The sequence below is a fragment of the Vigna unguiculata genome, chromosome 4 (genome assembly GCF_004118075.2).
Source record: "Vigna unguiculata cultivar IT97K-499-35 chromosome 4, ASM411807v1, whole genome shotgun sequence".
Lineage (NCBI taxonomy): Eukaryota > Viridiplantae > Streptophyta > Magnoliopsida > Fabales > Fabaceae > Vigna > Vigna unguiculata.
Genome location: NC_040282.1, coordinates 13,833,145 through 13,905,233, shown reverse-complemented (window position 1 = coordinate 13,905,233; position 72,089 = coordinate 13,833,145). Strand labels below are relative to the sequence as shown.

The following is a 72,089-nucleotide window of genomic DNA, read 5'->3' as shown; positions in this document are numbered from 1 at the left end:
TACTACTCTCTAGTATAGGTATAAAGTTGGAGGTAGTAAGTGGTGGAAAGTACGAAGCAAAGGTTAAAACAAAAGGGTAGAGACCAAGAGGGATAATCTCAAGTTAAAGGTAAGTTGAGGCAGAGCTCGGATGATTAAATTGAAACGGGAAGACCAATCTGGTGGTGAGAATATAGTGTGTTCAAGGTTTTATACCTGGGTAACTCATAGGAGGTAGTTGAAATTTGTTAACAAGGACCGCGATTCAGGTCAAGAGTATAAGGGACATCATAATGGGGGTGGCTCGCAAGAGAGACAAGTTTGAGTTGGGACATGAGCTACAAAGTAAGTTGTTCTTAAGGGAAGCAGGATGATAAACGGTGATGGACTGATTGAAGCAAACAAGCACATTCAAGGATACAAGGTATAAAAGTAGTACCTGAGAGGTGAATTTTGTGTTAATGGAGATCGTATACTTTGGGTTGTGCCATAAGAGATTTGGGTTCTGATAGTCTGCAAAGGGAGTTGGTAGTGAGAGGTTGGTTTTTTTCGACTATAGTTACGGCCAAGGGAGAAGTATTCTCGTATGGTGGGCTACTGGGGATCAAAGGATTCAACCTTGAGATTAATTGGAAATCGACTCCTTTGTGTGATTGGGACAGAAACGAAAGGAAAATTGGTTATTCCCTGCTTTCCTTCCCTGATCGAGGGATACCAACAAAGTGGCGTAGATGACACAAAGGAGATAAATCGACCGTGGAGTACTATTTATTGATCAAGAGGAAAGAAGGGGGCAGAACATCATGGCAATCCGAGTCGGACGAAATATAAAGGCAAGGGATTGTAATTACGAAAGATTTCTTAGATGCGTTTCCAGAGAAGGTGCTAGAATTTTCATCTATAAGTGATGGGGTTCACTACAACGTTGATGTGTCAATCAAAACCAAAAGAAATTGTATTTAATGGGATAGTTTCTACTGAGGGTGTAAAAATTAAAGAAGCAGGTGGAGGAGTTATAGGGGAGGTAGCGGTGTAGACTCAGTGAAATCGTCAGAACAACAAGTTTGATAAATCTTGCAAGGGAGGTAATGATATGTTAAAACCATCCCAGGGTATGTCTGGGTAAGGAGGAGTGTAGAGTTGAACAAGACCAAATGAACATGATAAGAAAGAGAAGTGGGTGAAACAAGATCTCGAAGACCTAATAATAAGGAATCAGTGTAAACCCCAGAAGGATTGCAAGACTTAGTGGATCGCTAAGGAAAATTCAGAGAGTTAAACTATACAAGTGGAGTATTGACCAAGGCATGAGTGGTACCGTAAGGGGCATTGGATGGTAAGAGAGGAAGAATGCAATGGAATGGGTGATAGGATTGGGAGCCAGTGATTATTGGACTGAGTTGCTATAGTCGACAAAATTAAAGGCTATTTTAATCCAGGATTGTATACGTGTGTCACAAAACAAACAAAAGTTATATGTAGATAGGAGGAGAAGGATATTGGAGTGTGAGGCTGGAAAGCATGGGACCCTTAGCATTACTCCAATTATTGGCATTGGAAGAATGATTAAAATCAGGAAGCTAACTCTGAAATTCATCAGACGATACCAGATCACGGGGAGTATATGTCCAGCTGCATACGAGATTTCTTTGTCACAGCATCGGACAAACTTACTAAATAGTTTTCATGTGCCACCGTTGAGGAAGTACGTTGCAAGTTCGATGCACGTGTTAGGGAAGGAGGACGTTTAGGTGCGAGAACCCTAACGCTGAGACTAAGATCAGTGAAAAATCTTAGATTCCCAAGTCAAGCAGCTCAGAAGGAAGGAGATACGAACTGTGAAGGTTCACTAGGAAGAGGCAATCCAAGAGATGACATGGGTGGTGGAAGACCTCATGAAGAAGTCTTATCCTCACCTATTTCTTGGTAAGTCCTATTTTCGAGGACGAAATTTTTAAAGGTAGGGGGAATGTAAGACCCGTGAAATTTAATTAAATAAATAAATAATTAATTAATAAATGCGGGTCGTGGAAGCCTTTATGGAATTTAATAGTGATTGATGTGATGTGGAAAAGTACTAGCTCAAATGGTGGAGAGTACTTTATAGTGTGAAAGGACTTGGGTTCGAGTCTTATGTATGCCAATTGTGTGTTATTTAATTATTAGTATTTTTAGTAATATGCTTGATCATGTTAAGTTATAATATAATCATAGAATTATATTAATCATCACGAAACATGAATTGGTTAAATGGTTATGCATTGATTTGACATTGGCATGGGATGGATTTGAACCTTGGTGAACCTAAACTAAACTTTCTTTTTGTGAAAAGGGCAAGGAAAAACCCTAGCTGAATGGCAGCCAAGGAAGGCTGGAGAATCAGCCATAATGGTCCTTGAATGGTATTTACAAGCATCATTAAACCAAATTTTTGTTTTGGTAATTAACCTAGCATTAAGGCACCCTTAAAAGCCAATTTAGGGTTAGAAGAAAGGTTTGCAAGGTTGTCATTGTTACATAGTGAGAGGAGAGCGAATTTGAGAGTGTGTTGAGAGAATTAAGAGTCTGTTTGGAGTTGCAATGCGGGAGCACTAAGGGAAGACATTTTTTGGCCAAGAAGAAGAATCTCACATTCAAATTAAGCAAAGGACACCAGGTTAGGGGTGCTGATTAACGTCGTTTTAATTGGTTAATAATTAAATGTATGTTGTATCGTATGTTATTGCATGATCAATGTCTATTTTTGTTGAATTTCGCATTTCTGGGAATTTTTCCAAAAATCGCCTGGCGTGTGATGAACTGCCACGAGGCGACACATGCATTTTGCCTATTTTTCTAGGTTCCTAATAGGAACTGCCTGGCGGTGAGCTTAGTGCCGCCAGGCGACGCAAGCCCCGCCACCCAGTTTTCTGGGTTGATCATGAACTGCCTGGCGGTGAAGAACATCCGCCAGGTGATGCTTTTCGTTTTGATTCGATTTTCGGGTTCTGCATGTTCTGGGTTGCTTTGGTTCGATTTTCGATGAAGTCCTTTATCATCATTTCCTTATTGTAGAACAATAATCCCACTTCACGACAAACATCATTATCAAAAATTACGTCTTCACCAGCTGCAGTCAACCCCAAACAAATCTACACATCTTCACAACTTAATTGTACGAAGTGTTGCCTAATTTTTATGAATTCGCCATTTCAAACCCATCGACTATCAACCTCTATTATCAGTGCACAGTTAATGTTCAACTCGTCCTCCAACTTCAAGTACCATCTAAAAGGAGTCAATTCAATTCTAGAAAGATGATTAGGTCTCAATACACGGTTCACTTGAACAATATACTTTGTTTGGCATCAATGTTCAATACAAACCTACAATATAACGAAACAATTAAATAAAAAATCACAAATCACAAATCAAATAATCTACAACATATGAAACATAAGACTAGTACATGACTACATAGCAAAATTGCACTCATATCCTTCTCTATTGATGCCTTCACTTTAGTCACTATGGTTTAACTTTACTTCTGACTTCCTTCTCCAACTTTTGCACTGATGATTGACGCTTAGATTAATCATCCATGTAAGGTAATGCAATAGTAATCAACAAAACTATGCACCTTCATGCCAACAACAAAATCAAAACACACTCCGCAATCAGGATTCAAACACTCAATCAAATATTTTGGTACAACAAGCAAATACACAAAACCCAACAAAATTTTCCAAATACCAATTTAGGGAAAAGCATTTTCAAAGGAAAACGAACAATTTGAGAAACATAAATGATTGAAACTAACAACAAAAAAGTAACCCTAACCCAAACAACTCACATTCCAACAAAATACAATCTTCCACCTCCCCTTCTCAACAAGTATTAATTAGAAGAAAAGTGAAGAAAAAAAAAAGCTTTACTCAAAAACAACTTCCTCTACAAAAACGAACCCCCGATAAGCTTTGACGACAAAGACAAAACCCTCAAACACTAACGCGACGAAGCTCACCATGCCACTACACCAAAAATGGATGGCTACTTTCCAAGGGATATGGAGGCACAACATACGAAGGTTTCCACCAATGGGTAAGCCCACACCCTTGCAACGAACAACACCAACACATAAAATGACGGATAAAATGGGGTTTAGGAATGAATGGTGACAAGAGGAAGAATAAAGGTTCAACAAGATTCATCACCTTTTCAATAGTTTATCTGTCGCGGTTAAGGATGATGAGAATGTGCTCTCCAGTACAACAACGACACTCGCAGGTTTCTCCCTTCGTGCCTCTTGCGCTACCATTCAAACAAAAAATAGAAAGTGAAAAACCTTTCTCCTTTCATACAGAACCAATGTGCATTTTGAAATTAAAAAAAAATAGAAAGTGGCGGTGACACGTCAGGTTGTAAGAGAAGTTGTAAAAATTGGTGTGTCACTATGTCATTTTCCTTGGGGAGGATCCACGAAAGACTACAAATCGAGGCACAACTTGAGTTTTATTTCCTTTTCACTTCACGTTCACGGTGCAATGTAGGGGTTAAATTTTTTTGCCAAGCATCTATGTTGTTCCTTTTCACATGATTGGTGGAAGACCATGGACCCTAAATGTACTTTGTTTTCATTCTTTAAAGCTTTTGGGTTTCATGAGAGAAGTCATTCAGGTGTGTAGTTGCATATTATTTGGGTTCTCTCTCTTTTTTGGTACATGAGGGGTCCACATACACATAAACTTATTCTTTTTCCTTCCTTTGTGGTGTAGTTCATGTAATTAGCATATATTCCAATGTTTTGATGGGTTGAATGTTTGTCTAGGATGTGGTTGATGGGTTGAATGTAAGATTCCATCACGTCTAGGATGTGGGGCAGCCTTGCATTTTCCTTTAATTTTTTCTTTTTACAATTGTGTGTCAGACCTTGTGGTTTGGAAGATTACCTTTTATATATTTATTAGTAGCATTTGGTTCAATTAGATAAATCATTCACGGGTGTAAGTGCATGACATTAGGGTTATAGTTTGGATCTTTTCTTTAATATAACCATTATATTTTACACGTTGGGAGGGGTTTTCTTTATGGAAATTTATTTCTCATGCATGATGTGATTGTAATTATAATGCTTAAGTATATTACTTGGATGTGATGTTTAGTATTAAATGCAATGTCTTATTTTGGTAAATCTCTTTTATATATCAGTGGTTATGGTTAGCTTACCCCTATTTGTTTGTTTTGTGTGTTTATATGTGTGCAATGATCATATGATGTGCATGTTATATAGGAGCAGGTGATAATGCAGATGATTATGGCGCGGAGTAGATTGACGAGAGGAAGTGGTAAACTCGAGATTTTTATTCGTTTTTATTAAGTTGTTTAACTTAAGTATCAAAGACGATGTAATTCTCTTATTTGTCATTGTTATTTGAAATTTTTAGACAATTGATGTTTTTAACTACAATATTTAATAAATTAAATTCTAAGCTTTACTTAAGTACGTTTTTTCAGTAATTGTTTTCCACTAAAAGTATACGATTTATATAACTCTTCATGACATCCCAACTTGGGGTGTTAAAACTATAAAATGGATGAGAGTGAATAATGTTTTTGTCTTCTTATTAACATGAACTAATATGTTAGCCATTAACATTTGATTACTTTCATTAATCTTAATAAATAAATTTTGGGATTCATATAGTAAGAAAATAAATAATATCATAATAAGAAGTAGTTTAATTTAAATAGATAGATAATTTATATATATATATATATATATATATATATATATATATTCTAATACATGAGTAACTAACTCACTTAGTTAATGTATTTTAAACAAAACAAACTTCAATCTATATTAAAAAATCAACATGAGATGTAAAGTAATTCAAGTCAATGGTTAACATAATTGAACACTTTGACTTTTTCCTAAATTTTAAGAAGGAACATTAGCACATATTTGTGGGTAAATTCAAATAAACAATTATAATGTAAATATAAACCAAGTTGTAACATTGATGACAATTTAACACTATCATAGGATAGTTTGCTATATTCACAAATAATGTCGAGTAATTGTGATACAAAATTCCATTACAATGATTAGTTGTATTATATTTATAATTTCCACTTTGCCACAAAGGGGGGCATAAACTGAGAGAACTACAATGAGAAACTGACAAGCCACTTTGGATATTTGTAGGAGAAAACTCTAATATAAGTAGTCATAAGTCATTTAGGTGAAAACAAAGAAGACATTATGTATTTATCCTTCGATCGGAAAGACTTTTCTTATAAAGTATTATTTGGCAATTACGTTCATGTACATTGACACCAAGCTTCTCAATCAGGTTGGTTCTTAAGTCAAACCAAGCTAGGTCACCATCATTTGTTTGGAAGAGTATATTGCCCATATTACTTGTTCCAATTGGAAACGAAAGTGAAGGTAAAGGTCCAATAGTAAAGATTTTAGTCCATGTTTCTTTCTTACCAACTTCAACCAGAATTGATATGTAAAATATAGTTGTATCGTTATAATTTGACATTAAAGCAATGAACCCATTTAAGAGAAATAATTTTCTCCTCACCAAATACAAATTAAAATCATTGTATATTTCTATGGGTATATCTAAGGGTGTGAGGGTGGTATAACATACCTCATTGCTTATGTCAAATGATACCAAATATCCTTCCTTGTCATTGTTACACAACCAATGGCACATTCCCTTTAAGTAGAATGTATCATTAATACCCTGGCAGTTAAGCAATTCAATATTAAGTTTCCTCCAAGAATACTTCTTAGGCTATAAATCTCCCATAAATCTCTAAAATCCCATTCCCCATAATTAATTCCGTCCAAGTGTCCATCTTCAAAATAACATACGTTTCTAATCACCTTATAATCATCTCTAGCCCAATCATACCCAAATCCTTCATATTTAATCATAATGTCGACATAATACGGTATATCCTCAGTTGGGCTAGGCGGTGTGACCTTACATTCATTGGTAGAAGGATTCCATAAATACACAATTCCTGTACTTTCTAGGTAGAGGCAAATAATTCCATTAATACTAGAAGAACCCAAAATATAACATCCATAAGCGTGACCTTCTATATGTGGATTTGGCCAATTTAATATTTCCAAATTCTGAAACTTATTACCACAAAGTGAATATAAGGAAGACTTAGGAATAATTTGGTTGTTAACTGGACCGAGGCATAGTAGGAGAGAGGTATCATCAAAGCATGAATTTTGGTTCCATATCAAATTAAAGCGCAAAAGGTTCGTGAAATTGGATTTTCCAACAAGAGAGCCCATGATTTGCGTATGCACCCAAATCTTTAAGAGATTTCAATGACAATTTGAAAAGAACGTTGAATTCAAGATGATCTGGTAAATGTTTTCCAAGATTTTGAGCCACAAATTTATTGCGCATCTCTTGGTCGTGCAACCAATTGTTAATGAGTTTCCAATGGTCTTTGGTGTTCTCGCTCCAAAGGTAAATAGGATGGGTAATTTGTTGACAGTCTTTGCTAATGAGATTCTTGATGGTGGTCTCTTCCAAGTACTCCAACTATTGACAATAATAAGTGAACAAAAGATGTAACATAAAGTATATGAATGACTTAAATTGAACAGAAGAAATAATGTAAAATAAGTAATGACTTAATTTATGTACTTGATCGTCCTTGAGGAAGAGGGTGATTTTAGTTCCCCTAGGGAGTCGTTGGTCATCGATATCCTTGGTTAAAAAGAAAGAGGAACCAGGTTGAGAGTCCCAAATATATTGGTCATCGTCATTATGCTTGGAGGTGAGGATAACCTTATGAGCAACCAAATAAGTAGAGTAGAAGCCAACACCTAAATTATCGACCAAATCTAAAACAAACACACAAACACACACACACACACACACACGTGAATACAATTAATGACAATGCAATGCAAATGAAAGTGGAATATCATCACCTACCTACCTACTTTGGTTATGCCAATACCATTGTCGATGATAGAAAGTGTTTTGTTAACCTTGTGAAGGATTAATCTAACAATTAGTTCATCATTATTTAAAATATTTTTTTTCGTGAGCCTCTCAAATTGGATTTCATCCAAAGCCTGTTCATGCATACGTTAATCAATAACAATTACAAAAAATTACAAATAGAAAATAAAATTTGAACGATAACTTACATTAGAAGCATTAATGATAAGTTCACGGAGAAAGATTCCTTTGTTAGAATAGAAAGTCTTCTTCACCAAGCTTAACATCTCGCTCTTCTCACCTGCTAATACCAAGATCTTATCATTTGTCATTGTAGTTCCTTTGGAATAATAACAATCTGATTGAAACAATTTATCCAAACAAAACCACTCACAACCATACCTTTGTATTTGTTAACCACAACCACCCATTATAACCCTTTAATACAAAATCATCATCCATTTTTAGTTGTATTACCTTAAATTAATATTCATTAATTAATTATTAAACTTAATTAATACATAACTTTTAAAATTTTTAATTAATGTGTATCATCATCCATTTTATTAAACAATAGTTTTCTTAAATTTTTAAACAAATAATTAATTTTTTCCTTTAAATTATTAATTACGTAATTATTTCATTGGAGCATGAACACATTGTATTTAATTTGCATTATTAAAAACAATATGATTAGATATAGATAAAACACTATGAATAAAACAAATAGTGAAACAAATACTAATGAAAAATTGAAGTAAATATAAAATAAAAAGGGCAAAATATTCTACAATTTAAAGTTTTCAAGCTTACATAATGTTAAATCTTTTATAATATTAATTGTTATTATTAAGTTCTATTCGACCGAAGTGGATACACTTGTTTAGTCGTATCTTTATGAGCACACCACCCGTCTAGTGCAATTCTCTTTAATTGTTTGCCATTCATATGTGAGTGTGAACATATATTATTGTGCATGTTAAAACTATATTATCAATTATTTTCTTATTTTGAATACAATGAAGTTCTAACATATGCAACAAAAATATATTTCAAGTTGTAAAATTCTATTAAAATAATTTATATAAAAAAAATTTTAAAATCCTAAAGAGTCTGATTTATTATATTAATAGGATTGTAAAATCTTAAAAAGCATAATTACATATTGGCATACAATAAAATCTTACTAAGACTATGAGATTCTCTCTCCCCACAAATATTATACCATCACGCCATAAGACATGCCTTACTCATCCTCTTTCTCGAATAGCAAATACATCACTCTATGATAAATCACTAATCTAATTGTCATTTTCCAAGTATCTTATGTTTGAATTAGTCTTAGGTTTCTCTCAAGTATGAAAATACAAAGAAGAATTTAATTGTTAAGAAAAAGTCCAACACTTTTGAAAACAACTAAGCATAAAGCATGATTATGCTTCATCCATAAGAGAGAAGTTTTGATAAGCAACAAATCATGAATACATAAGTGTTTTGTCTATATGATGATATAACATTATAGACTTATTACTACTTTTGATAAGCATTATGAGCTCAAACGATAAGCACGTAGCTTTAAGCAAACATCATATTTACTTACAATCATTTGCTTATTCTATGTTGCAAAGAATGTTACCTTTTTCGTATGATCAACAAGATCTATTTTAAAGCTTTTATCACATTAATAATCCCTTGGAACTCGACGTTAAGTTGGTTGCCTCATCAACTCCATGATGTCCACTAATGAGTGCAAATTTGAGTACTCATTTAACTTATAAACTTAGTTTCTTATTTCATTTTGTGCTTTAAATGTTATTTTAATTAATATTTATTCAAAGAAAGCTAATTAATCGTTAGTTACAAAAACATGTTAAAAATAAGTTTTTAGTTGTATAAATGTTCTATGGATATTCTGAGGTGTTTTGATGCAGTTGAATCTAAGTTTAAGCTCTTGTATTAGCTAAGCTACAAGAAATTAAGACAAACATTGCAAGAAAAGACCAAAATACATGTAAGATGTAACATCTTGTCTCCATGCTACTAAAATAATAAAATTTCAAACTATGAAAAACCGTTCTTTATTTCATCAACATAAACTTTCCAATTTAAAGAATATCTATGTTCAAATCATCTGACTCATACATTTTTCCTAAATAAAAATTGTTCCAAAAATATTAACAATAAAGTATCTTCTTCTCTTATAACCACTCATTACCTTTTATACACAACAACGCCTCTTGAAAAGGGCCCTTTTGCTTTCCATAAGACTTTCAAGCATCAACTTTACCTGCTCACCAGAACCTTAGGTAAGAGCACTCTTGCTAAGCTCATGCCAAAGTCTTACGGTTACGAGAGAATACATACACCACCATCACAAACATACATACATACATGTATATTATACTTCATCATCATATGATTAACCATACATCATCATCAAACCACAACCCTAATATTATTTTCTTGCACTTAAGGATTTAACATATAACTTACCAAAAATTCTTCATACAAAACAACAACCATAATTTGCACCTAGTAATATAGAACAACACAATTTTTAAAACAGCACCAACTTTAAAAACACAACAACACCATTTATTTTTAAAACAACAACACCAAATTTCTAAAACAACACCGACATCCAATTTCTAAAACAACATTTTAATTTTTAGGTTAAATTATCTTTTGGTCCCTCTATTTGTCATGAAATTTCATTTTGGTCCTCACGTTTTTAGTTGTCTCAATTGATCCTCATTTTCTTAAAAATGACTCAATTTGGTCCTCACCGTTAACTTTGACCAGACGGTGTTAAAGTCAATGCCACGTGTCAATTTATTGTTTTTTTGAATTTTTTTAATTTTTTTTTGAACTTTTTTTTTTATTTTTGACACATGTCATTTCACCGTTGTGCCACGTGTCAAAGTGACTCAATTTGGTCCCTATATTTGTTTTAGTTTCAATTTAGTCCCAATTTTTGTAAAAATGAAGCATTATTGTCCCTCCTTAGATTGAAACTCAATTTAATCTTTGTATACAACTTATGATGATATTCTAATAAAATTGACATTTTTATTAATATTTATAGAAATATTTTTAAATAATTTTGTTTAGTTTTATTATTAAACAAAGTTAAACCCCAAACTTAATTTCAAAAATTAACAATTTTGTCATCGTATATAAAGGCATCAAGTGTATCATATTATACAAACTTCGTAAAGATTAAAATCAAATAACTTGTCACACATAAATTTAGGAACTAAATTTCAAGTTCAAACAAAATCAAAGTCTAATGTTTTGTGTAGAATTTAAAGTTAATTAAAATATTTATAGAAATATTTAATAAAAACGTTAATTTTAGTAAGAATATCACCATAAATTTATAAAAAGGTAAATTTAGTGTCAATTTGAGCAAGGACAATATTGCTTCATTTTTACAAAAATTGGGACTAAATTAATACTAAAACAAATATAGGGACCAAATTGAGTCACTTTGACATTTGGCAAACCGTGAAGTGACACGTGTCAAAAAGAAAAAAAATCCAAAAAAAAATTCAAAAAATATTAAAAAAATTCAAAAAAACCATAAATTAACATGTGGTATTGACTTTAACACCGTTTGGTCAAAGTTAACGGTGAGGACCAAATTGAGTCATTTTTAAGAAAATGAGGACCAAATTGAGACAACGAAAAATGTGAGGACCAAATTGAGATAACTCTACCCTAGTTAAAAGAAATACTTTAATTTCATTCCAAATTAATAAAAATGACTAAAGAAAACATTCCGAGAAAAGAAAACGACTAACTTTGTTAACCAAAAGTTGCTTGTATATTTATAGAACCAAAACATCACTTGTCACTTTTCTTTACTGCCTATAATATCATAAGAAAATTCCAATTCACAATAACCAGTAATAAAAGAAATTAAATCCTCCGTAAATCAGCTCACATATCCATAAAATCATATATATATATATATATATATATATATATATATATATATATATATATATATATATCACTACAAAAATAATTATTTTTAGCGGGGTTTATATTTGGCATTTCTCGGGGGTTTAACCCCCACTAATGGTTTTATTAGGGGTTTGAAATTTTCCCAGAAGAGCAAGCGTGGTTAACAGATTACCGGGAGTTTTTAGCAACTCTTGGAAGTCGCGCAACTTACTAAGGGTTTCGAAAACTCCGTTAATACTCGGGGTTTCGAAAACCCTCGTTAATGCCCGAGGTTTCGAAAACCCTCATTAATGCCTAGGGTTCTGAAAACCCCCAATAATGCCTAGAGTTCTGAAAACCCCCAATAAGGCCTGGAGTTCCAAAAACCCCCGTTAATGCCTGAGGTTACAAAAACCCCGTTAATTCCTCGAAACCCCTGTTAATACCAAAAAGTTAGTGTTCATATTGTTATGGCATTGCTATAATGCTAAAGTTGTACTTTCCTGATAATTGATTTGTTTAGCTAATTCTTTGAGTACGAAACGAACCTTATTCTATAGAATTTCATATTTATTGCTTAACATTTTGGTACCAATCAATACAAATAAGCAAAAAATTCAAGGTCACTTCAAATAAGGAATCAATACAAATATTCATTCAAATGGTACCAATACAAATATTCATTCAAATGGTACCAATACAAATATTCATTCAAATGGTACCAATAGTGGACTAGCAGTCATAATACTCTTAATATAATAAGTGTTAGAGAAGTAGTATTTGAATGATAGTGACACAACAAGCAGTGCACTATCTACCTACAATAAACAAAAATGTAAAAGGAAATTAGAGTTGTTCCCTATTAGCATAATTAACCAAAAGTTTCCTAAAAGCATATTTGTTGACAAATTCCAAAAGTAAACGAAAAATATCATCTAATGCGGTGTTGGATGTTGATCATTTGTTTCTTCGTTAGGAACACTTCCTTGATCAGATATCTAACATATCAAAAATAATGATAATTAATAACTTTCCCCAGTTGGGAAAAGGTGAGAAAATTTGTTGTTAACGTGCTTTGAATCTTACCCTTTATAAGAAGTGTAGTAAATAAAACAATGTGTTTTTTTAGGTGGTCTTTAATTGCTAGAAGAATTCCTGGAAGAACAGCATGAAATAGAGAAGTATTGGACTTCGAGACTCTCGAGTTCTCGTGAATGAAGTGGCAGAGTACTACTTATTGGTGGTGTTTAGTGTAGGATGAGCAACAAGATTTTGGGTACAACATTAGTTTTAAGTTGTGGGAATGATTTTGTGAGACATAAAATGAATTAAAGTTGGTCTTATTTATTTATAGGTATTTGTATTTGTATTGGCTATAAAAGAAAGAAACGACAACTATAAAACCTGGTTTGTATCCAAATGACTTTTTGAGAAGCTAAATATCCAAAATGTTTATATGCAGAACTTTGTTCCGTTGGTGCTATTATTACATAGAGCTTGTTGCCATACCTACTAAGAATTTACTATGAAGAGAAAACTTGAATGCATTAGAATATAATATAAAATAATTAGTGCAAAATTATTTCTAGTGATGATAGAAAATCTCCTAAAATACATATTTTGTGCTAATATAAAATGCCACTTGAAACGAAGCAATCTATTGAGTGATGATAATATGCCGAAAGACAAAGTTGCTATCTCTTTTAGTAATTACCTTATTATCTGCATATAATGCCTACATTTTGTTCTCATTTCTAGTCATACATACACATATATACTACTTTTTATAGTGCTTCTTACAGTACCAATTATAGTTGACTTCTATCTATTAATTATAGCAGAATCATTTCCTTCGTATCAACAAATCAAACTTATCAACAAATCATAAAGTAAATCATTTCTTTTATTTCATCATACACCACACACACATATAAATACACTCAATTTTCTTCTACAATGTTTGACAGAAAAACTATAGATTATACATGTTATCTAGTTTAAGAAAATCTTAGTCTAAAATGTAGTAATGCTACCTATATTTTCTAGTCTTATAAATGTAACAATGCCTTCTTGTTTTCTTCTGTTTTCTTCTCATTATTTGCAACCAAACCCTTTCAAATTCACAAATTAATTGCATTTCATTTCAAATAGTACAAGCATCGACAACTACTTAGGATGTGCCACTTGATGATGTTATATATATAATAAAGCATTAAGCCCTATGTTAGAAAGAATCACAAGCCAATTATTCCCCATTCCCCATTCACAACCTGGTTGTCTCACAATCATCCTTAGATTCACTACAATCTTGTTTGTCTTATCTCACCAAAGGACTCATAAAGTATACAGGAATCTTTGGTATCCAGACAACACAGCTAGATCTGCAAACTTGTTCATTTGACTAGTACAATCACACACGACCCACAAACATAGACAAATTTTTTTAAAGCTAACTCCTCTTCTTTTTTGTGATATATTATATATCAGATTTTTCGATGGCTCTTTAAAGGTGCATATGAACCAGAAAGAAAGAGAAGCAGCAGTAACAACTTCAATATCCCTCCCAAAAGGGAATATTCCAGTGGTAAAATCAACTCTTTCTTGTTCTTACATGTTACAATCACTAGTACTACTTGATATTGATCAAATGAAAATGAACTCGTTTTTTCTGATTTTGGTGTGATGAATGAAGAATCTTGATGCAAATGGTTTCATGATGTGGTCCCCATAGCTACTATAGAAGAGAAGGAAGTTATTATGTCTATTCCTCAGATTTTCTGGCACGAACATCAGACACCGAAGATGGTCATATGTATATGTAACGAAGTATCTGGTTCTTGTTCGTGATTGGACATGTATATACTCTTCTCTGCACTTTTATATTTCATATATTTGTGTTCTCTCTGTGTTTTGGAATTGAACTCGTTGCTCTTTCTACCAGAAATTGAAGCCATTAAGTAATTTGTTTCCATAACTAAGCCAGTATTTAATAGAGAGGTTTCATACCAGTTTATAAGGTGATTGAAACTACTGAACTTATGCATTCATTATTTTTCTTCAGAGGACTAATCACCTTTTGTTCTCATTTCAAAAGGGAAAAGCAGAAAAACAACTCTTAAAAATTTTACAAGTATCAAGGCTCAACCAATCAACCAAGAAACTCAATCCAAGAGTGTAAATTAAAAATGAAATCCACAAGCAGATTATAAACTAAATCTAGAAGCAAGAAGCAAAACACATCTACTACATAACAAATATGAGAGTATTTGTTCAATAAACTCACCTAACGAGACCATCTTCATTAAATCACAAATCAATCTTTAGCTTGACCAACCTTTACTCGTATTTCGTCTCTAAACCACACGAGTTCTCTATTTAGGTTAGTGTTCACAAAGGCTTTACATTTACATTTAATCAATCAAGGGTTTTAGTAGAATGTTTTACCCAAAGTGTGATAATCTAACCTTACAGCTCACCACCAGCACCGGGAATGGAGAGAAGAACAGTTTATCTTCCTCTTAGGCACTATGATTTGAAATCAAAGGAAGAAAATTTGCTGAGAGGCACACGAAGATGATAGAATGAGACGTGAGCCAAGTTGTTTCTCAGTTTTTGAGTGAAAATAAAAAATAAATAAATTCGAAACTAAATTTTACTGGGGTTTCTTGAAAAGCCCCTAAAACTTAAGGAGGGTTTCTAAAACCTCTATTATGTTTATGTCTTAGTAGAGGTTATTATAACCCCAAGTAATAAACCCTACTAAAATTATACTAGATTATTATAACCCCAAGTAATAAACCCTACTAAAATTATACTTTTTTGTAGTGTATATATCCTTTTCAAAAAGTAAAAGAAAAATAAGGAAGAAAAACACCATCTTTAAAACCACAATTTTCATTTAAAAGAAAACAATGTTGCATCCTAAATTCAATTTTGAAACACCAAGCCCACTAACAAGATTTCAAACTAAATAGAATGCAACTCGCCAGGTACTTAATGACTAAACCCAAAACGCAATTTACTATAACTCCATTGAATATAACATATAATTTATATAATTATACCCACTAACTTAAGTTTTTACATACATATAGATACTACATAGCAGTTAAGAATATATATATATATATATATATATATATATATATATATTATAATTTTATACCTATTTCTCGTTTCACCTTATTCGTACAATACCTAATAGTCTCGCATTACTTAGAAGTCAAAGCCTAAAATTGTTTAAATATCCATTCCTCCTTCCATCCTCCGAAGCGACTTTTAAGGGTAAAATCGTAACGGAATTAACGCTCAAAAGCGAACAATACCTCAAAATTATTGTGATTGATAGTGATTTTATCAATTGATTGAATACATTCATACCAGAACTATATGCAGTAGGCCTTTTATTTTAACCTTTTAAAACCCTTTTTAACATATTGAAAAAGACGAACACAAGACAAAAGATATCTTCACCATGTCATACAGTCTACGAATTGAGTCCAATCTTCATGCTTTGTGATCTTCACATCAATCTTCGAGCAAAGTGTCTTGTCTGATCACACACGTAGCACTTGCCAGTGCTACTATTGTCACTCGAGCTATTAGAGGGTTTTGGACAATCCATCCTCAGATGCTCCCCACTATAGTTAAAGCACTATAGTTTATTGGCCGACTTTTGCGGACGGCTGTAAGATTTCTTTTGATGTCTGGTATCAACCGAAGTCTTCTGTGGTCGTGCAACTCTATTGGGCCCCATCTCCAACTGCTCGACTGCCTTGGCCTACTCCACCAAGACTGGGAATTCTCTGATCCTCAAGGGTACGAGAAATCTGCGGAGCTCATGTTTCAATCCTCCCTCATATTTTCTACATCTCCACTCCTCCGTGACAGCGGGCGAATAGAACCCTGCAAAATACTCCAACCTATCTATGTATGCCTGCACAGTCAGGTTCCCCTGCTGGAATGTGAGGAATTCAGCTTCCCTCTCATGTTTGGTAGAGTCGGGGAAGTATTTCTCCAGGAATCTCGTCCTGAAAGAAGTCCAGGTCACTGCTTCCTCACGGGTCTGCACATATGTTGCATGCCTACCCACCAATATTTTGCATCTGCCACCAACAGGAAGGTGACAAAGGACAGCTTCTATGCATCAGTGCACTCTATCACTTTGCAGATCTTCACACACTCTATGAGCCACTTGTTTGCCTCATCAGGAGTGGATTTGCCCGGGTTTGTGCCTCATAAAGTCCTCCATCGTCACTAGGTGAGTGGGTGCTACCACGGCTCTAGGTTGCACTGCAATGGGCTACATCGCATCCATCATCCGATGAATCGCATGTGCAATCTCATCAGCCCCAGCATTAGTCCTCCTTCGCCTGTTTGTCATTGCTTGAGCACGCCACATTTTCAGTTGTTCACACCAAACAGCTCCAGTTAAGACTTACAAAACAAAAAGTTAGCAATCATAACTCAGAATAGTCTCGCGAGCGAAACACGATAAACTCACTCCCCATAGAACACAAAAATCATTTTGAAAACAAAGCTCTGATACCAAATGTAACATCCCAACCGGATATTATGGATTTAAATAAATAAAATGGAGAAATAGTAAATATACCTCATTTATTTCAGTTCATTTCCCAAAAAAAACGCGAGAAATTTAAAACTTTATTACATAGTCAAATGGACTAAATCCAAAATTATAATTCGAATAAAACTTAAGAGTCATATAATGTTTACAAATAACAAAGTCTAGTAATAAGAGTTACTAAATTATTACAAAATCATAAAACATTAAAACTCTAAAAAATCTTGTTCAATCGCCAGCTCCATCTCTAGGCCTCACCAGATCCACCTGTAACATCATCTGCTCTCGTGTATCACGTACACGATCATCGCCAAACACAAGCAGATAGGGTGAGCTAAAGATTAAAATAATCATATACAAACATATAATAGATATCGCATTCACACCAAAGGAGTTCCATCCTTTGATTCCATGCCACATGGCCACCACCATGTTGATCGTGTTCTACGTCTTCTAATGACTACCTCGAGATGTCTTGCTGCCACATCTATCAACCACAATTGATAGAGCACGTGCGGGAAACCATGCTACGGATCACACACTGTAATGCTAGGTGGAGTTCCCAATACGAATATCATTCGTAACGTTCCAAGACTACCAAACTCGTTAGTGCTATGCCAAGGAGGGCAATCTATTTGGACTCGTTATACACGCCACAACGTACACACTCCCTCTGACAACACTTGCCTACCCGAGCCACAACTCAAGAGTTCCTCGTGTTCATCCGCCATCCCGAGCCATAACTCATGGGATGTCATTCTGAGCCACAACTCAAGGGATGCTACGTGCTTAACCCCTATCCCGAGCCATAACTCAAGGGATACGTTCTAAGCCACAACTCAAGGAACACGAATAAGCCGACCATTAAGGTATCATTGAAGCATTTTAGACCACGCACATCAACACAAGCAAAACGCAAGTCTGGCCTCTACATTATCGCTTGGCACTACTTCTGAGCCGCCAGGCGAAATTTGCTTCCAGGCCGCCTAGCGGAGGACACGTGCCGCCAAGCGCCAAACTCCTTAGAGCACACTGACTTGCAGACATTGCCTGGCGGGACGACCTCCACCGCCAAGTGCCACACGTTCAGGTTACCTTCTGAACCCATCGCTATCGCCTGACAGCTCACATATTACCATCAGGCGCCATATCAGTATTTGCGCAATATGGTTTATAGCCATCCCAACCCGTTCCTGCTCTTCATTCAAGTCATCAAGGCTCACGATGATTCATACCAGCTTCTCAAGTGGCTAATCTATTATCAAGGTTCCTACATCCATTAAGTTTAACCACCCAATTATACTAAAATTTGGCTTCCTTAAGGTCAACTTTATTCATTCATAACATATACCACACTCCACTCACATCCTAATTAGTAGTCTCATATTAAATTTCCATTCACTACTACCCAAGCATTCACCAATACTTCAGTCATAAATCTGAATCTGTCAAGGACCTGATCAAGTTTATGGACCTTCCCCACCTAGCTTGCCCAAAACCACATTATACACTATGCTACACCTTAGCCAAAACTAAGTCTCAGAATAATCAATACCATACAAGTTAGTCCGCATTCTGTAACGTCCTAGCCAGAAATTACTTATTTAAAACAAAATTTAGATAATATATGAATAACCTCATTTATTAATACTTCATTTTCCCAAAAACGCGGAAAATTTAAAAACCAAGGTCAACTCGCCAATAATAATTAAAATTGCGGTGTTCAATTATTACCAAACATAATTGTCCTAAAAAACCATTACAAAATAGTTCATGACTAAAAACTAGAAAGAAAACTCCTATAATTGATCCCCACTCCGACGTTATGTGTCGACATGCTCACCTGCATCACCATCTGCTCCCATGTAACAAGTTACATGATCATCGCCACACACACACAAATAGGTTGAGCTCAAAATAAAAATAAATAGATACAACATGATATAATTTAAAACATCTCAAACATATAATTCATATTAGTATTTCTCATTCCTCGGTTCCTCGACTTCCCATCTTTATATTAGACGTCTCTTGATTCTACACCCTTTGGGTGAGTCCACTGATCGATCTTGGCTGCACGAGTGTCTACTCGCCCCTCCGACTACAGGCCACCACCTGATAGTCCACACGCGGGAATAATTTTGCCACGGCTTCACACCGCGACACCAAGTGGAATTCCCCAAAATGAACAGAAGTTCGTAGTTGTTCCCAGACTACCAAAACTCTATCAGATGCACTGAAGAGGGCAATCATTTGAAATCTCGTCGTACGAGCCACGATCTAGCACACTCCACTGGACTTCCTAAGCCACCAGGCTACAACCTAGAGTGGCCACGTGTTACCCCAATACAAGTTACACTCGTAACTGGGTCCCCAGCCAAAGCATCGCATCATGAACTTCACCTAACGTTGTGTAGGAATCCTCTTCGCGCTCCAACTCTGCACCCAAAACCGCTTGGCGCGCCTCTCGCGTCGCTAGGCAGAACCAGGTTCCAGACCGCCTGGCGGGGATCTTACACTGTCAGGCGCCACGCGCCTTACAATAGTCATGTCGCACCGTCACCGCCTGGCGGAACCAACCCTGCCGTCAGGCACCTCGTGTAGACAGTGGACACTGCCATTGTTTTAGAACTCTATCAGTAGCGCAATGCTACTGGTTTTTGGCATTTTCCTCAAGTCTTTAAGGGACCCCAAACATATAATGCATCATTCTTATATCAATCATAATATTTCAGACATAATACTATAACTAAAACTTAATATATACAAATAAGTCATGCCTAAATCAAGTATTATCATGTCTTAGCATGCTTTACTTTATTCACTAACTAGCACAAGCCACAAAATTGTCAATATTGTACCCACCATTTGCCACAACACAATTATACAGTAAATAGTACCATGCCCAAATCACCAATACACACCTAAATCATACCACGAAATGGTCAATAGTGTACATACACATTAAAACAACCCAAACGGCGAAGCATACAACCTAAACCACCTCATAGACATCAATCTCATTCATCCAAACATGTTTATAAATCAGATATGCACTTTTACACACTTCACTTAACATGTTTCTCCATTTATAGCATCATATCCCCTTAACCAACCATGGTACATTCTACTTTATATTCATCCCATTACAATTAACCCATCCATAACATTTAATCAACCACACGTGGTGTCTCATTACAGCTTCCAATTAAATACAGTCTCTATCATGTTCAACACACAACTTTATATAGTTTAAAACATGTATCCCAATTATCACATACTCATACGTAATTCCTTTGATGTCCAATGCTTAAGTTTCCTTGACTTCACTTCCTCCCTTATCCTTAACATACAACTAAGTTATCCAGCATAACACCCAATACACGCAATTTCAACAGCACTTAAAATGAGCAGCAGAAATATGGTGTCGCCTAGCGACAACACAGGCGCCGCCAGGCGGTGCTTAACCAATTGAGTTCTGCCCAGATTTATTTCACTTTAGCTTTGATTCCCAAGCACCCCAAATCACAGTACCCATTTTCACACTGACATAATTCACATGCACGCATATGTTAGAGTTCATACTTTATTCATATTAACATCAATTCCATCAAACAATGCACTAATCATATACATAAATCATGCTTAATTATTTCCAACCCCATCATGAACCCTAGTCCCCATTTCATACAAGAATTAATGCATTAAACATAACCATAACATTCGCAGTCAATTATACTCATCAAAATTCACATTCACACATATGAACATCACTACGACATCGTTGAAACACAAAAAAAATCCAAAGCAACCAAGAACTGGGCACCCCAGTTCGCGTCACCTGATGGATCATTCTCCGCTGCCAGGCGATTCATGAAGAAAACCCAAATAACTGGGTCTGGAGCTTGTGTTGCCTGGTGGATCACGCGTGACTGTTAGGCGGTTTTTGGAAATTTCCAGAAACCTGAGCAAACGCGAATGAATTGAAAGATTGGCATGTCCAGAAACTCAAAGCCATCACGAATACATGCAATTAAAATTAAAACATCAAATAAGAACTCCTCTAACCTGGATTCCTTGCTTAATTTGATAGTTCTAGTTACTCTTTGATCACCACTAGCCTTTGGTAATCTTCTCCAATTCCATTCCTCCTCTCACTCACCACTTAGTTGTTAGCATGAATTTTCCTCTCCTCACAGTACGTATCAATGCTAGACTCTCCCAGCCCCTTCTCTCCCCTTATTTGCTCTCTTAATCATGCCTTAATTAGAGTTAATGATGGCAAAACGAAAATTCATTTAAAAGGGTTTAAAGCTCTTGATTCACCATTAAATCATAGTTTCTGGCCCTCCTATCTGCCTCCCAATTAACTAGGGTTTTCAGGCTCTTCACATTCATGCCAAAGTAGGTTTTAACAAAAAGAAAGTTAAATTTGGTTCTACTAAGGTTTGAACCCATAACCATGCCAATGTTAAATTCAATGCACAACCATTTAACCAATTCATGTTTCGTGATAATATTTATAAACCTAAAAGTTTATACTCTCTTATCACACCCAAAACATCATAAGAAAAAAAAATTAAATAACACACGATTGACATACATGGGACTCAAACCCAAGTCCTTTCACGCAACCAAGTACTCTCAACCATTTGAGCTAGTACTTTTCCATGTCATGAAAGTTAGCATTTAATGCCATAAAGACTTCCACTACCCGAATTTATTAAATAATTATTTATTTAATTATTTAATTTTCTCGGGTCTTACACATTCAATCTCAGTCCTCCTTCGACCAACCACCTTTATACCTCTCTCGCATCACTTGGCTACTATATCCAATCAATTCTAAGTTTTAAGCTAATTACCTTAGTTCATGCATTAGAGTTCCACCTTTAACTATTCAAAAACCTCACCAAATCCATTCTTTCAGTTCCATTTAGGATTGCAACAGAACCCAACCCAATGCAGAATCCATTGCGCTGGCGCCTAGCGGAAATGCAAGCGCCGCCAAGCGGTGCATGAAGATTTGGGAAAAATTCCATTTTTTCCCTACACCTGCGAATGCCAAAATTCCCAAAACACCCTACATTGATCTTTTTCCCAATCCCAACATCGAATGAAGAAATTTATATGGAGCAACCTCTGGGTTTTGTTGCTCAGGGGAGTCTTCTGGATTGGTATGTCGTCTTCACAAATCTTTATATGGCCTAAAGCAGTCTCCACGAGCCTGGTTTGGAAAATTCAATAGCGTTGTTCAACAATTTGGCATGTCTCGCAGTGAAGTGGATCATTCAGTTTTTTATCATCACTCCAGTGCTGGATATATCTACTTAATAGTATATGTTGATGACATTGTTCTCATAGGAAGTCACAACCTTGGCATCTCCCTCTTAAAGCAACATCTTTGTCGTCATTTTCAGACCAAAGATCTTGAAAAACTCAGGTATTTCTTGGGTATTGAAGTAGCACAATCCAATAGTGGTATTGTCATATCTCAGAGGAAATATGCATTGGATATTTTGGAGGAAACTGGGTTAATGAATTCTAAAGCTGTAGAAACATCCATGGATCCTAATATTAAACTTCTACCTAAACAAGGGGAGGCTTTCTTAGATCATGAACAATATAGACGTTGGAAAGTTGAATTATCTTACTGTTACTCATCCTGATATTTCGTTTGTTGTTAGCATGGTGATTCAATTCCTTAATTCCCCATGTGAAGAACATTGGAATGCAGTCATTTGCATATTAAAATATATCAAAAGCTCTCCTAGAAAAGGTTTACTATATGATTCCAACTCTGATACAAAAGTTGTATGTTATTCAGATGCTGACTGGACAAGATCTCCTTCCGATAGAAGATCTACTTCCAAATATTGTGTCTCGATTGGTGGTAATTTGATCTCTTGGAAGAGCAAGAAACAAAGTGTTGTGGCAAGATCTAGTGCAGAAGCGAAATATGGAGCTATGGCTTTAGCCACTTGTGAACTTGTTTGGCTTAAGCAATTGCTTTAAGAATTGCAATTTGGAGATGTCACACAAATGATATTCATATGTGACAATCAGGCTACTCTTCACATTAGTTCTAATCATGTGTTTCATGAAAGGACCAAATACATTGAAATTGATTGTCACTTCATTCGAGAAAAAACTCCTATCCGAGGACATCAAGACCGATTTTGTCAACTCAAGTGATCAATTAGCAGATATTTTCACTAAGTCTCTTCGAGGACCTAGAATTGATTATCTTTGTAACAAACTTGGTACATACGATTTGTATGCACCAGCTTGAGAGAGAGTGTTTGTTAGATGATATAGTATTTTGTTTAGTAGTTGGGCTCAGCCCATTATGTATTTCTGGATTTGGCTCATTATCATTATAAATAAATTATCCTTTGTGTAGGATTTGTACAAGGGAAATTAATCCCAAAATCTCTTTTTTCATCTTATTTTACAAATGTCATAAATCAGTATTTACTTTTATTGATAATAATAAACATGCTAAATATACTACTTTAATGCTCTATTTACAAGAATTTTGTTCGTTACAAAGTATCAGCCATAGGCTAAACAAGTAATTACATAGTAAATTCCAAAGCAATTAAAGGACAAATAAATATGAAATATAGCTGGAGTCGACAAATGGAACAGACAGATTAACAACCGCACTTCTCAATACTCTTTTTGCAACAATCATTCAATAAACACGAAGAAGCTTTCAGGTGACAAACGAAATGAGAAACAGACAAATTCAATCAAGGACGTTCCTTCATGTTATCTTCTCTATAAGCTTTGGCTTTCTCAATGGACTTCATGGCTTCTTCAAAAGATTTCTGAGTACAAAATAAATTTTAGTGCCAAGGAACAATTCGGTATCTCTGCACTTAATGTTAACATGGACGCTTAAAAATGACACAGAAAATTTACAAGAATCGATTGCTAATTGTTTTATACACATAAGCAATTACTTCAATGGGTTGATTTCTTCCAATTCCAACTCTCTTCTATTTTCTACTCATAACTAAAACGATTCATGTTAGTTTGTCAAAAGAGTATTTACAAGTTAGATTTGGCTAGCGAATCCAATCAAATTTGACAAAATTAGTGTACGTTGAAATGGGTTATTGGTAGAAACATAGCTCTTCGAGGACAGAACCTCAAGAATATGGAATATGGGAAAGAGATAATATGATATATTTTTCCTCCCCGCCATGAATCGTCCAAGGAAAAAGGCTCTATAAGAGAAGCAACATATTCCATACGAGAATTCTAACAATAATGCAATAGCAATATTTATTTTTAGCTGAGTAATTCATTTTCTAGGAGCTTCTTAAGTATAGGATTAAGTCAAGTTCATTTCCTTGGTTGAATAGTGTTCCTTTTGGGCCTTTCAGTGTTCTGTCAGTCGCTTGGTTATCTGTTTTGAGCTCTTTCATATATAATATGATAAATTAATAATTATAACACTATAAAAAATTATTTATAACATTATAAATATTAAATTATTATGTTATTTATATATATTTTAAAATAATTTTATATAATTTTATGTGAATTAAATTCTTATGATTTTATTATTCGAGTTTACGAAATTCTTATTAGTTCATGTAAATTCTCGACTTTGACAACCTTGTCAACTTGGATTCTTCCTTTTGGTCTCTCTCCTCACTAGATTTTTGGTCTCTCTCCTCACTAGTGATAATATCTCCCTCCTCATTCACCATTCATAGCCTCCAAAAACTATCAACCTTAATTGTCATTCTGCACAATATAACTGATGGTATTTTTCACCACACCTGAAGCATAGTCCATGTGCCTTATGGTTCATTAATTCGGAATAAGGAAGACGTTTCGTACCTCTATTATGTTTAGACGTAGAAATTTATCCTTGTTGGCACGTTGCACCTGTGAACCAACAACTCACAACCCTCTTTAGGCCACACTTTCGTTTGAGAATCCTTTGGATTGGACTTTAACACTTGGGCCCAATCCTACCCCCATCTTGCTTGGGCTATAACTCGACCCGATACCACCCCTATCCGGACTATCTGTCCCCTAATTATGACTCCCTCTCCCCACTCGTGCCCCAACTCCTCTACGACTTTGTTCTCCATATAATTCAACTTCGACGTTCCTCCCGATGCGTATCGCCTGCAAGCGGTTGAATAGATTGAAAGTGCAAACACACCGTCTCTGGTCGAAGTCCACCAACGAAATATCTCAAGTATTGTTCCTCCGACAAGCATTGTACTTGGGAAGAAATAAATTCGAACTCTTATAGGTATTAATTACACTACACTTCCTGTTTGATTTAAGTCCTTAAGCTCCTCAAGCTCCTCGTAAAGATTGTCACTCCGACCACCCTATATCTCCCAATCAACTCATGTTTCAACTTCATCCAGGTCAATTCCTAACCAGAGTCATGGAGGAGATTGAACCAATAGATAGTGCCCCCTCCATGCTCATCTTGGCCAATCTCACCTTCATTTCCTTAATCCACCCTGAACCTCAAAATTTGTCTATATGTGACTAATCTAGCCTACAGGATCGGTTTCGTTGAATAAAAGCAACTCTACCTTCTTCGTTGTCATCCTATCCTCTAGTAACGTTTCCGTTTTTGAAAACAACGAACCTCGACGCTTTTCCCTATGTGCCATATGCAATCTAGCAAATTCCTCCAACATGAATTGACAGAACTCCACAAACAACTGACGCATTGAAGCCTCCATTGCCGTCAAATGCTCCTCCAATGCATCCACTCTATCTGACATCTTTGGGGCATGGAAAATGGTAAGCACGCTAGCTCTCCTAGAAATGATCCGGCAGGTTGGACCAACGATAGACTTATGAAAGAAAAATCGGTCAGAAACAGAAAGAATCAAATAGCATATTGAAAATTGTATTATTGAATATATGTGAAGAGATAGCTCTCCTTCCTTAACAAATTCTCCGTACTTCCTTCTCTTTCCCCCTCTCAAATACTTAAATTTACACTAATTCAAGATCCCTTGCCACGTCACTACCCTCCTAACTAATTAACATCTACTTTCTTTCTTCTAGAATAAACTTTCTAGACTTTGGACCTTACACTAACCCAGTCTTCTCCAGTACCTTTTTCATGCTGTATCAGTCCATCCTCAACTGTTCTATCACATTCCACCAGAAATCTACTATAATGACTCTTGATTTCATAGTTTTGAATCATCTTATTGTCGTTATGTTCTACGATTTGTGGTAAATGACTCAATAGCTATTTGTGCCAGAAATCAATTTGTATATGAGACAGTTACATCTTTTATGCAGGATTTATTACTTGAATAAACAATTTTTAACATTGACAAAAAAATCATGACTCAATACCGAGAAAACATTCATGCTTATGGATCAATTATGTATGACAATATAAGAACTTACACAACGAACCATGATAGAAAATGAAATAAAGGCTATGATTAACATGTGATATTGTATAGAAAAATTGGATGGCTAAGAAAATTAAAATCTTACCCCAGAATTCTGCATTCTCCATAAGGATTCTCGGCTTGAATCAATGACAACTATCCCGCATAATATAGCCCTGGGCAAGAACTAACATTAATTTATTGAAAATATTTTTATATTAAATGTCTCTTAACACTTGATAGTTAATCACAAATGAAAAAAAAAGAGGGTGATAATTCCCCATCCTTTTGCGTTATCTATCCTCAACCATGCATATATATCTAGATACAGCTCATTTATGCTCAGTCTAATAGGAACTTGAGTATCATGAGGTACCTAAGTACCACATCGACTTGGTGGAGTATGTAAGTGCTTGATCATCCCTCTTTAACAGTTAGCTTCCGGTGGGTTCCCCATGTGCTTGAGTACTTATTGATTGGTAGCAAGGTTGGTTGCCGATGTCTCAGAAAGGGCTACCAACAAAGGTTCTGACGGTGGAGGGTTCTAACCAATGGGAAGTTGAAGTGTCTTAGAGAGAAAGCCGCCTAGGACAGTGCTACGATTGTGAATTGGGTATATGGAATGTTTAACTTCCACATTGAGTAGTATGGGATACTCAGTGAAGTATTTTGAGTGTTTGGTTATCCCTCCTTAATAGTTAGCTTCTAAGGGTGTGTTCTCATGTGCTTGGGTACATGACCCAGACACAACTAGTTCTTAGGTTCTTCTATCATCATGTATCTTAAATTCAAATATCAAATGTCCAGGTATAGGTCACTACATATCACAGGAAAAAAATAGTTGAAGTAAGGAAGATAAGCATAATATATCCAAAAGAATTAAAATTTTAAGGAGAGTAGATTGAGTTATTTTCAAGATGTACATTGATATATTATATAAAGATGAATAGCATGAAATATTTAAACTTGAACAACCATCATATATATATATATATATATATATATATATATATATATATATATATATATATATATATATATATATATATATATATATATAATGTAACCATTATATATAAAATAAACACAAAAGATTACATAAAACCAACTCATGTAAGAAGTTACGGTAGGTTATTTAACAATCAAACTCTGAATCAATAATCTCTTGCATCTTGTAGATCTTCCTAGCATCAAATTTTAACTCGAACGAACAGCAATTAACAAGTAAAATCATGAGGTAAAAGGAAAGTGAATTACGCTGCGAAGCCGAGATAGAGAATTGAAGACCGCCCCGTCAAAATTCGAAGAGCCATTTCAAAATTGGAAGCTAAGCCACCACCACCACCAGACCCAGGTTTGTACTCGTACCTGCTCCCGCTCCTACTGTATCCGTAGCTGTACTGAGAATAGTGGTTGCTTCTGCCGGGGTCGCCCGAGCTCCGCCGGAAATTGTAGTCGGCTCGCTTTCGGTCATCCATAAGGACCTCGTAGGCCTCCGATACCTGCTTAAATCGAATTGTGGCATTTTCCCTAATGGCCCTCGGTGATTGGGAATGCTTGTCCGGGTGAAACTGAAAAGCTAATTTCTTGAAAGCGGTTTTGATTTCCTCCTTGGTCGCGGTTTGGTGCAAGCCGAGAACCCTGTAGTGATCCATTTCGCTGACCGAATTGGGATTGAGCTTGTTTCCGTTTTTGTTGATTGCTAGGGTTTAAGGAATTTTCCTCCCCTCTAGTGTTAATTTTCTCCGAGAAGTGGCGAAGGAGACGTACAGGAAGAGGTTCTTCCGGTTTAGAAGATTGGGGAGTTTGTTATTCATGGCTTGAAGGATCACGACGAATCGTGGTAGTGTGCCCGCTGCTTTCTTTGATAGATAAGTTTAAGATGTTTTTATTAACGTTTTTATTCTCTAATTTTATTTGAATGGTTTAATTATTCGGATGGTACTCACTTTAATATAAGTGTATCAATTTGATATTTGTTTTTAAAAAAAAATGTTAATTGCATCCGAACTTTTTAAAAAGTGCTGCAATCAGATCTAGTTCAGACGGAGTTGAGTCGTTAGTCAACGTGACACGTATCAGTACGTGATTTTTTTTTCTTTTTTTTTTTTGAATTTTTTGAATTTTTAAAAAAAATCAAATTTTTTTGAAAAAATAAATAAAAATGCTAAGCGTCAAGTCCCTGTATGTGACACGTGTCAGTGTCACTATGTCATTATGTTGATTTCGATTTAGTCCGCGTATATGTCTTTTGGTTTCAATTTAGTACCTACTTATGTGTATCTAATTCAATCTTGACCTAATTTTTTTTAATAATTAAAATCCATTTTTTTATAAAATTAAAAGTAATTAAGTATAAAATTTTTACAAAAATTAAGTATTTAATATTTATATTAAAATTTAGTGGTAAAAGTCATTTTATTAAGTCATTTTTAATAAAAAAAAAATAGTATAACATTCAGACAAATAGATAAAGTGATTTGATATATAAGTTTAAATAGGAATTAGTTTTATGTAAAATGTAAAAATAAAATAATTTGAATATTTAGATAAAGTGATTTGATATATAATTTTTTTTTAAAATTTAACATGTATATATAAGTTGTAATTAAGTTTAATTACTAATTTGGTCTCAAATTTGAAAGAGACCAAATTGCTTCATTTAACAAAAAAGATAGGACCAAATTTGATCAAAATTATAAATAAGGGGACTAAATTGAAAACAAATGCTGTCAACTGACAATAACATGACAGATGACAGTGCACGGATAAGACGTTAACATCAATTTAACGAAAATGACTAAATTCAACATTTTTAAGAAAATTGGAGGACTAAATTGAATAAATGAAAAATTAGGAATCTTTTAAAAATTCGAATAAAATTAGGGGACCAAATTCGGTATTAAGCCTTTTATTAAAACTATTAAACTAACCCGTCCTTTTGCACGGGTGTTGTATTTTTTTATATTTTGTATGTTAAAATTATAAAGTAGTAAAATATTATATAATGCAATATTATAAAAATTAGCTTATGTTTTTGTAAATGTCATTATTAAAGTAATAAAGTAGTAAATCTAAGTGATATGATAATAATTTTAGTTTTAAATATAATAAATAAAATTGATATTACAATATTTAATTAATTTTATGAAATAATTATGATAGTCTCTCATCCGAGCATGTACACATAGTTTTTTTTTCAATTCTTTTTAGCATAATAATATAAATGTTATTATATTTATTTAATCTTTAAAAATACTAATAATTATATTAATATAAATTATAAGTTATAAATTTTTAAAAGATTAAAAAATATATTAGCAAAAGTATTTAGTATAATAACGTTTTATAATTAAAAAACAACATTTCTAACACTATGAATCGTAATTGTAACGTCCCATTTAATTTATAAACGCAATTAAAGGAAACGCTACACATAGCAGGAACTAGTTGAAAGGTCAACAGATGAAGTAGAGTACTAAGCATAAATAATACATGGGCCCAAGCCTTAAAGAAAAACCCATCAAGAAATAAGATCTAGTCTACGCGGACTATGCAGCAGAACTATCACCACCACTTTGCCCACAGGTGTTCCTCGCATCTGCTCACACCAACAAGTTGATGATCATCGCAAGAGAGAGTACCACACAACAGAACACACAACAACAAAAGTAGGGTAAGCTAAAGCACAAAAGATTTCATCCATCAAATCAGATATAATTTCACAATATCATACACTCAATTCAACCAAGCATGTTATGACTTGTCAGGCAATACACTAGGACTCGACTCGACTCATCCGGATACGTATAGCCTGGTCGGATTCAGCGGATGCTTGCACTTGTGGTGGATACCTCTGCTCACCCCCGAGTTGCTCACCCCCGAGCTATGTGTTACAAATGTTACGATGAATCAATTTCCCTAACCACAAGGTTAGCCCTTAATGAATTTCAGGCCTCCTGCTACTCTCACCACAGGAATCAGTCCGCTCTAAGTGAGACTAACAGGCTCCTTAGAGTGTCAGGATGCAATCCTTACCTTGAATCCTTACCTAGTTATACAGATGGGCACCACCATAGACACCCACTAACAAGGGCCATGGAATTACGTCCTGACCACTGAAGCACGACCCTAAGACCCCGCCTAGAGGTCTCAAGGATTTACGCACTGACACGAACCAAGCATAAATCAACAATACGAGAACACTAATCATGCTTACAATTTCATACCACCCTCTAAAAATAATTCCGCATTCATATCACATGTTGAATCCTTACTACTGGTCATTACCACCCCATGAGTGTAGGGCCTCATCTCATATCAATGCCATGTCCCATCAATTCCAACTCACTCATTAATTTCACATGCTAAGTTCCCACAATATCCATCATTCACCATTTATGAATTTTGTCACGCATACATAGCAACCCATTATATGTATATATGTATATCATCATAACAATCATACCCAAACAATTACCAAGCATCCAAGAACAACCAAGCAACCAAACAAAGCATTGTCCCGCTCAGCCCCTCGCTCAGGCTGAAGGGTCTCGCTTAGGCGAGACGTTCTCGCTAAGGCGAATCCCCTTCGCCTAGGCGAGGGCTCGAAAGAGGGACCAGGAACCAACACGGGATCTCGCTTAGGCGAGACCCCTCTCGCCTGGGCGAGATACTCGCTCGCTCAAAATAATGAGCGGGTCGCCTGAGAGACCTTTCGCATAATGGGGTCTGGGCGAGTCCCTATTCATCTCGCCTAGGCGAGACTGGGTTGCTTGGGCGAGATTAGCAGGTCTCACCATTGTTTTCCTGCAATAGTTACCCACGCCAGCCCAAACCACATATATTCATACATTCACAACTATCACAACATCACACCAGCCACATAACCTCAAAACAACAGTTGCATGACAAGAAAGAAACGAAACACGAGAATGAGCCAGAGCTTCCCTACTTGGAAATGGGTTTGTACGGGACTTTGACACTAAATCAAGGAGCACAACAACTCTAGAACCCGACTCGCAAACTGGAACAGCGGGTAAAACGAGTTAATATAGAGTTTCCCACTATGACTACGAAACTATACTAGACAGAGGCGATAAGGAGAAAAAGTGCTTACGTGAGCAGAACAATGGCCAAGCTAGACGTGAATCTGAAGAACGTTGGAACCCTAGTAGAAGACGACAGCAACAATAGCTCTCGGAAGTGGGGTTTCCATTTTACAAAAAGTGAGCTTAGGTTAGGGTTTGGGGCGGACTAGGTCTGTTTTCCCTTTCTAGGCCAGCCCTAAGGCCCAATGGTTAAGACAGCCCTAAGAAAATGGGCAAAATGGAAAGTGGGCCTTACAGTAATAATGTTAATAATAATAATAATAATTATAATGATATCAATAATAACAAACTAATTATTTATGCTATAAATATTAATGTTAATGTTGATACTAAGGGTAATGTAAACGATAATAATCCATAATTATATAAAGATATACATCAACAACAAAACAAAAAGAAATGACAAGTAATTGAAATATGATCTTGTAGTAAATAAAATTAAGAGGTGTGTCTATCTATAATAGTAATAATACAATTATAATAATGTCTTGTAGTGGTAAAATAATATTAATAATAATAATAACAATAATAATGATAATAAAACAACTACATATATAAAGAGATACACATATTTTATGTCCTCTTTTATTTTTATAATTTTATCCTCTTAATTATTATTTGTTAAATTTAAATAATTCTTAATGATAAAAAATTATTTGCCAAATTTATCATTTTACTAATTTTAGTAACTATTTTTTTTTAATTCAAATAATTACACAGGGATAAAATGAATAACAAACAAATAAAAATTACAAGTAGTTGAGATATGATCCCGTAGTAAATAAAAGTAAAATATGTGTCTAACTATAATAATAATAATAATAATACAACTATAATTATATCGTGTAGTGATAAAATAATAATAATAATAATAATAATAATAATATTATTATTATTATTATTATTAATATTATTATTATTAATAATACAACTGCACATATAAAGAGATAAACATCTTTGATGTCCTTTTTTGTTTTTTCAATTTTATCCTCTTAATTATTATATTTTAAATTTAAATAATTATTTTAAATTATGATCTTTGATATTATTAGTAATTATTTTCTGTTTTATTATTTTACTAAATTTAGTAACTATTTTTTGAATTTTATTCAAATGTAAAGATAAATTAACAACCAAACAAATAAAAAGAGTAAAATTGAATCATGATCGTACATAACATGTAAGAGTAAAATGTGACCATAGTAATAATAATAATAAATAATAATAATAATAATAATAATAATAATAATGATAATAATAGTAATAATAATAATAGTAGTAATAATAATAATATAACAATAATAATAGAAATACTTATGTTAACAATAATGATAATAATGCTTAAAGGTGATAATAATAATGATAATAATAATTATACTTGATAACAATAATGATAATAATAATTACAGTTAATAATAATAATAATATAATAATTATAATTATAGTTAGAGTTAGGGAGGACAATAGGTTAGGTATAGATAGTAACTACTCGCAACCTGATCCGAAAAAAAAAAAAATTACTTGTTACCCACCCGTTTACCCGTTGGGTACATGCTTAAAAAAATCTGTGGATTTTATTGTAGGTACCCATGAATACTTGTATACCTGCGAATATTTAAAAAAAATATTTTATAAATTTTTAAAAAACAGTAAAATTATATTAAATTTTAATTTTAATTAAATTTAAGCTAATAAAATATAATTTTAATTATAACTAAAATTAACTTAATAAAATATAAATTAAATTTTAATTTTAGTTTTTTGCAGGGTATCCATGGGTACAGGTAGTATGATACCCGCATCCGATCCATTTATAAGTAGGTATCAAAATACCAGCTACCTTCTACCCGTATCCGGAATGAATTTTATTTGCGGATACTCCGGGTGCGGGTATTTTGTCATCCCAAGTTAGAATTGATAATAATAATAATAATAATTATAGTTATAATTGATAATAATAATAATAATAATAATAATATAAAAATAAAATAATAAATATCAAGAAAATTAGGTTATGTTGTTGTATATATTATTAAAGTAATGAAGTAGTAAATCTAAGTGATATGACAATAATTACAATTTTAAATATAATAAATAAAATTGATATCACAATATGGTGCAATTAATATATTTTATGAAATAATTATAATAGCATGTGACCCGTGTGCACAATTTTGTTTTTTTTTCAAATCTTTTTAGAATTTATAACAATATATAAAGAGATTCCCTCTTTTATGTCCATATTTTAAAATTCCAATTTTACCCTTTAAAATATAATTATTTATTAAATTTTTGAAAATTGATCGTTATTTTTACAAGCTTTTTATAAAATTGTCTATCTCTGTTTTTTCTCATTTTTCCTATTTATCAACAATTATTCTCTCATCTTTTTAATATATTTCACTTTATTTTTAATAAATATAGTTTTATTTTATATATTAACTTAATAACATTACAATATCATCACCTACTAATATAATATCACCCATGTTTAAAAAATGTGTACACACATGCGCGATAACACAAGCGCGATATTGTGCTTGTGTTTACGGTAGTTATTATGTAATTGTTTTCTTTCTTCATGGGTGTTATTTCTCTCAATTTATTTTATTTATTTTCTTAGGGCGATAAGAAAATACAAACAGGATACTTACCTATTTTACCATTATTAGCGCGCTTGTGTGTACGTATTTTTTAAATATGAATGATAGTATGTTAGTAGGTGATAATAGTGTAATGTTATTAAGTTAATATATAAAATAAAGTGAAATGAATAGAGAAATTAATTATTGATGAATAAAAAAGATAAACAATTTTATAGAAAATAGGTAAAATAATCTTAATTTTAAAAAAATTAATAAATAATTATATTGTAAAGGGTAGAATTGGTATTATGAAATATGGACACAAAAGTGGAATCTCTTTATAAATGGTTAAAGGGGATTAAAATAATAGTGTCATGGAGAAAATATATCCACAAATAAAAAACATAGTATCTAACAATATATAAAGAGATGCCCTCTTTTATGTCCACATTTTGATATTCCCATTTTACCCTTAATTATTATTTTTAAAATTAATTATTTATAAATAATTTACTTTTAATTGTTATTTTAAAACCTTTTTTTTGTTTTTTACGGTTAAGTTCAAAACTTATTTCATGTACATATTTTATTTTAAAATTTTACATAAAAAAATATTTTAATAATTAGATATATATATATATATATATATATATTTATTATTCATCTAAACTTAATTTTTTATGAAAATTAAGAAAATGCGAACACGCACAATAACACCTGTGTGTTCGCTAGTAAAAAGAATGATAATAATAATAATATTAAAATAAAATAATAATAATTAATAATAATAGAAAGTCCTCCCCTAGCCTTTGTTGAAAACTCTCCACACTATGCTTTCTTTAATGGTATACACAGGACTCGAACCCAAGTCCCCTCAACACACCTAAGTTTTTCTCAACCACTTAAGCTAGTACTATTCTTTGTCTTCTCTCTCTACATTAATTAACTTAGAGATTCCCTCCCTTTCATTTATTACTATAAAGATCCCACTACCCGCATTTATATTAAATAAATATTTATGTATTTATTTAATTTTCCCAAGTCTTACAAAATACACTTGTTCTGACTCTAAGATGACTGAAAAGTGGTCCATAGAGGCATAACACACTTGAATCTTACCTTTGAATGTTTAGTTCTTTTAGGTGAATTGTAGGCATAACATAGTTTGATTTATTGAATTCTAACTTGCTTTCTTAGTTGTAAGTGTAGCTACTGCTTGAGAAGGGAGCTGTTGGAAGGGAATTGGTTGTGAGAAGATGCTATTATGATGAATATTGAAGCGAAGCTCAAGCCGTACAAGGCTAGCACGTGAAAGACCATTGGATCAGTGAATTTGGAGTTGCTATGAGCCAGTTGGATTCAGTCACCCATTATAGTAGGTCATGAAGGTTGAAGCATCACCAAACACACGAAAATAAATTGAAGTGAGTTGTGACAACTATTGGAAGACTTGCCACCCAAGTTTTAAGTGAGATTGCAAAGTAGTTAGGACAAAATAGCTTAGTTTAGTTAGTTATTGAAATTGTTAGAACTAGTAGTAGGTTCTTAATATGTTTTTTGTGGCTCCAAAAACACATTCAATAGAGAATTACATACACACACCATTCACAATTCATACCATCACACTACTAACAATTCATTTGAACCACCATACACCATACATACATTCATTCCATCACAATTTTTCTCTGTTTTCTAGCTTTTTTGCTACGTTTTGGACAATTCGTGAAGTTACTTTTGGTGTGATTCATTCCATTTCACTGAACCAATTGTTGTAAGAATGTTCTTCTTCAATAGATTCATGTATTCTGTGCAATTCCACATTTATCTGCTACGATCTTCCATTTCTTTTGCTAAACTAAACCTATGACGCAAAAAAGCTTTGGTTAAGTGAATTTGATATGCTTCAACACTGAAATTAAGATGAAGTCTTCTTAAATTTCTGAAGATGCAAGGTCGTCATACTTATATATCAAATGTCTTTTAATTTAGGATCAATCATTACATAAACCATGCCTCTTGAATCACAAAATTCAGTTCTGCAAAAGCGCACACTGTCACACACGGTTACATTCACATTTGATTTTCGACTTCGATGATCTCATTTTTCTTTTGTTCGTTTCTCATTTGTAATATGTGATGTTTATGAACCATTTGCACACTCAATTCACCAAGCATTACATCCAATTCATCGTTCACGCATTAGTTCGTTATTTCCGTTAGTTAGGGTTCGTCAATTGGGATTTTGCGTTTCACTTCATTGTTTCATGTGATTTTTGTTCCTATGTTCAATAAAGACCATTTCAAATTGTTCTACATCATTACATTTTCATTTCACGCATTAGATTTTGAGTTTTAATGTTGCCCTGTATCCACACACATGAGGGCTCTTGGGAAGTTTTTCAGATATTTTATTCTTGCATACGTGAGTGTTAACTTGATTCTAGTGGTTTCCTAGAGTTCCAATTAGGTATTAGAAGCATTATGCATAATTAGATTGCATTTATGATTCTCACATTGCATAATCACACACACATACACACACAGTTAGTTTTAACATTTCATCAAATACTTTAGGTGCATCTTAGTTCATTTATGCATTTCATCGAACAATTTGCATTTGCACACATTCATGGCATTTTAAGTTCGTTTCAGCTTTAGTTTTAATAGAATTTATTAGATTTCCTCCCTTTTCATAAGACATGTTCAATAAATCAATCATTTCCCTTGCCTATCGTTTAGATTGATCTTCGATTGTCCACTTGGTCCATTAGTTAATTTTAAATGAGGAAATCGAGTTTTGATTAAATCTTTACGTGGCAAGAATTTTATCAATTGCAGCCAAATTTTTGCTTTTCCAAATAAGGTAAATGGAAATAATCCTAGATAATTTTCCTCCTCATCTTCTCTTAATATTCCCATGGTGCCATACAATTCATAGAAGGTTGCGAGATGATTGTAGGGGTCTTCATTGTCGAAACCTCTATACTAATTTGCAGTTATAAGTGACAATAAGGCAAGTTTCATTTCCACTCCTTTCGTAGATCTAACTGTCAACATCCAATTTTATCCGAATAAATAAAATTGTTTTCAAAATAACCAAAAAATAAGTGTTAAATAAAAAGAATAAAAATATATTGTCTTAAAAAATAATAAAATTGATTAATAAAAGTTTTTGTAATTTATGTTTTTAAAACTTTAGTAAAATAAGGAGTTTTGTGTTTTGAAATTAAAAAAATTAAAAAATAAATATTATTAAGTAATTTTCGTTTTTTAGTTAATAAAATTCAAAATTCAAAAATTAAAAATTAAAAATAAAACTGTAAACCCAAGATTGGAGGAAACGGTTTTCTTCCTATCTCAATTTATACTTCAACTCCCACTGATGTGTTAACTCTTACTGGTGCGTTCAGTTTTTCACATATGATCATCGTGGTCACAAAAAAGCCAACACCGCTCACCCGCAGGATTTTCCTCTCATTTGTATTGGTATCATTTCCATTCACGAAACGAAAAACATTAATCACCACACTGCATAGAAAACAATTTTTTTTATCCTCTCTGTTTACTCACACAAAGGTTCATCTTTTCCGTTATCAATTTTTCCGGAGAGCCACCGAGAGGAACCCAAAGTTGTCACGTGTTCTCTGCTCCAGTCTCAATTCTTTCATTGTCGGCACTAACCAGGTTCCCTTATTTCCTTTCCGCTTTGATTTCTTCCTTACTTTGATTGCATAATATTTGCTCTGTTCTTTCGATGGTGTTTGCATGGGGTTGAACTTAATTTAGGGTGTGTGGATTGGTCGAAGTATTCCATGAAAATGGCTGTTAAAATTTAAGATTAATAATATTGGGCTTTGGAAAATTATGGGGTTTATTATGTTTAAATGGATGATGAAGATTCATGTTTGTTTAGATGAGAAACCTTCATTTTTGAGGAATTTTCTTTAAACCTGTTTCGTTTTTATTTGAAAGGGTGTATACAGTGGCTTAATTTGGAGTTTGTTTTTTTCTTTTGACTTGAAACGTGAAATTGGTATTAGGTGTGTGTTAAATTTTTTCTATAATAAAATTTGGTTTGTTTGTTTTTTTTTATTTGAAACGTAAAGTTGGAATAAATTGTATACCTATGTTAAACTATATATATATATATATATATATATATATATATATATATATATATATAATTAGTTACGTCAATTTTGGTTTGTGTTGAGAATATGAATGGATTTATTGGTTTTAAGTGCAGGTTTGTTTTGAGAATGTTAATTAATTTATTGGTTAAGTAGGTGATTAGACATTTTTTTTACTCATTGCTGAACGCGCTATTTAATAATGGAATGGAATTGGATGACTTTCGTTTTTGGTTTTGATTGTGGACAATAAATCCTTTGATTTCACTTGAAATATTATCAAAGCTGTTAGAGAATGGTGTATGCATGGGCTGGAGTCTTGCTACTAATTGTATTGTTCTAGGAGGTACCCCTTATGTTTAATTTTTGCACATCTTACTATTAGATTCTCATTTATGTTTGTTTACTTCATCCAATTCCCAATGTAATAATCCCATACCCTTTGCATTTAGTTTTTATTTTGCCTCATGTACCTGCGTTTTCACTAAACACACACCCCACTCTTTTCATTTCCTTTTTTTTAAGGCTAGGATGTGTTTACTTTATGCACCATACGTTTCTCTTTATGCACTCCATTCCCACGTGTTTAGTTTTTTCTCATTTCACCCACATACTCACTTATACACTCATTTTCTATTTCCAGTTTTACCATTTTTCTAATTAAATCTCACATTTCAATCACATAACTTTCTAAAATAATAAAAGTATTTTAAATTGAAATAAAAATTAAAATAATTTTCAAAAAGATAAAAATAAGAATAAATAAGAATTAAAAATTATTTTCTTTATTGTATCTTTTAGTGTCTAATCAACTGTTCGCATCGCACAACACTTTTTTTTTAAATACAAAAGTTATAAAAATAGTTTTAGTATCTAAGGGACCGTTCGCGTCGCACATACTTCTTTTTTAAAAATACAAAAGTTATAAAAATAGTTTTAGTGTCTAATTGATCGTTCGCGTCGCAAAAAATTCCTTTTTAAAATACAAAAATTATAAAAATAGTTTTGGTGTCTAATCGACCGCTCGCGTCGCACTACACTCCTTTTCAAAATATGAAAATCATAGAAATGTTTTGGTGTCTTATCGACCGCTTATGTCGCACGACACTCCTTTTCAAATATACAAATATAAAAACGTTTTTTGGTGTCAACTCGGCAGCACGCATCGCATGACATATTTTCAAAAATGTCAAAAAACAACTTTAAAAAATTAAATATTCTAATCAAGTTTTATCAAGAACACTACGTGATCCTTGATTCTCCATTGTGAATAGAGATACGTAGGAGCAGAACAAGTCTTTGTCAGGTTCACTTCCCAAAAATCAAAAGGTTTTCCAAATCATTTTCAAATAGTTTTATAAAGAACTACGTAGCCCTGATTTCTCATTTTTAATGAGAATACGTAAGACCAAGGTTTTAACCCTTGTCGGGTCCCTTCCACTAAAAACATATATTTGTTCAATTTATTTTCTTATTTTGGGAAAAATAAATATTATAAAATAAACACATCTCTTTTGCAAATTTAATTAAAAGTACCGCCTTTGGGTGGTCGTTGTAGGGTGCTAATACCTTCGTCAAGCGTAACCGACTCTCGAACACTAAATTTGGTTTTCGCATAATTTATAGTATTTTTATGGTTTTCCATAGTTTTCCAGAATAAACTATGGTGGCGACTTCAAATCTTTTTTTCAAATTAATTTATATTTAAGTTCGTTGTCCCGTCGCAATTTAGGTTGCGATAGATGGTGACTCCACTAGGGATATGAAAGAGTCAGACCTATTTAATTGAATATGCGAAAGTGATGTGTTTAGTTTAAGTGTTTATTTTTCCTTTTTTTTGTGTATGTCCATTTAGTTTTGAGTTTGTGTATGAAATAATTGTTGATATTGAACCTTAGGGTAGTAAACATCTTTTGTCTTTTTGATTGTTTTATAGGTGAGGGTTTAGGTATGCATTTTTCTCCCTACACACACTCACTTTTATATTTTGTACATGACATGAATGAGGCCTTATACTCGGGTCTGAGTAGCTTAGAATTAGAAGGAGATTGTGTAGTAGTGCCACAATGGATGTACTTCCCAAGTGGTCATTGGGAGAACCCCAGTTAGAGTCTGTTTGCTTCATTTGGTACTCTCACATCGTGTTGTTTACCAACTATTGTGAGAAATACCGTGAAGTGGGCCATAACTCTAGTGACCTTGATCCTTAAAAAGTAAGAGACCCTCCTAGTGAGCACATATATTGAACCTTAATCCAATAAAGTGTTGAACCTTTGCTAGGGCACAAAGGGAGATTTGTACACTAATTCTCATTATGCTTTTCATTTTTTTTAAAAGTCTTCCATTTGTACATAATTTCATGTCATGTGGTTTAATTTGTTCATGTTCAGCATGCATTTTGTCATATCATCTCATTACATCTTGTTGATACAAGGCAAAAAATTATAAAGTTGCGATTGAATCTAAAAGAAAATGGAAATTAACACGAGAGTTGGAGTTGAGGGGCATTCAAGTTTAAACACTTTGAAAAAAAGGATACCTATCAAAGTAAAGGAAGGAAATGTGAATGGCTTGAGAGAACTGGTCAAGAAAATGATGACAACCTAGAAGGATACTTTCAGAAGGGAATATGGGAATTTGCATAACTTGTTAGAGGTGGAGGTCTAGACACCAGCGATTACTGCTCTAGCTCAATACTGTGACCCGCCTTTAAGATGTTTCAGTTTTCAAGACTTTCAGTTGGTACCAACAACGAAAGAATTTGAGCAAACCTTGGACTTACCTCTAGAAGGAAAAAATCCATACAACTACCTTGGACGATACACCCTGGTCCTAACACTGGCAGAAATCATGAAGATACATCTTATGAAGTTTGAGAAAAAGGTCACAATTAAGGGCATGGTCATGGGCCTTCCTCAGGGATACTTGGAGTGGTACTTGCATCAATTGATGAAGAAGGAGAGATGGACAACATTTATGGATGTCCTAGCTCTTATCCTATATGGTGACATGCTTTTCCCTAATATCGAGAATCTTGTTGACTATACCGCCATTAATGTATTTGTGGCATATAAAACTAAATATGAAAACCTCGTCATTGCTGTCCTAGCTAAGGTTTATGGGACTTTGGCCCAATGTTTTGAACTCAAGAGAAAAAAGATGTTATGTTGTTTGCTAGTGTTATATGTGTGGTTTGTTTCACGTGTAAGTAAGTGCACTTTACATGCTATATGTCATGTGGAGGAGTTACTACATAGCAAATCAGAGTTAAGAGAACCCAAGGAATGGGTACAACTTTGTGCAGACTTGAATGAAGAAAAGATTAACTGACATGTGTCTTGGATACAAAAATCGCATATCATATATTATTATGGGAACTACCCTAATGTGCCTCTCATGGGCACCCAAGGTTGTATTAATTATAACCCAGTTTTAGCTTAAAGGCAATTTGGATTCTCATAAAAGGGGCGCTAACACCTGCATCTCTCGTGACATTGCAAATTTATTATGAAGAAAGGTTCCCTACTAAAGTTCTTCGTTAAATCAGAAATGCTTGGAAGAGGGTTGTTCGTGCCGAGAGGGATCCAAGATCATGGAGCATAGATAAGAGAGTCTCTTACCATCAATGGGTTGTAGAGAGATTTCGGGAGATTAAATTGCCATTCAAGGCAATTTCTCTTTGTCCGAGTACTGAAAAGCCATCGCTAGACAGTGAAATTGAAGAAGTGGAATTTCTGAGAGCAAATATGGAGAGGATGAAACAAGAGAATATTAGATTGACTAACGACCTTGAGAATCTACAACGAGACTATACATATTTGAAGCATGTTAGTGTGGAAAGCAAGGGAGTATATGAAGAGTTGCTTAGAAAGCAAAAGGAAGACCTAGCTACAACCCACACTGAGTTGAGGATTAAAGCCTTAGAATGCAGTATATTTGAGTTAGCAAAGCGTGTTTCAAAGCAAATGTTTAATGAACTCAAGAGAGAAAAAGAAGAAGCATTGAAGAAGTTGCACAACATGCAGATAACACTTGATGACTCTAAACAACAGGTGAAAGAATCAATGGCAAAGCTAGAGAAGGAACATTGGCACCATGCAAAATAAAAAAAAAAGGCACCAAGAATTGATGGTTCAGATGAAAGAATATACAGTTGAACAAGGACATGATATAGAGCACTAGAAGAGATTTCTCACAACTAGCTGATGTTGAATTTCCAATGTCAGTCTCTAATCCTCCCAGGGAGATTGAACCCTTCCTCAAACACTGCCAAAGGTTGGTTGGAGAAATGAAGAATGTGATGGCTAGGGCCCGAGATAGTTGATCATAACTTCCTTTGCTTCACGTGTTGTGAACTTATAAATAGTGTGGACGTATGTTTTGTGGACTACCTTGTGGACTCTATTTTGTGTTAATTTCCAATTTATACTTTTGATAATGTTTTCACAATTTTATAGTTTTTGATCGGAGTATTTGCATTACATTATCATTTCATTAGTCTTTTCTTTTTCATAATTTATTCATTTAATAAAATTAAGTAAAAATAATGTACGATAAAACCTCCAAGAAACCTTAGAGGACACGAGCCAATTGCAAAATCATGGAGAACCAAGGTGAAGCTCAGGAAGTGGTGAAAGCCGATGTTAAGGAGTTAAAATGGTAAATGGGCCAAATCCTAGAGGCCTTGAAGGTCCTACAAAGTCAAGGAGAAACACGCACATCATACCTTCAACAACTAAGTGAGGAGGCCCAGATTATCCCCCCATATGGCCTCCCCTTGAATTATACTCCACCTATAGGAGCCAACTTGGGGCAAGTTTGCATTCAAAAGTCTGAAAACAATGCGACTACTAGAGAAAATGAGATTGGGACAATCACTTCCCCACAGGTTTCAAGAAAACCATCCAGCCAAATGATGTGCACGTAAAGATGACAAAGCAACTTGAGGTGTGGTCTTCACCACATATTGCTATATCAGTGGATGTTGACAACACTGAAAGTAAATTAGAAATGCTTGAGAAGAGATTGAGAGTTATGGAAGGCGAAGGAATTTTTGAAGTCGTTGATGTTGCATGACTATGTTTAGTCCCCAATATGGTTATACTTCCAAAGTTTAGGTTGCCAAAATTTGAGAAGTATTGAGGGAAAACTTGTCCAAAGAGCCATACAACCATTGTCAACATCCAATTTCGTCCGGACAAATAACGTTGTTTTAAAATATAAAAAATATAAAAAATAAAATAAAAATAAAAAATAAAATAATTATAATAAAAATAAAATAAAATAAATTAATAAAATAAAAAATAAAATAAAATAATAAAGTAAAATAAAATAAAATAATATATATATATATACATATATATATATATATATATATATATATATATATATATATATATATATTCAAAAATAAGTGTTACATAAAAAAGATAAAAATAAAAAATTGTTAAAAAAATAATAATAAAAATTAATTGATAAAATTTTTTAATTTATATTTTTTTAAGCGTTAAGTAAGATAATTTTTTTTATATATATAATTAAAAATATATTTTCGTTTTTTAATTAATTAACAAGTTCAAAAAATTAAAAATTAAAATTGAAAATAAAAACTGTCTACAAGATAGCAACAAAGGAGAACCAATCAGTAAACTAACAGTATTTGGAATCAAAAACAGAGTTGCAAAATAGGTATGCATTTTTCTATCTTCAAACCTTTTGAATGTTGTATGATATTCTAAATTGAGGCTCTTGATTGTTGATTATATGTCGGTAAAAACAATTGAAACAATTTCATATCACAAAAACACTTTTTTTTACAATGCAAACCAATTAGATAATGAAATAGAAAGAAATAGAAAGGAGTGGATTTGCCATTGGAAAATAAAATTTGGCGGTGAACATTGTCATTCTAGGAAGTGTAATGCTGGTGTCGACTTTAGTAAGTGTCGGTTCGCGGTGGTCACCATCGTTGCTGTGGGGATCGCGGCAAGAGAGATGGTGAGCTACAGTTGAACCAGTGTTGGATTCTGGGATGATGTGATGTGAGAAGGTGTTGGTGTTGCTAACGTCATTGATGGCATTAGGGGTTGCCACCGTGTTTGGCCGTTCGCCGTTGTTGTTGGTCGTTCGCCGCCGATGATGGTCCGCTTGTGGGTCTCGAACAGGGACAACCATGGTGTTTGGGTGGTGGCCATTTGCGAAAGGTAGGAGATGAAGTAAGAGTTGAGATGTTGCGTTTTTTTATATGTATTTAGGGTTTGTTTAAGTTTTTGCTTCATGCACCACCACAATTCATTCATGCACCCCCTATTCTTTTATTAAGGTTAGCAGGTTTAAGTTTTTGCTTCATAACCACCATAGTTCATTCACACACCCCCTCTTCTTTTATTAAGGTTAGCAGGTTTAAGTTTTTACTTCATGCACCACCATAATTCATTCACACACCACCTCTATTTTTATTAAGGTTAGCAGATTTAAGTTTTTTCTTCATGCACCTCCATATTTCAGTTTGTGCACCCCTGGTTTTAATATTGGATTTCGTTTATTTATTTGCTTCATGCACTCCCCAATGTAATAACCCCACACCCCTTACATTAAGTTTTAGTTTACTTTACGTACCTATGTTTTCACTAAGCACACACCACACTCCTTTATTTTCTTCTTAGATATACTGTGTTTACTTTACTTTATGCACCCCGCGTTTTACTTTAATGCACCCCGTGTTTACTTTATGCACCTCGCGTTTTTCTTTATGTATCACGTTTCCGCGTTTTTTAAGTAAATTTCACATTTCAATCACATCATTTTCAAAAATAATAAAAATATTTTAAATTGAAATAAAAATTAAATAATTTTCAAAAAATGATAAAAATAAGAATAAATAAAAAATTAATATTATTATTATGATTATTATTATTTTTTCTTTCTTCTTTCTCTTTTAGTGTCTAATTGACCTCTCGCGTCACATGACACTTCTTTTTAAAATAAAAATATAAAAATTATTTTTGTGTCTAATCGACTGCTCGCGGTCGCATGACACTTTCTTTAAAAATGCAAAAATTATTAGATTTTGTTTTGGTGTCTAATTGACCGCTCGTGTCACACGACACTCTATTTTTTTAATAAATAAGTTATAAAAAATGTGTTTGGTGTCTAATCGGCCGCTCGCGTCGCATGACACTCTTTTCAAATATGTCAAAGGACAACTTTCAAAAATTAAATCATTTAATCAAACAATTTTATAAAGAACTACGTAGCCCTGATTTCTCATTTTGATGAGAATACATAGGACCAAGGTTAATCCTTGTCAGGTCCTTTTCACTCAAAAATATATTTGTTCAATACACGTTCTTACTTTATGGGAAAAATAAACATTTAAAATAAACACATCTCTTTTGCAAATTTAACTAAAGGTACCGTCTTTGGGCGAGCGTTGTAGGGTGCTAGTACCTTCCTTACGCGTAACCGACTCCCGGACCCTAAAATTTGGTTTTCGCAGACTTTATTTTATTTTATTTTGATGGTTTTCCATAGTTTTCCAGAATAAACTATGGTGGCGACTTTTAATCTCTTTTTCCAAATTATTTTATTTTTTAGTTCGTCGTCTCGTCGCGATTTAGGTTGCGACAGATGGCGACTTCACTGGGGACATTAGAGAGTCAGGCCTATTTAATTGAATCTGCAAAAGTGATGTGTTTAATTTAGATGTTTTATTTTTCCCTTCTCGATTTATGTATATTATATATTCCTGTTGGTGTATGACATATTTGTGGATATTGAACCTTAGAGTAGAAAATATGTTTTTGTATGGATCTCTTTTGCAGGTGGGGGTTTAGGTTTGCATTTTTCTCCCTTCACACACTCACCTTATATTTTTGTTCATGACATGAGCGCGACCCTATACTCGGGTCTGAGTAACTTAGAATTAGAAAGGGATTGTGTAGCAGTGCCACAATGGATGTACTTCCCAAGTGGTCATTGTGAGAATCCCAACTAGAGTCTGTTTGCTTCATTTGATACTCTCACATCGTGTTGTTTACCAACTGTCGTGAGAAATGTCGTGAAGTGGGCCATAAATCTAGTTGTAAGACCCACTAAATTTAAATAATTAAATAAGTGATAATTAATAAATGCGGGTAGTAGAAGCCTTAATGGCATTTAATTCTAAGTGGTATGATGTGGAAAAGTACTAGTTCAAGTGGTTGAGAGTACTTTGATTGTGTGAGAGGACTTGGGTTCGAGTCCTATGCATGCCATTTGTGTAATGTTTAATTTTATTGTTTTAATAATGTGCAAGTGCGTGATAAGTAAGAATATAGTAAATGAATTATGTTAGTTAGCATGAAACATCGATTGGCATGATGGTTTGGTACTGACTTTGCATTGCATGGTTGTGGGTTCAAGCCTTGGGAAGACCAAAACTTAACTTTATCTTTTTTTTTTGCTAATGTTAGATTGGATGGAATGGGAAGGGTTAAAGGAAAACCCTAATTGTTCTGGCAGCAAAGGGGGGGCTGTAAAATAGCCATAAAGGAGACCATGAATGCCAATTAACTATCAATTAAGTGGAAATTTTGTTTTGTATTTTTGAACTGATTTTTAAGCACCGTTTAAAAGGAAAGAGTGGAGTATAGGGAGAGGTTTTGGCAAGGCTGGAACTATAGCATAAACAAAGAACGAAAGGAGAGTCTGGGTGAGGTTTTTGGGTTTGAATTGGCGGAAGAGCAAGAAGGATTGGCAAACAAAGAGGAAGTAGCAATTTATCAATTTGAGCAAGGAAACCAGGTCTCAGAGTTCCTTTTGATTGGTTTAAGTGCCATTGTACGTAATCGTGAATTGTTTAAGTGTTTGGTATTGCGTGTTGTTAGTTTCATCTGAATTCAATCGGGTTTCTGGAATTTTCCAGAAACCGCATGGCAGTCATGCATGCACCGCTAGGCGACACAAGCCGCAGACCCAGTTTCTGGGTTTTTTCTTCATGAACCGCCTGGCGGCATAGGATGAACCGCCAGGCAACGCGAGCACGATTTCAGAATTTTTTCGTTGTTTTGAGTATTTTGTTATAATTGTGATTCTGCTGTGATGGTCTCATACTCGAATGCAAATCTTAATGATTATAGTTGGTTGTGTAGTTATGGTTATGTTGAATGCATCAATTCTATATGAATTAAGGGTTAGGGTTTATGTTGGGGACTGGATGGACTTCAGTTTGATTGATGACTATGACGAATATTATTGTATGCGTGATGAAGTGCTGAATTTGTGAATGAAAGGGGGGAATTTCAGATTATGTTAGTGTGGGGGGTGAGTAAGCATTGAACTGGTGAATTTATGGACATGTGGTATATATGAATAATGTTTAAATGAATGCAGTTAATCTTTGTATGATGAGTATAATGGTGTTACTGCAACATGATAGCGTGTACGGGAAGTGGGGTGCTTGGTCATGCTTGGGTATAGAGATCATATTCAATTATGAATTGTAAATTGTAAATAGGACATTATACTATGAAATTGATAACTTTGGATTTGGTCAAAAGGTAAAAAAATGCTGAGCATGAAATAGAATGTGGCATTTGATTGTGGAAAATATGGTTAGATGTCTGAAATTGATATTTGGTGTTGGTTTGGATTGCATGTACAATATTTGAGTCATCTAAGGTATGAGATACATTGCAAATTTTTGTTGCTTGACTTTCGTGAAGTTGGTAAGCTAGTTATAGAATCAAACCTGAAATGCCATAAGCGTACTATAATTTGATGGATTGAATGCTTTGTAATTTAGTATATAATTGTGACTGGAGTGCAATAATTGTACTACAAGTTTGTATGTGGTGTGATTTGGATCCTTTGGGAATCTGTTAAAGTGCCAAGAAACCAATAGAATTGCGCTACTGGTATGGCGCCTGGCTACGTGGGCGAGCTGCCAGGCGGACGGAACACAAACCTGTGACAGTGGTCATAGTGCGAGTAGGGCGCCTGGCGGTAGGGTGGATTGTTATTTCTTTGTAATTTTGTTTTACGTTCTTTTGTAAGTGTCTTTTGTCATCACACTGAGCTTTTTGAAATAAAATACCATGGGTTTAAATCACGAAGTACAAGTCATTCAGTATAGCCCAAAGTGGTTCTTGAAGGGTGTCATGGAAGTGAGCAAAATAAATAGAGAAGATCACAAGTCAAAATTGTTTGACTATGTAGTTGCAAATACAGTGCATCGCTAGAAGAGGTGAAAGAAAGTGAAGAAAGAGTTAACAAGAGTGAGGAGATATGGTTAGTCTATGTTTTGTGGCATTGAGGGTAGCAGATCAAATACTTCCTATTTTAAAGCATTTTTACGCTCATGTTGTTTGAATCCCCCAATTCATGAAGATTTCCCTAAGATAAAGGATTTGCCAAAAGAAAAGAGAATATAAATAGTATGCTGGGGCACATTTTTTGTAGCCCTGTTTGACTAAAAAGGTTGTTCTGAGTTAAAAAAAAAGTAAAAAGAAAGAGAGAAAGAGAGAAAGAGAGAGGGAGAAGAAAAAGAGAGTTATACACGCAAACAAAATAAACAGTGATATGTGTTTGATGCCATTTGTTTTTGTCACTGAGTTAACTCTTTGAAGAGAATGGGGCAGTCAAGATTTAAAATGATGTGTCGCCATCTTTTTCTTATCCAAAAAAATGATTTAAATATATGTTTCTATTGTACCCTCTTTGAGCCAAAAAATAATAATTTGTTTCCCAAAATACCCCTGAATAAGGATCATCAACATGTCAAGAATTGCAAGGCTATTAAAGGGACTCAATAAAGTGAAAAAATTATTTCAATAGAAAAAGCCAAAAGTTGAAAATTCAAAGAAAATCATAAAGTAATGGCGAAAAAAGAACTTGAGAAGGAAAAGTTGAGAATGAAGAGAACTTTAAAAGTTCAAGACCTTAGGTGATAGTCGAGGTGATAATCTTGCAAAACGATCTTTGTTACAAAATATAAAAGCCACTAATATTTTATTTGGGCCTCTAATATCTATTTCTTACAACACCCTTAAGCCCGGGACACGTTACAAGCTAGTTAAAGTCCACACTGATTGAAAAATGTCTGTCAGATTTTGTTCATGGGAATAACTTAGAAACAAAAATTTGGTTGATGACACATATTGAAAAAAGGAAAGAGAGAAAAGAAAAAAGGGCAAAGACTCAATCAGTTCTTAAATGTAGTCAAAAGTTTTAAAGTGAGGCAATCCTTTTTCGATACAAGTTTTTTTGAAACACGTTCTTGACACAAGATTGCATCAGCTGTGTAACACATATCCATGGGTTCAAACATACATGAGATGTATTGTGCATCAAGAAAGAGAATGTAAGGTATACAGTGCTCTCATTCCGCGCAAAGATTTTCCTAATTCCTCGTGATTCTGATATAAAGTGTGAGGTGATAATGAGAAAAACAAATTATAAGCATGCATTGAATTTGATGACTGCAAAAGCAAATAATTATAGAGACATGTGTCTTCTGAAAAAAATGATGAAATGAGAAAAAAAAAGAAAAAATGAGGAATGCAATGGAAAAAAATGAATGAAATGGAAAAAATGAAATGAAAAATGAAAGAAAAATGATGATGAAAAATGAATGATTGAGGATGAAAAGAAAAGAAAAATGAAGAGACAAAGGTTCTAGGTGATTCATGCATAACATGCATTCATATTTTCTAAACTAGGATATCATACTTTCAAATTACTTTATATATATATATATATATATATATATATATATATATATATATATATATATATATATATATATATATATCGAGGCCCTCTACAAAGGTACTGGTCATCGATCTTTCATATCAAGGCCCTCTGCAAAAGCAATGGTCATTGATTTTCATATGTTTTCATATCGAGACCCTCTATAAAGGTACTGGTCATCGATCTTTTATATTGAGGCCCTCTTGATGAAGGCGTGACCACCTCTTTAGAAGCTCCCTCAAGAAGGATCACTAGAAACATGTCTAGAGGGGAGTCTTCTATTCCACCACCTTTATCTTTGTTTTGCATTACTTTAGTTTGAATTTCCTAAGTTGGTTTCTAGTTGACTTATTTTGGTTGACTTGTTGACTTTGATCCAAAGTTGACCTTTGACCAAGATTAGATTAACTTAAACCTACATGTTAATCCTTGTTTGTCTTGTTTTGTAGGTAATTAAGAGAAAGTAGAGCATGGCTAGGTGGCACTTGGTGATTGGAGCACTTGGATGAAGAGAAAGAGAGAGGAAAGCAAAAAGCATAAAGCAAAAGCAAAAGTAGACATGTACCTTGTCTCCTTTTGCCTTTGTGGTTTATGCCTTAGAAGGTCACTTGGTCTCCTTCCTCTTTTGGCCTAGAATCCTCATGAGAATGCCTCCACCAATCATCTCCCTTCACTTGGCCAAGACTCACTCTCACATTAGGTTTAGGGTTTGCTAGTTAATCCTTTTTCATGTTTTTGTATTTGCTAAAGGACCCCTATGAACTCCTATTTAAAGGGTGCTCCTTGTCTTGTAAAAGGGTTGATCATTTTGTTATAAACTTTGTGCATTCAACCACCAATTTTCGTGAGCTCTCCTTCCTAGAAGTGAACTCACCTTTGCCTTATCTTGCTTGCAAGTAGCGACACCATCACTCATCTCTAGGGTTTGGTTGGCTTAGATCCCCCCTATGAGTGGCGTGCTTCTTCCATTCTTCATCTTCTATGCTTTCCATTTTTATTGTTTCTTCTTTCATTTTGCTCTTTAAGTGTTGTTATTGTCGTGTGTGTTTAAGCTTGAATCCAACTCTCTTATTCCTTTCACGAGCTTGAGAAATGAACCTTCACATCTAGATAGCATGCTATCTTAATGTCCAGTGGGAATTTTCAAAAAGCTTTCTTAAACAACTTCACCATATTCATAACTCTAAAAGGAAACAAGATAATCCTTCATCACCTCTGCAAATGCAATGGTCATCGATCTTTCATATCAAGACCCTCTACAAAAGCAATGGTCATTGATTTTCATATGTTTTCATATTGAGGCCCTCTACAAAGGTACTGGTCATCGATCTTTTCATATCGAGGCCCTCTGCAAATGCAATGGTCATCGATCTTTCATATAAAGACCTTCTTCGATGGAATGATCATTTGATTTTCATATGTTTTCATATCGAGGCCCTCTACAAAGGTACTAGTCACCGATCTTTAATATCGAGGCCCTATGCAAATGCACTAGTCATCGATCTTTCATATCAAGACCCTCTTCGATGGAATGGTCATTGTTTTTCTTAAATATTTTGTATTGATGTGATTTCTTTTTAGAGCCCAGATGAAATTAGTGTTTCTGTCTTTTCTTATATTTTACTTTGATGATATGAATATGACTAATTTTTCGTATCATCTAGTAAGATTTAAGTAAAGAGGGGCAGCTGTCAACACCCAATTTTGTTAGGGCAAATAAAGTTGTTTTAAAATATAAAAAATAAAATAAAAATAAAAAATAAAATAATTATAATAAAATAATAAATAAAATAAAATAAGAAAGTAAAATAAAATAATATATATATATATATATATATATATATTCAAAAATAAGTGTTACATAAAAAATATAAAAATATAAAAAATAAAATAATAAATAATAAATAAAATAATAAAGCAAAATAATATATATATATATATATATATATATATATAAAAGATAAAAAATAATAAATTGTTAAAAAAATAATAATAAAAATTAATTGATAAAAGTTTTTAATTTATGTTTTTTTAGCGTTAAGTAAGATATTTTTTTTTATATATAATTATAAAATATATTTTCGTTTTTTAATTAATTAATAAGTTCAAAAAATTAAAAATTAAAATTGAAAATAAAAATTGTCTGCCAGATTAGAGGGAACAATTTTTTTCTTCTATCCCAACTTCCTCCAACTTCTGCCCACCCCATATGCTAATTAAGTTAACACAAACACCAGGAGGTAACCACACACACGTTAATTCATCATCAAATATCCTCTGCATTTTTTTTGGCACCACGAGTATGCAACATTTTTATTCAAATCATTGAATTCAGAATTGCAACAAAGGAGAACCAATCGGTAAACCAACAGTATTTGGAATCAAAAACAGAGTTGCAAAATAGGTATGCATTTTTCTATCTTCAAACCTTTTGAATGTTGTATGATATTCTGAGTTGAGGCTCTTGATTGTTGATTATATGTCGGTAAAAACAATTGAAACAATGTCATATCACAAAAACACTTTGTTTTTTTTTACAATGCAAACCAATTAGATAATGAAATAGAAAGAAATAGAAAGGAGTGGATTTGCCACTGGAAAATAAAATTCGGCGATGAACATTGTCATTCTGGGAAGTGTAATGCTGGTGTCGACTTTAGTAAGTGTCGGTTCGCGGTGGTCACCATCGTTGCTGTGGGGATCGCGACAAGAGAGATGGTGAGCTACAGTTGAACCAGTGTTGGATTATGGGATGATGCCATGTGAGAAGGTGTTGGTGTTGGTAACGTCATTGATGGCATTAGGGGTTGCCACCGTGTTTGGCCGTTCGCCGTTGTTGTTAGTCATTCGCCGCCGGTGATGGTCCGCTTGTGGGTCTCGAACAGGGACAACCATGGTGTTTGGGTGGTGGCCATTTGCGGAAGGTAGGAGATGAAGTAAGAGTTGAGATGTTGCGTTTTTTTATATGGCTTTAGGGTTTGTTTAAGTTTTTGCTTCATGCACCACCACAGTTCATTCATGCACCCCCTATTCTTTTATTAAGGTTAGCAGGTTTAAGTTTTTGCTTCATACACCACCACAGTTCATTCACACACCCCCTATTCTTTTATTAAGGCTAGCAGGTTTAAGTTTTTACTTCATGCACCACCATAATTCATTCACACACCACCTCTATTTTTATTAAGGTTAGCAGATTTATGTTTTTTCTTCACGCACCTCCATATTTCAGTTTATGCACCCCTGGTTTTAATATTGGATTTTGTTTATTTATTTGCTTCATGCACTCCCCAATGTAATAACCCAACACCCCTTACATTAAGTTTTAGTTTACTTTATGTACCTGCGTTTTCACTAAGCACACACCCCACTCCTTTATTTTCTTCTTAGATATAATGTGTTTACTTTACTTTATGCACCCCGCGTTTTACTTTAATGCACCCCGTGTTTACTTTATGCACCCCGCGTTTTTCTTTATGTATCACATTTCCGCGTTTTTAAGTAAATTTCACATTTCAATCACGTCATTTTCAAAAATAATAAAAATATTTTAAATTGAAATAAAAACTAAAATAATTTTCAAAAAATGATAAAAATAAGAATAAATAAAAATTTAATAATATTATTATTATTTTCTTTCTTCTTCTTTCTCTTTTTGTGTCTAATCGACCGCTCGCGTTGCATGACACTTCTTTTTAAAATAAAAATATAAAAATTGTTTTTGTGTCTAATCGGCCGCTCGCGTCGCATGACACTTTCTTTAAAAATGCAAAAATTATTAGATTTTGTTTTGGTATCTAATTGACCGCTCGCATCACACGACACTCTTGTTTTTTAATAAATAAGTTATAAAAAATGTGTTTAGTGTCTAATCAGCCGCTCGCGTCGCATGACACTCCTTTTCAAATATGTGAAAGGACAACTTTCACAAATTAAATCATTTAATCAAACAATTTTATAAAGAATAATGTAGCCCTGATTTCTCATTTTTATGAAAATACGTAGGACCAAGGTTAATCCTTGTCGGGTCCTTTTCACTTAAAAATATATTTGTTCAATATATGTTCTTACTTTATGGGAAAAATAAACATTTAAATTAAACACATCTCTTTTGCAAATTTAAATAAAGGTACCGCCTTTGGGCGGGCGCTGTAGGGTGCTAGTATCCTTCCCTACACGTAACCGACTCCCGGACCCTAAAATTTGGTTTTCGCAGACTTTATTTTATTTTATTTTTATGGTTTTTCATAGTTTTCCAGAATAAAATATGGTGGCGACTTCTAATCTCTTTTTCCAAATTATTTTATATTTTAGTTCGTCGTCCTGTTGCGATTTAGGTTGTGACAACCATGTACTGCAGAAAAATGACTACCTACGTTCATGATGAGAGATTGTTGATTCACTTCTTCCAGGAAAGCTTAACTGGCATGGCTCTTAATTGGTACACTCGTTTGGACCCAACTCATATCCAATCATGGGAAGATTTGGTTCTTGCATTCTTAAGGCAGTACAAATACAACACTGATATAGAACCTAATAGAATACAACTGCAGAATATGGCTAAGAGCGAGATAGAAAATTTCAAGGAATATGCTCAACGATGGAGAGAAGTTGAGGCCCAATTGGAGCCCTCTTAAGCGATAAAGAGATGTTAGCAATGTTTATAAGCATAATGGAACATCCATTCTACAAACATATGATAGGTAATGTCTCATCTAATTTTGCTGCTATGCTAATTATCAGAGAGTTGAGGTTGGAATAAAAAAATGGAAAGATTGCACAAGACCCGTCTACGATGGTGAATATAAACGAGTTTGGGTCCCTTTCTAAATGGAACAAAGAAGGAAAAACTCACCGGAATTCCAACATCCAATTCTCATATGTTGCCAATGTATCTCCCATTTTTTACCCTCCGCCATATTAGCCAAGAACATGTCCTCACCTTAAACATAACTGGAAACCTAAATCCAAATCCACTCAGAACCTTGACTAAGGTCTTGTTTGAATTTTCTTATCGCCCTATGAAAATAAATAAAATAAATTTACTTTTAGCTGTTACAATACGTACACAAGCGTGCTAATAATGGCAAAATAGGTAAGTAACTATAACAAAAAAAAATTGGTTTTTTACCACGCAATTGAGTTAATGGTGTCTTATTATAATAAGGACTAGAAGGAATATATATTTTTTTTAAAAACACATCCATGTATTCCAATTTAAATTTAAATCCAATAATATGACTTAAATTTTAAAAACACACATTCTAATTTATTATTATTTAAATTTATTTTATTTCTATCTTTTTTCTTTAATTTTTAAACTAGAGGTTGAAACTCGAAGTTTCATATTCAACTTTTGAGAAACCTTGATATTATAAAGAGATACTCTCTTTTGTGTCCACATTTCATTTTTCCAGTTTTACCTATAATTATTATAAAGATTAATTATTCTAAAATTCTCTTTTATCTTAAACTGTTATTTTAATTTTTTTTGTACATATTTTATTTTTTAATTTTATATTTAACAACTATTTTAAACGTTAATTATACATTTATTATTGATCTTAACTTAAATTTTTATGAAAATTAAAAAATCGAACACACAAATGTTTGTTAGTAATAATAATATCGATCGATTATGTCAATATAATAAAGAGTAAAGCTAAATTATTATATTATTTAAATATATATATATATATATATATATATATATATATATATATATATATATATATATATCAAGTATATTCAAAGTAAAACTAATAAGATAATTTTTGTTTTTAAGAGAAATAAAAGGAAAAAGAAGAAGAAAGAAGCGTGGAGAACTTCAAAAAGCCTTACGACGTTGTTCTACAAATGGACTCACCAATAGAGTTTCGGGGTAACTTTTTCTCTCATCTTTTTCTTTTTCTTTTGCATCATTCTTTTTGTGTCATCTTTTGCAGTACCCTGCGAAAAGTGCTAGTGCATTTTTTTCTAGATATAAAGTTCTAACCTTACCTTTCCTTCATATTATGCTTTCATTCATTAATTTATATTGTTATTTTTTAGAGAAAAAGTAACGTATGATATTCTAAAAGTTTTATGTGAAGGTTTTCAAAAGGCTTATTGATCTTATTTGTCTGTAACTTAATTATTTATTTACTGAGATTGTGATTGCAATTGTGGCTCAAATAGACCTAATTTGAGTGCAATTTTCTACATTATCGATGAATGTTAAAACCATGATTCTGGACCTATTTTGTTCATGCTAATGGTTTGTTTAAATTTCTTATTGTAATGATTGTATATTCGTGGCATTGAGATAAAGATTCTTTTACTAAATTAAAATTCATTTACATATCTGATTCGTGTTTCACTTTTCCTTGACTTATGTGTTGATGTGGCATTACTAATGAGGGTAACACTTTTTACTTTTATGGTGAGATCATTCATTTCTCACTAAACTATTATTATTGTTCTATTATTTAATTTGTTTGTTCAAGCATGGTTTTATTTTGTGTAATTTGAAAGGTCAAGATAATGTTGTATTGTAAATATGTTTTTAGTTGTGTTTAATAGCATGTGATAACTAATAGTTAAATTCTTTTAGGAAAATCTATAACTAAAGCTGAAGGTGCAAAGGTTACCAATTTCCATGGAAAATGCATCGGCAAAACAAGTAAAGATTGGTAGTGGCGGTTGCAATTGCAAGGGAGGTGATGGTGGTAGCGGTGGCAATGGCGGTGACGGTGGTAATGGTAGTGAGGTTGGTGTTGGCAGGGATGGTGGTGGTGGTGGTGGCAGTGGTAGTGGTAGTGATGGTAATGATGGTTTTAGCGGTTACGATGAGGACGATTACAACAAGGATGATTACGACGAGGACGGTTACAACAAAGACGGTTACGACAAGGATGGTTACGATGAGGACGATCATGATGAGAATGGTTACAACCAGGATGGTTATGACAACGACGGTTACAACAAAGAAGGCTACGAAGAGGACAATTAGGACAAGGATGGCTAAGATAAGGATGACTACGATGAGGATGGCTACTTCAAGGACTAGTTACGACAAGAATGGTTACGACAAAGACGATTACAACAAGGACGGTTACAATGAGGACGGTTATGACAAGGACGATTACAATAAGAACGGTTATGACAAGGATGGTTACAACAAGGACGGCTACGACAAAGATGGTTACGACAAAGACGACTACGATGAGGAATGTTACAATAAGGACAGTTACGACAAGGACGGTTATGACAAAGACGATTATGACAAAGATGGTTATAACGATGACGGTTACAACAAAGACGATTACATCAAGGACGGTACAACAAAGACAGCTACGACAACGACGGTTACCACGAGGACGGTTACTTCAAGGACGATTACGATAACAACAGTTACGACAAGGGTGGTTACGACAAGGACAATTACAACAAGGACGGTTACAACAAAGATGGTTATGACAAGGACGATTACGATGAGGACGGTTACAACAAGTATGGTTATGACGAGGGCGATTATGACAAGGACAATTATGACAAAGATGGTTACAACGAAAACGGTTACAACAAGGATGGTTACGACAAGGACGATTACGACGAGGACGATTATAACAAGGATGGCTGTGACAAGGATGGTTACAACGAGGACAGTTACTTCAAGGACGGTTACGACAAGAACAATTACAACAAGGATGGTTACGACAAGGATGGTTACGACATGAGTGGTTATGACAAGGACGGTTATAACGATGATGGTTACAACAAGGATGATTACGACAACGATGGTTACAATTAGAATGATCGTCACGGTGCTGGCGATGGTCGCAATCATGTTGGCGATGCTGACAATTGTCATTGTCGTACTGGTAGTGTTGGCAATCGTGACAGTTGGTGGTGCTAACGGTTCCAAAGGTATCTATAATGATGAACCTGAAATTTCTAATGAGGTATATTGGTCACTAGTGATTTAAATTAATGTTTTATTTAATCTACTTTATTTGTATTAAAATGCATTATTTTGAAAATCAAAAATACAATATATAGTCTTTGCTTAAGTAAGATATTTTTTTTCTATTGTATCATTTATGTATTTTTTTTATTTGTCACAAGATATACTGTCTTTTATTATAATAATAAATAAAGTTTTTAAACCAAATCATAAGTAACTCTTTTGAATGTGGATCAGGACAAGAAGATACCAAATAAGTTTGCTTCAGAAAATCCTTCCTCTTTTAAGAAAGTTGAAAGTGTCACTCTTGAGAAGACTGATATCATATTTATTTTTCATATATGTCTACATATACACTGATGCATCTTACATTAGTCTAATGAATGCATTGGAATTGAAGTTGTATTAGGTATATGACAAAGTATTCATTTTACATTTGAGATCTATTTTCTGTGACATTTGCAAATACTTATTGTTTATTATTGATAATTCTTCATATTTAACTATTTGTTGAACTTGTAAAAAGTACATTGTATTTAAGATAATAGTGCTAGATTTATGGTTGATTATTGTATGGTTTTGTAGGTCTTTTGTGAAGGAATATGGGTTGCAAAACATAAGAACGTAAAGTTAGTGATATTGGCTTTTACCGTACTCATGTAGTAGTAATTTTCCCTTGGATTACTATGAGTAGTTGTAACACCCCATTTAAATAAATACGTTAATTTAAATGAAATGCCACACAGATAGAATATAAGAGACAAGTCCTAGAGTATAACACTACTCCGTACAATATCCAGAATTTTGCTAGACGAAACCAAGACACACCACGATACCAGATACAAACAAAATACAAAGTTCAACAATACTCCAATTTAAATTTAAAGGGCAAGCAAATACATGGGCCATAACCCTATAATAAAACCAAAGCAGTAGAATCCATCCCAGGTGGGCTACGCAGCGAAATCATCCCTTCCCTATTGACCTCGAGTACCTCTCGCATCTACTCACATCAATAAATTGATGATCTTCGCAAAAGAAAAGAACCACATACAAAATAACCAAACAAGCAAAAGGGTGAGCTAGAGTATAAAACAATTTATCATACAGATACATTCTATTTCACAGACCAACGAATATGTCAACCAATCATGTTATGACCTTTCAAACAATACACTGAGACTTAGACTCGACTCATCTGAATACATATAATCTAGTCAGATTCAGTGGATGCTTGCACTTGTGGTGGATTTTCCTGCTCACCCTCGAGCTAAGTGTTACAATGTCTCAATCCCCCCACACAAGGTTAGCCCTTAATGAGTTTCAGGCCTCCTGCTACTCTCACCACAAGAGTCAGTCCACTCTATGTGAGACTAAATGACTCCTTAGAGCGTCAAAATGCAACCTTACCTTAATCCTTACTAAATTATATCAATGGGACACCACCATGAACTCCCACTAACAGGGATCATGGAATTACGTTTCGACCACTAAAGCACCACCATGAGGTCTCACCTAGAGGCTCATGGATTTACGTCCAGACTACATACCAATCATATTCAAACAACCAAGTAATATTTATCAGGCATATAAACCTCATGCCAACCTCTGTAATCAATCCTCATTCATATCACATGTTGAATCCATACCAACTCATTCTTCCCAATCCATGAATATAGAATTTCATCTCATACCAATACTATGCCACTTTAATACCAATCATCTCATTTAAATCACATGCCAAGATCATACAAAATCCATCATTCACAATCCATGAACCATATCACTCATGCATAATCATTCATCTCATGCTTTTAACAAAACAATTAAATTCAAGCAAGTACCGACCATCCAAGAATAGAGAACAACCAAAATAGTCAAGCACCCTCGCCCAGCTCCTCGCTCAGGCTGAAAGGCCTTGCTCAGGCGAGAGGGATTCTCGCTCAGGCGAGCTCCTTTCGCCTAAGCGAGATCTCGACTTACAGGAAGACCTTACGTGCATTCTCGCTTAGGCGAGACCCCTCTCGCCTGAGCGACTACTCGCGTAAAATAGCTTGGGTGAGCCTCTGTTAATCTCGCCTAGGTGAGACATGCTCGCTTGGGCGAGAAAACCAGTGCTCACCACTGTTCTCTCATGCAACAGTCACACAACAGGATCCAAGCAGTCCAATAGTGCATTTCACAAGTTCACATAAACACACAAGGCATACCATAGCGAGATAACAATGGCTCAAGCAGAAAGACATAATAAAAGAGTGAACCCTAGCTTCCCTTTCCTAGAATGAGCTAGTATAGGACCTCGACACCAACCACAGAGCACAACAACTCTAGGAATAAACTTAGAAGCTGGAAAAACAGTGGTATAGATCTTAAGATGAACTCACTACAGAACCCTAGCTGGGAAAACACGAAAATATGCCAAGAGAGGGGTGGTATGAGACGAAGAGTAACTTACACTGAGTAGGAATGAGCTTTGATCGAACTTGACAGCGGCAAGGAAGTCAAACCCTAGTAGAGGGACGACAACAACTCTAGGGAGGAACAAGGGGAATTTGTTTTCTGAAAGTGAATAAGAATGGGAGTGTTAGGGCATATTAGGGTCTAGTTTCCCTTTGGGCCAACCCCAAGCCCAACTGATTTGGGGCAACCCCTTTAAATTAGGATAGAATAAAATTGGAGAAAAATAGTGGGCCTTACGGTAGTTTCAATACGTTTGAATTTTTTATCCCAAGGGCTGGGAAACCGTTGTTTAAGATGTTGAATTTTCTTTGAATTCTACTCTGATTTGCTTGGTGTGTTATTGTCTCCATTTGTTGAAATCTTATTTTATTCTAGAATTTACTCTATTTTGTGTATTTAGTTCTTGAAAGAGTACTGAATTGATCTAACGTTTGAAGTATATTGATATAATCAAAACTTAGTTTTATTTTTATTCATTATCTTAAATATTATGTTTTTAAAGAAAAATCTTCTATTCTATCTAATTTCCCTATTAAATATCATTAGTATTAAATAAATTAATATAATTATTATTATATTTAAAGAAATAATTTTTTTATATAATTATATTTAAGTATTAGAATTATGTATAGTTATAAATATAGTAATTAAATAAAGAGTTTATAATATATATATATATATATATATATATATATATATTTATATATATATTTATTGTAACGTCCCATTTAATTATTAAACGAAATTAAAGGAAACGTTACGCAATAAAAGTATAGTAGCGTAGTCTTGGGGTCCTTAACACAACCCCTACAACCTGGCACACCACGATGCTAACATAAACCAGATACAATTCTAACAAAGAGTGTAGAGTAGGAAAGCATTAAACGATACAGGGGCCGTAGCCCTAAAGAAATCATGAATAAAATGACTCCAGCCCAGATGGCTAAGCAGTGGAATCGTCATTCCCTTGTTGACCACGAGAACCTCGCCCATCTGCTCCCATCAATCAAATTGATGATCATCGCAAGAAAGAACAGCCACATACAATATAACCATGCAACAAAATAGGTAAGCTAGAGCCAACAACATATTCATCATACAGTCAAATATATTTTCATCATCCCATATCCATATAACAGCCAAGCATGTTATGACTCTTCATTCAATACACTACGACTCGACTCGACTCATCCGGATACGTATAACTTAGTCGGATTCAGCGGATGCTTGCACTTGTGGTGGATACCTCTGCTCACCCCCGAGCTGCTCGATCCTGAGCTATGTGTTACAAGTGTTACGATGAATCAAATTTCCCTCACCACAAGGTTAGCCCTTAATGAATTTCAGGCCTCCTGCTACTCTCACCACAGAAGTCAGTCCGCTCTAAGTGAGACTAACTGACTCCTTAGAGTGTCAGGATGCAACCTTAACTTGAATCCTTACCTAGTTATACAGATGGGGCACCACTATGGACACCCACTAACAGGGGCCATGGAATTACGTCCCGACCACTGAAGCGCAACCCTGAAAGTCTCACCTAGAGACCCCAAGGAATTATGCACTAACACGGACCAACATACATAAACAACCAAGGATTTATACATACGTTGCACATAAGGTTTCCACCCAAAACCCATAACAAATCTCCATTTCTCATATGTTGAATCATTACCAACTCGTTATTCTCGATCATGCGTAAGGTGTTTCTCCTCATGCCAACCATACCAAAGCTTTACCAACCACCAAGATTCATTACTGCTCATGCCAAGTTTGTGGCCCCACACACATACATATGTAACCAACTCATCATATACAAGTCATGTAGAGATCATGCCAACTTTCATACCAAACCCATCATTTGTAATTCAGGAATCATACTCTGTATACCTCATACTCCATTATATACATATCACTCATCATACATTCATACCCAACCAAAACAGACCATTCAGGAACAAACAAACATCCAATCACAGCACTGTCTCACCCAGCACCTCGCTCAGGCTGAGGGGGTCTCGCTCAGGCGAGGCGAGCTCGCTCAGGCGAACCCCCTTCGCCTAGGCGAGGGCTCGAAAGAGCATCTAGGAACTAACGCGGGATCTCGCTTAGGCGAGACCCCTCTCGCCTGGGCAAGATGTTTGCTCGTTCAAAAATTTGAGCGGATCGCCTGGGCGACCCTTCGCGCAAACTGGTTTGGGCGAATCCCTGTTTGTCTCGCCTAGGCGAGACTGGCTCGCTTGGGCAAGATTAACAGGTATCGCCACTGTTTCACCTGTAGTAGCTATAGTTTCGAACCCACCGATCATACAAGATATCCCACACCCCACAGACAACAATTTTATCCATACAAATATTCAACAAGCTAAAAAATAGATCAAAGACGACTCAAACTCGAAACCCTAACTTCCCGTACCTGGAAATGGGTTCGTACAGGTCTCGACACTGGACCCTGGAGCACAGCAGTTCGAGAGACGGATAGGGAACTGGCAGAACAGCGGAACAGTAGGAAGAACAAGGTCATCAACTAACATTAAACGGTGGAATACAAAAAGGGAAGTAAGGACAGTAGGTTTTAGGGTCACTTACATTGTGCAGAAAGTGGAACATGTGCTTTGAGCGGACCAGATCGAGATGACACGGCTAACCCAAGCAGAGCTCTAGTGCGAAAGGGGAAGGTGACGGCTGCTGAGTTTCTGCAAGAGTGAGAGTGAGTGTGGAATTAGGGCAACATGAAGGCTTTTATCCTATGGGTCGGCCTTTAGGCCCATTACTGTAGGGCAGCCCTTAAAGGAAGCAGAAATAAAAAGGGGGCCTTACATTCTCCCCAACAAGAAAATTGTCGACCTCGAAAATAAAGACTCACCTGGTAAACAGGTGTGGATGTGATTTTCTCATGTCCTCCTCTAACTCCCAAGTCGAGTCACCCGTCCGCCGATCCCAGATGACCTTAACAAGACTAACGGTCTTTCCACGACGTTCTTCAACCTTGCTATCCTCAAGAGCTATGGGTGGTACTTTCACAGTGAGGTCTTCCCTGATCTGTATATCCTCAGCTTCCAACACGTGGGCCGGATTGAATACATACTTCCTCAGCTGTGACACATGGAACACCGGATGAAGGTTCGCCAACTGCGGGGGTAGGGCTATCTCATAGGGCACTGGCCCAATTCTCCTCGTGATTTGATATGGGCCAGGGAACTTGGGCGAAAGCTTCCTTGAGTTGAGAGCCCTTCCCACGCCCGTGGTTCGGGTCACCCTCAAGAACACATGATCTCCCGCTGCAAACTCCAAAGGCCTCCTCTTGCGGTCCGCGTAGGCCTTCTGCCTACTCTGAGAAGCCTGCATCCTATTCCTCACCATCCTCACCTTCTCGGTGGTCTGCTCTAATAACTCTGATCCCACCAACACTGCTTCTCCATCCTGATACCAATAAAAAGGAGTCCTACACCTCCTACCGTAAAGAGCCTCGTATGGCGCCATGCCAATGCTTGCATGAAAGCTGTTGTTGTAGGTGAACTCTATCAAAGGTAGTACCTCGTCCCAAGCACCCAGATGATCCAATATGCAAGTTCTCAACAAATCCTCTAACGACTGGATCGTCCTCTCAGACTAGCCATCAGTCTGAGGGTGATAAGCTGAGCTCATAGTCAACTTGGTTCCCAATGCCTCCTGTAAGGTTTTCCAAAACCGGGATGTAAACCGTGGGTCTCTGTCGGAGACTATGCTCGAAGGTACCCCATGCAACCTCATAATCTCTTTGACGTACAACTGGGCCAACTTGGCCATGGACATCCTCAAGTTCATTGCCAAAAAGTGTGCACTCTTGGTCAACCGATCCACTATCACCCAGATGGTGTCATGTCCTCTAAAAGTTCACAGAAGATGAGTCACAAAGTCCATGGAGATGCTGTCCCATTTCCACACTGGTATCTCTAAAGGCTGTAGAATTCCCCTGGGTCTTTGGTGCTCCACCTTCGCCTTCTGACAAGTCAGACATGCGGATACAAACTGCGCCACATCCTTCTTCATTCCCTGCCACCAGAAAGTTTCCTTGAGGTCCTGGTACATCTTAGTCATGCCAGGATGCAAGCTAAGACGACTTTTGTGTCCTTCCTCAAGGATCAACTTCCTCACCTCTGCATCATCAGGTACGCATACCCTACCCTGAAACCGCAGTATACCATCATCATCCAAAGCAAAATCTCTAGCCTCATCTGACCCAAGCTTTTCTCTAACTCTGTTCAGACCAGCATCCAACAACTGCCCATCTCTGATCGAGTCCAAGAAGTCACTAGATATAGTAAGGGTACTAGAGGTTTGGATCATTCTCCCCCTTAAACTTTGGAATCTTGATTGGTGGAGGTTGTCTTTGTGGGAGTTGATTGCGCCTTCCACCACCATCATAGTCGTGTCTTCTTCTTCTTCCACCATGGCTAGAGTCCTCGGAAGAGGACCTCCTCCTTCTCCTCTCATCTTCCCTAAGCTCAAGTCTTTGGATGTGCTCTTGTAGGAAGATCTCACTTTGCCTCCTATCCACCCTCAATTGGTCAAAAGTTTCTCTCCTACTTACTTCCATCTCACGTAATATGTTGGCAAGGGTCATTTGTTCACTTTCTTAGGCCATAGGAGTCACCATGGGAGGGGAATAAGGTGAGGCCGACTCCTCCTCTTCTTCTACCTCCAAGATTGGATCCATATTCATGTTCATACACCAAATACTCACCAAAAATCGAGACAAGGAAGATGTTAACTAACAAACAATTCCAAACCCGAGACCAAGTGTGGTCTTCTCAAGCACCTAAGTGTTTTTTATCAAACTCCCAAAGCACACAAGCAAGGCTAGCACTCAAAAACCTTCCAAACAAGTGAAAACACCTTTAAAGAGATGAAAACCTTTTCAAAGCTCAAACAAGTGGCTCGGCCACAACACTCTAGGAAGACAAGGAAAAGAAAACTACTAAGACAAAACAAAGATTACCTAAAGACAAGCAAGCAAAGCTCAAAAAACAAGAAAGTTTAACTTCTAAGGAAACTTGTTTTTAAAGACAAAACTTGAACAAGACTAAAGCAATGAAAAGCACTTTTAAGGACTCTATGGAAAGCATTGGAACAAGCCAAGATTATAGCTCAAATTATGCATACACCATGAAAGATCATAACCAAGTCAAAGCATGGAACTAATTTGCCAATATCACCCAAAATCCAAGTATAAATTTTGGTAGCATAACACTTAGTAAAAATGGCCAAATGGATTCACCAAGCATTGTAAAAGCTCTCGGCCAAACTGTTTTTGGTCTTGAAAACACTTTTTCTTTTCAAAACTAGGTACTTAAAATGATGAGAAGGATGTTTTAGGGTGTCTTGAACACTTAGTTCCTTAAAATTAGGTCAAAATCAATTTCAAGGAGCATACAACAACACAAGGCATAGATCTCATGCAATAGTTCAAAAACTTAGAAACAAGAACAAGAAAACTCAAACAAGCATATGACAAGAGACTCAAGCAAAAGTTAGACACATTTAAAGACTCAACATGACATACACAAAGACACAAACATGTAGCTATCATGCATTTAAACTCATGGATTTGAGGCTCAAAGAGTAAGCATCAAAAGACATGTTATCCAACCACATTTAGGAGCAAAAGAGTCACAAAACCGAAGCCAAAATTGCCACAACATAACCTGAAAATGTTGTTTTTCGTATTCTAGACTCACAGATCTTTCTTTTGATATAAAGAAAGTTACTTTTGGACCACTGAGCTAGCTGTAGTATTTTTTTCAAAAACGCACACGTTGCTGCCAGCACTGTTTTTATGTGGACCATTCAAAGATAGCTACACAAGACAAGGTTAGAAGATGAAAACACCATATTCAAGGACAACCAAAGCTCTAGATACCAAATGATGAAGGATTATCTTGTTTTCTTTTAGATTTATGAATATGGTGAAGTTGTTTAAGAAAGCTTTTTGAAAATTCCCACTTGACATTAAGATAGCAAGCTATCTAGATGTGAAGGTTCATTTCTCAAGCTCATGAAAGGAAGAAGAGAGTTGGATTCAAGCTTAAACTCACATGGCATTAACAACACTTAAAGAACCAAAATGAAAGAAGAAACATTAAAAATGGAAAGCATAGAAGATGAAGCATGGAAGAAGCACGCCACTCATAGGGGGGATCTAAGCAAACCAAGCCCTAGAGATGAGTGATGGTGCCGCCACTTGCAAGCAAGATAAGGCAAAGGTGAGTTCACTTCTAGGAAGGAGAGCTCACGAAAATTTAATGGTTGAAACAAAATAGTTTAGAAACAAAATGATCAACCCTTTTACAAGACAAGGAGCACCCTTTAAATAGGAGTTCATAGGGGTCCTTTAGCAAATACAAAAACATGAAAAAGGATTAACTAGCAAACCCTAAACCTAATGTGAGAGTGAGTCTTGGCCAAGTGAAGGGAGATGATTGGTGGAGGCATTCCCATGAGGATTCTAGGCCAAAAGAGGAAGGAGACCAAGTGACCTTCTAAGGCATAAACCATAAAGGTAAAAGGAGACAAGGTACATGTCTACTTTTGCTTTTGCTTTATGCTTTTTGCTTTCCTCTCTCTTCCACTTCATCCAAGTGCTCCAATCACCAAGTGCCACCTAGCCATGCTCTACTTTCTCTTAATTACCTAAAAAACAAGACAAACAAGGATTAAAGGTCAACTTTGGATCAAAGACAACATGTCAACCAAAATAAGTCAACTAGAAACCAACTTAGGGAATTCAAACTAAAGTAATGCAAAACAAAGATAAAGGTGATGGAATAGAAGACTCCCCTCTAGACATGCTTCTAGTGATCCTTCTTGAGGGAGCTTCTATGGAGGTGGTCACGCCTTCATCATCTAGGAACCTGTATAGGATTAACCTTGTGGGTTTAGGTTATGCATCACAAGTTCCAAAACTTTCAAGTAGTTTTACCTCAATGCTTGTTATCCAGATAACTGAGTCTTATGGGTCTTTTATGATATGGCTTGTTGCTTATAATGGTGTCAATTACTTACCTCCCTAATATGATTTGATTTATGATTAATAGAACATTTGTTCTTATATTAGCTTACACTCTCTTGTGTGTGTGATTCTTGTGTTGTTGTTCTTCTTTTGCAATGATCACCATTATTTGGTGCGAGCAGATGACGATTTAGGTGTTGGCTCCCCTGGCGACGGTGATAATAGTGCAACTGTTAAGTTCTTTATATTTACTTTCATTGCTAAGTTTCATCTTTTGAAAAATTCTTGTAAGGTTTATCTGTTGCCATTTTTTTGGCTAGAGTTTTAGATTGTGGCAGTATACCAATTTTGTGTTTATGTGTTGGATAACTATAATAGTAACTCCTAATTTTTGGTTATTTGCTTAAAGTATTAAATTTGTGATTTTTTCCTTTAGTAGATTTATTCTACTAAATGAGATGTTACATTAATGACCAATTTAGAGACTAATTCAGAATAGAAACTGTACCGTAGGGGTTGGATAGGCCGCTAACCTAAAGAACTGTAAATAACGCAACCAGATACATAGCGGCATAACAAATAATAGGCACTCAAAACAAGATGTTCAAATACATACTTTTTAGACCAACAAAAGATCAACCTGCTAACTATATCTCATGTACCCAAGGTCTTCTATAGAGCAGCAAAACCATTCAACTACCAAGCACCATCATTTAAAGAAGACATACGCATAACTAACCAAATATATATATAGACGACAAGCACACAAACAGGAAAATGTTATATGTCGGTGTGTTAGTGAACCTACTTTAATTTAGGTAAAAATAGAGCCAGACCTAATGAAACATATTGAAAGAGAGTTGGGATTGCAACGCAAACCGAATTAAGCCTAGTTAGGGACAATAAAGTTTGGTCAAAGACGATGAAACCTAGTCAAAAGAAAAAGAAGGAAAACACAAGGAAAATGGAAGTCGAGGCAGCCAATGACAATGGGAAAGAGAAAAAGGTTCATGTTAAGTAAAAAACTCCCATGTACCACGTTATAGAAGAAGAAAGTGACCATAATGCAACCCCTCACACCGCAACCACCACCCATGCCACCACTAACCTTCGTACAACAACCACTCATGTCATCACCACTACAAGAAACAAGCGTCGCAATCCTTTCCCAAACAACATCACCGAGACCCCCTTCCTAAGCAATGGGAAGCCTTTACCCTGGAATGCTATGGTGGAGACACGAATCTTGATGAATATGTAAAGATCTATGTCACTCAGGTTGGACTCTATTGGACCAAGGACTCCATCATGTGCAAAGCTTTTCCCACCACCCTCAAGAGACCAGCCTTAGAATGGTTCACCTCTCTTCCCCCATACTCCATCGATTGCTTTGATACCTTATCCAATCTCTTTTCCCCCTAGTTCGCGGGAAGTCACTTCCATCTAGTGACATCATTGTCCCCCTCAATGTCAAATAGTAACAAGATGAGACGTTGAACTCGTTTATCGACAGGTTCAACAAAGATGGCGTTGAAAATTAAAACCTGACACAATATGTGGTCCTATAGTATATGGCCATGACTCTAGGGCCGACTCCTTTTGCGGATAACATGTGCCTAAGGCCACCGACCATCATTCATGAGTTAAGGCTGCGTACCACTGACTATATACGAGTAAAAGAGATTAGGGCACTAAGAAGTAAGTTTCGCATCGATGTGAAACCAAATGAAAGAAGAAGCACTAACAAGATGCTGGTGAAGACAAAACCAAGGTGCTGAGATCCTAAACTGCTGAGATACTCATGATATGCACCTCTTAGTGCTCCATTCTTGCGTATCCTATAGGAGGCTTTATATACTGACCTCAAACCCCCATAGTGCAAGTCCCTCAATCCATAGAATGTCGACATGTCCAAATATTGCAAATGTCACTATAATAATGAAAATACAATAGACTAATGCAAGGCCCTATAAGACAAGATAGAAGAATTGATATGTTCTGGCCACTTGATATGTTTCGTAAGAATAGGAGATAGACGTTCCAGAACAGGGTATAGATGCTACGATGATCGCCAAGATCATCACAAGGAAGATAAGGGTAGGAGTGATAGGAAGGAGGAGCCTACCCCAAAGGAGAGCAACCGTTCTACCGATAGGTCGCCGTTAAAGGGTACCATAAACACAATATCCGGAGGGTTTGTAGGAGGTGGTGCCACATCATCAACAAATAAACATCACCTAAGGAGCATCCAGTCCATAAACGTCATAACTTGTGCGTTTAGATGACGAAGAATGTCACCCATAACTTTCACAAACGTCGACTTCCAAGGTGTAGACCCGAACTAGGGCGACCCCATGGTCATTACTGTTAAAGTCAAAAACTTCGCGGTAAATAAGACGCTAGTAGACCAAAGTAGCTCAGTAGACATTCTCTACTGGAAAACATACCAACAGTTGTAGTTACCAAAAGAGGTAATGACCCCATACGATGAACTCATTTGTGGGTTTCAGGAGAAAGGGTATGCACCAAGGGATACATTTACTTACATACGGTATTCCGCTAAAGGAACCAGATAAAGACCCTACCCGTGCGATTCTTATTTATCGAGGCACACACATCGTATAATTTTTTTGTTGGGGAGACCTTTCCTAAACACCCTGGGAGCCATAGTATCAATTCCCCACCTTGTCATGAAGTTCCCGTCAACATCAAGCACAATTGTTACCATCTATGGGGACCAAAAGTTAGCAAAGGAATGCTACATCGCCAGTTCACGACCGTAAGAGAACACTCTAGGTGCTAATAATGTCTTAGTGGGGGATGACCTAGATCCCTAGATAGGAACCAATTCAAGGATAAAGCCAGTAGGAGATACTAGAAGCATGACACATAGGGAAGAAAGAAGCTTAAGGATAGGCGACACAAACCTTTTTGCTTGATTAGTTGCAAACCTATCAGGGGTGGACCCTCACGTAGCCGTCCATCGATTATCAGTGTTCAAGGAAGCCCGATACACGTTTCACAAAAGAAGAGGAAGTTAGAAGGAAGAGAGAAGACAAACGGCCAAGGCGGAGGCGACAAAGCTCCTGGAAGCCAGATTCATCGGAATAAAGAATTCCAGCATGAAGTGGTGAATGTGCGTCGACTATACCGACTTAAACAAAGATTGCCCTAAGGATGCATACCATTTACCAAGCATCAACATGTTAGTTGAAAGAGTAGCGGGGAATTGTGTGCTCAATTTCTTAGACGCTTACTCTTGTTACAACCAGATCCCCATGGAATCATCCGATATGATTAAGACCAACTTTGTTACAGAAGAAGCAAACTATTGTTAGCACAAATGGCTTCGACAATGATTTGGGGCTTGAAAATTTGATGACGATATATGAAGCCACTGTACTGGAACATGTTGGAAACATGCTTAAATTGATGAAGATGTGAAGATTTGATGTTTCACGTGTTGATCAAGCCTCGTGTGTTTGTGATATATCTGGATCACTCTTGAAGAAAACAAGCTTGAAGATTGGAATTTATGTTGTAGACAATTTGGCATTGTATAGATGTATATGGTCTTGTTTGTGTCTTTTTATTTGTTTAATTGTTTTCAACATGTTAAATGGTGTCTTTTAATATGTTGAATGGTATTTTAATATATTAAAAGGTTTGCGAGTGTAGTTTTAACTGTTACGTATTCAATCAGTTAATCTATTTTGAAATCGACTGATTTCACTTATGATTTCACTTAAGTTAAGTGAAATCAATCAATTGATTTGAAAATCAATCTGTTGAATTTCGTAACAGTTTCCCTATAAAGTCTATTTTTCTTAAGGGAGAGGAGAGATTTGTATTTTTTAGCCCAAAAAAATTCTGGAATCAACAAAATACTCTCTTTCGTGATCATACAAATGTTCAGTTGTTGAAGATTGATCTTGGATCATTCTTGTAGTTTTTTTCTTGGTTTTTGAAGCTTGGAGAAAGAGGTTTCATGCTAAATCATGTTTCATGCCAAATCATGCACACATATAATGGTAAATCATGTTTCCGCATTCACAAATAATTGTAAAATAAAACACAATAAAAATATCACACTAATGGCATGCATAACACTAGAACCCAAGTCCTCTCAATGTCAGTCCACATGCTCAACCACTTGAGCTACCATTACTCCTTGTCAAGTAATTCTATTAAGGGTAATTCTAGCCCACAATTATTTGTAATTTATTAATTATTTTTTATTTAAATTTCCCAGGTCTTA

General features: G+C 34.9%; 4 protein-coding genes across 4 annotated transcripts; 2 read left to right on the top strand and 2 right to left on the bottom strand.

Moving 5' to 3' along the window:
- Positions 1-7,235: 7,235 nt before the first annotated feature.
- On the bottom strand, positions 7,236-8,281 carry LOC114180525 (heat shock protein 90-1-like). Its single transcript, XM_028066837.1, has 4 exons — positions 8,159-8,281; positions 7,945-8,083; positions 7,647-7,846; positions 7,236-7,541 (listed from the first exon to the last, which is right to left on the bottom strand). Exons 1-4 carry the CDS (start codon positions 8,279-8,281, stop codon positions 7,236-7,238), a joined length of 768 nt encoding a protein of 255 aa, XP_027922638.1.
- Positions 8,282-23,987: 15,706 nt separating this feature from the next.
- Positions 23,988-28,746, bottom strand: LOC114180421 (chaperone protein dnaJ 72-like). The gene is made up of 3 exons (XM_028066742.1): positions 28,140-28,746; positions 26,989-27,058; positions 23,988-24,314 (listed from the first exon to the last, which is right to left on the bottom strand). Exons 1-3 carry the CDS (start codon positions 28,535-28,537, stop codon positions 24,237-24,239), a joined length of 546 nt encoding a protein of 181 aa, XP_027922543.1. The 5' UTR covers positions 28,538-28,746; the 3' UTR covers positions 23,988-24,236.
- A 28,329-nt stretch (positions 28,747-57,075) lies between these two features.
- LOC114180523 (aspartate and glycine-rich protein-like) lies at positions 57,076-57,429 on the top strand. Its single transcript, XM_028066836.1, has one exon. The coding sequence runs from the start codon at positions 57,076-57,078 to the stop codon at positions 57,427-57,429; it is 354 nt and encodes a 117-aa protein (XP_027922637.1).
- A 31-nt stretch (positions 57,430-57,460) lies between these two features.
- Positions 57,461-58,230, top strand: LOC114180522 (putative eggshell protein). The gene is made up of 2 exons (XM_028066835.1): positions 57,461-57,710; positions 57,752-58,230. The coding sequence occupies exons 1-2, from the start codon at positions 57,461-57,463 to the stop codon at positions 58,228-58,230; spliced, it is 729 nt and encodes a 242-aa protein (XP_027922636.1).
- Positions 58,231-72,089: the final 13,859 nt, after the last annotated feature.

Coding starts and splice junctions, on each gene's coding strand:
- LOC114180525 (XM_028066837.1), bottom strand. CDS start 8,281: ATGACAAATGATAAGATCTTGGTATTAGCAGGTGAGAAGAGCGAGATG. Junction 7,847..7,944: donor TATTGGCATAACCAAAGTAG/GTAGGTAGGTGA, acceptor TGTTTGTTTTAG/ATTTGGTCGATAATTTAGGT. Junction 7,542..7,646: donor TCTTCCTCAAGGACGATCAA/GTACATAAATTA, acceptor TATTGTCAATAG/TTGGAGTACTTGGAAGAGAC.
- LOC114180421 (XM_028066742.1), bottom strand. CDS start 28,537: ATGGATCACTACAGGGTTCTCGGCTTGCACCAAACCGCGACCAAGGAG. Junction 27,059..28,139: donor CTCTATCTCGGCTTCGCAGC/GTAATTCACTTT, acceptor GTTCTTGCCCAG/GGCTATATTATGCGGGATAG. Junction 24,315..26,988: donor GGAGAATGCAGAATTCTGGG/GTAAGATTTTAA, acceptor TTTTGTACTCAG/AAATCTTTTGAAGAAGCCAT.
- LOC114180523 (XM_028066836.1), top strand. CDS start 57,076: ATGGAAAATGCATCGGCAAAACAAGTAAAGATTGGTAGTGGCGGTTGC.
- LOC114180522 (XM_028066835.1), top strand. CDS start 57,461: ATGAGGATGGCTACTTCAAGGACTAGTTACGACAAGAATGGTTACGAC. Junction 57,711..57,751: donor AGACGATTATGACAAAGATG/GTTATAACGATG, acceptor GATTACATCAAG/GACGGTACAACAAAGACAGC.